Genomic DNA, 72,089 nt, shown 5'->3' with positions numbered 1-72,089 from the left:
ATATTGTCTAACCTGCTTAAAATGTCTTATGCTTTATTTGATTACGCCTGAGTCTGTCGGTACTATAGTAAACTATATATATGTAACCGATATGTCGCCGTGTATTTGGAGATATTATTATTCTGCCATTTTCAATTTGGTTTTATTTATTTAAAAATAATCGCAACTGGTCGGATAAATATTGTCAAATTATATTTCAACAAACAAAAATGTAGTACAAGAGTACACGGTCTCATGAAACTTACAACCTTTGAATTACTTTAACCTCTATACGAAAATCGATCACTTAGAATTTGTCTTATATTGCTGGTTCTTGAAAGATATAATGATATATTTCATTAAATTACCCGCTCATAAAAATGTATGTATAATAAAACAATTCAAAACTTCGCTGCGAATTAGGCAAAAAATAAAGTATGATTGTGTTTGATTCAAACATTTATGAAAAGGGAAATGTTATTCTTCGATTAGCAGTTAGTTTGTTTCAGTTTTGTTTAAAAAGCTTAAAAACATTGCTGATGTATCATTGGTTTACAAGTCAATAATTCCACCTAATTTTTTCCGTATGCATGCAACTTTAAACTGAATCTTTAGTGCAGATAAGCTGTTCATGTGGTGTTGGAAATAACAGAATGTCAACATTGAAAAATGTAAAGGGAGTAACCATGAATAACCATTTCGTGAACTGATCCGGTCGACCAAAATTTTTTTTCGTAAACAGGTAAAACGAGGATTTAGATATATATTTAATCTATAACATGATTGCATGTACTTTTCTGTCTTTTCATATTCATATCTATGTTAATGTCTGGTTCAATAACTATCATCTCTGTGGATAACAATACGGCAACTAGTTTTAAATTACCTTTATAATGTTGATATATTATATGAATCCATGCATTGTTAATTGTTTCTTTTGAACGTTTTTGTAATTTGTGTCCGGTGACCCGGCCAACCAACCAAGATGGCCGCCATGGCTAAAAATAGAACATAACGTTTTAGTACGATACAAACCAAATATTAGAATTATTATCAAAGAGATGTACAGGAATTTTGCAGCTAATGCCCCATTAAACATAGAATATAAAATACTCTAATTAATTCAAATATCATATACCCATTTAATATTTTATATACATTAAAAGTGGAATCGCACGTCGGCAGGTATATATTTCCTTTAATGGCACACGTAACCCATCCAGCGATTCTTATATTAAATATAAACATCACGTGTGGTGGTAAATAATATTAATATGATATGGAACATTAAACATTACTGTTAATAATGTTTACACCCTTTGTTCATAGATAGTTTTACAAAAACAGAACAACTGCATAATACTTTATTGAGGGTCTAACAGACTGAATAAGCAGCTTTCCATAGAACTGAAAAACTGACTCATAATTAACGATTGATCAATTCATTTCTACAAACCTACAACTTGAGATGTAGTTTTCATTGAAGCAATAGTTAGTTAGTTTGTTTATATACAAATAAGATCGCCGTACGGCCTTAAACAATTTGCCAAATTATTACCTATTGTAAGCTTAAAAAGAAACTGACATAATAAAATGTTTAACAACTCAAAGGAGGAAAGCAACATCCTAATGTATGTACAGAACAATAAACAGAAAGAATAATTTGATAGACAACGACTAACTACAACCAATAAATCACGGACCCATGCCAAGGGACATGTACATACATTTTGTGGCGGGGTTAAAGATGTTTGCGAGCTCCTTAAAATATGACAGTGGTGTAGTTTAGATTTAACCAGTAGTATATGAAAACATCAAAGAAGTTTAATAACGTAGTTAAGACGTTATCAGTTAAAAATAGTTTTGAAATGATTTCCTGTTATTGAAGCTTCATTATGAATCTGACTCTTGAATTGCAGTTTTTCTTACGAAGCACAATAAGCCAAGCATGGTATGCAATTGAATCCATTTGAAAATAAAAGACCTATTATCATACCATACTTGGTAACAATGAAATAGAATGTTAAAAAAGCTAAGCAAAGATACAGGGTTAAGGGATAGAAAACTGTTTGTTTGTGTTTTTCCGTTATTTTTTTGTTGTTAACTATATTCACAAATTGGACAACTTCCAACTTGAGTCGTGGTGGTGTATCTGTGGATACAAGATTAAATGTACGAAACTTTTTCAGGACAAGCCTTCGAAAACTGTTAATACGTCATGATGGATGGACGGACTTCAGTCACTATATAAACAGACGAAACTATACTTTATATTGTGTCATAGATCAATCTTATTCGTTCAGTGTATATTTACTTGTTTTTTGTTATTGTCGTTTCGATCGATTTAAGCCATTTCAATTGATATTTTATTGTGTTTATGTTTATGTTGATATGTTATAACACTGTTTCAGGTTAGGGGAAGGTTGGCGCCTGTTAAAACGTTTAAACCCGCTGCATTTTTATGCACCTGTCCTACGTCAGGAAACTTATGTTCAGTGGTTGTCGTTTGTTGGTGTGATTCATAAGAGTTTCTCGTTTCTCGTTTTTTATATAGATTAGACCGTTGTATTTTTCCTGTTTGAATTGTTTTACACTAGTCTTTTAGGAGACCTTCATAGCTTGCTGTTCGGTGTGAGCCAAGGCTCTGTGTTGAAGGCCGTACTTTGACCTATAATTGTTTACTTTTTACACATCGTGACTTGGATGCAAAGTTGTCTCATTGGCTCTCATACCACATCTCCTTATTTGTATTTGATGAAATCGTTTTAAGATATCTGCGATTATGTGTTATCATTACGTTATCATACTCTATACACCATACATATTAAATAATATTCGTAACCAGTTGAATGCGCATCCTTTCTGCAAACGTTGTCAAAAATTGTATTCAATTAAGTCGGTTTGTTGAAATATCTAAGTCGACATTTGATAATTATCACGTAAAATCGTGATTGATTGATTGATTAATTTGTGTTTAATGCTACTTTTAACACTATTGTGCTATTTCGTGGCCGTCAGTTTTTATAAGTGGAGGAAGCCGGAGTACCTGGAGAGAACCACCGACCTTCGGTAGGAAAACTGAAAATCCTAGTCAATTAAGATTGGAGTCCAGTGCACCTTCCCCGTGCGGGATTCGAACTCACAACCTCAGTGTTGACTGGCTAGTGATACAATAGTTGGACTACTTAGATCACTCGGTCACCGACGCCCAAAAAATCGTGATAGACATTTCGACAACAGAACAACAGGATGCCATATGTTTGTCACAATATAATTCATACTTTAAACAGAAATATTTTAATGAAAACAATAGCTGACCATACTTTTTGGTATCCCCTTTTGTTTCCCTCAAAATGTTTTCTAAAAGACAGTTATACTGTCAATGTCCTGGATTGGATTTTAAAACTTTTATACGTGATATGAATTACCATGACTCGAAATATATAGGTTAAACACATTTAGAAATAAAATAGAATTAAATTTGTGTTCATAATTATTCCTCCTACAGGCATTATTGAACAAATGTATTTGTTATCCAGCTGACTGTATTCTGCCAACATCCACTTCAAACTCAGAACCATGCAGACTAAGCTAATTGACCATATTTACACATGTCAAAGTAACATCAGGAAATTAACGACAAATAATTGAAAGTCATCTTTAAAGATGTCATTACTTTACTCGTGCATTTCAATATCTCGGTATCATTTCCATATGATGCTTCAGAATTAGTGTACTAAGGTAAAATGTCATTTCAGAAGTAATCATTTCACACACAAATTTCGGTCTAATTATGTATGAATGCAAAACCAATTGAATATTCATAATAAAATGATTCAATACGATTTACTGTGAAGCGGATGTTCTGACAAGGATTGACTACACGCACAATATAGGCAAAGAAAGGTCATAAGTAGCTAAGTCTTTAAAAAAACAGTTAGGTTTTCCAGAATGACAAAACGACGAACCAAAAAATCCATTATCGTTTGCTATTCAGTGATTCTTAAACCATGTCATCCTAAGAGTTTACTACTATAAAAACGTATTGTAAGACAAATAAATATCATGTTAAAAACGTTCACAGATAAACAAGCATTTGGCTATTGAATACGTTTGTTCGATATTTGGAAATAAAGTTTGGGAAATGATTGACTTTGGGCTTAAAACGTATACGAGAAGAGATCGCCTTGGTGGTTACGTGGTTGTGTTGTCATTTTGGGCGTAGAAGGTCGTAGGGCCAAATCTACAGGGTCATACCAACAACTTTAGACTGGTGTTTTTATAGTACTGTGCAAAGCATGTAACAGTTAAATGTAAGGGCAAAGTGTGTCGGCTTCGAAAAAGGGAAGGGTAATATATCGTTTATACTATCATGTTAACTATTAGGCCTAACGTGTCGATCTAGTACAAATGCATGTAAAGTTTCCCACTGGACGTTAAACACTAATGCATATATAAAGAAATTTCTTGGTATTCCTAAACGGAAGATTTTATACACACAGAAGAAGAAGTATACTTAACAACAAAATTATTTTCGTTTACCTGTGTATAATATGACGCAGGTTTCTTCAAAAGTGATGATTTTCTAAAAATTGTTTGTTATTTCACAATGATATCATACTTTAACTTTGTTTAAACCTGTTTATTAACTTTTGACTTTAATTATTTATCCCTTGTAATTTTTTATTAACTGTGTACTTGCATTCAGGTGTCACAGGTCAAATTTATTCGTTCATTGTGTTAATTTACGTTTATTGATTGAGTTAAGCCTTCCAATTGATATTTTATAGTGTGTGTTTCTATGTTGTGATGTTATACTATTGTTTCAGAAAAGGGAGAAGGTTTGGTACCATTAAAACGTTTAATCCCGCTACAAATGTTTGCACCTGTTCTTAGTCAGGAATCTGATTACAGTAGTTGTCGTCTGTTCATGTAGTTCATACGTGTTTCTCGTTTCTCGTTTTTATATAGATTAGACCGTTGGTTTTTCCGTTTGAATGGTTTTTTTGAATGTTTTTGGGGCCCTTTATAGCTTGCTGTTCGGTGTGAGCCAATGCTCCGTGTTAAAGGCCGTACTTTGACCTATAATGGTTTACTTTTATAAATTGTAACTTGGACGGAGAGTTGTCTCATTGGCACTCATACCACATCTTCATATATCTATATATGAGGGTCTGTATGGGGTTTACAGAATAGAGAATAATGGCAAAATAAGCAAAATAAATGGCAAAATAAATAAAGAATAGAGAATTATGGGCAAAAAATATGAACAATACAGAAACATGACCTAAAAAAAAAATACAGAAATTAAGGACCCATCTTGACCATCATCTATCCATCAACAGATCCATCCATCTTGCTAGAAGGGTAACAACGGAACTAATTTAAAACAACGATAACATCAATGAAACAAATCAAATCAATTTTGCTTTCGCAATTTCTCATTTAAGTACTTATATCAAATGCCAATACTACAGGGTAAGACGTTTTCTAGCTTTGTTGAATGCACACATTTCCGCGACTTTACATTAATCAAATAAGTATTTTTCATGAACACGAACCATCCTTGAGGCTATTACAATATTCTATAAATAATATTCTTATAAAAGTACTGTCTTTTCACTTCACTCCATGTCTAAACAGCATATATTATTCTAATCTTTTGAATTGCAAAACCATAATGTTTTTTATGAGTTTTAGGGAAAATTGTTTTTTTTTTTGGAATTTCGGATTTTAAATTCGTGTTTGATTTACCCTTCCAACAGTTTTATTAGAGCGCCACTCATGCGTCCTTTGTAGGTGAAACGTTACGCGCGGCTGTCGTATCAAGTTATAAGCCTGGCATCGCTGAAGAGTCTAAGCAGGAAAAAGAAAAAAACATAAAAAGAAAACACTACTTTCACCTGAACGTGACATCTTAAACACAATTTGTATTGGACTTCCATTGTCCATACGTCGATTCACCCGTCTTGTTCTGTTCCAGATTCATGCAATCGACTATTTTCTTCTGAGACGGTATATATTCGTAATACAGTTATGGTTTTTGCTCTTCAACTTCATACTTTTTTTACCTTTTTAACTTTTTTTTATTCGAGCGTCACTGATGAGTCTTTTGTAGACGAAACGCGCGTCTGACGCAAATACAAAATTATCCTGGTATCTATGATGAGTTTATTTTGAACATTTGAAAACAACTGAAATCTAATTAGTTTTAGAGTTATTTTTCTTTAAATCTGTCTGTTACTTGATACTTTCATTTGACAAAAAATATAATTATAATCAGGATCTCTGTTTATATGAAGCTTTCATGTATAGCGTATGATGCATCAGACATCTGCATTTTAGTATTGTGAGATATCTTATATTTTTTTAGTGCACAACTAAAGGGAAAAAGACAAATAAACTTTAAGAAAATGCATTTTTTTTTCAAACAGGTAATTAGATTAACCCCATTAAAGGGTCAAGGGAATGTTCTGATTATGCAATCTATTTCAATATGTTATCTTCGTGTCTTTGTATTATGTAAAAGTAGACTGGTCCTCTTCCTTGTAACATACGGGTATCTAAGACACTTATATCTATCAGAGTCAAACAGATAAAGGACAGGGAACCAGTCTATTGTCAAAGGTACTAGTCTAATATTTGTGTACGTCAGACATGCGTGTCGTCCACATAAGTCTTATCAGTGGTGCTCGAATCTAACCAGTTTGAAGGCAAAAACCAATAAGAAATTCAATAGCATTAAAAACAGTGAAATTTAACCATTTTAAATATCAGCATTTAAAACTATTAAATATGTGTTTGATTTGTTTATTCACGATTTATTTATGTAAGCAACTATTCTTATAATTGTGGCAGGAAAAAAATAATTTGAATGGTTATGGATGACTTATTGCCTTGTTGGAATGAAATGTTTATCTGTCACTTTTTTAAAATGTCTTAATTGCAGTATTGCCATGAAAACAAGTAGGTTTAACATGGCTAATATCCTTTTAACACTAGCTCTAATCTTAGGTCACATAAGTCTCTGACATACCAAACAAAATAGCAGACTACATCTGTAAGAAATGAAAAATCATGGCCTCTGATAATGACTCAGAGCTATAATATGATGGAAGATGTTTAGCGAAAAATTTATTCGACTTGGTTGTTTAAAAGCATAAAAGTTGTGTTCAATTTGTTTTTACATTGAACAAGCTCTAGTTAAGTAATGTCAGTCAAAATATTCTGTATATTATCCCTTCACGGACATTCCAATATTTCGAAAACTTTTTTTAGGTCCAGAATTAGATTTTAATACGTATTCAACTTACAATAAATTAATCCATAATGTAGTAATAATATGAACAACATGTGATTGAGGGGGACCAAAGAACAAATTTAGAATTTTTATGTTAATATAAAGAAAATTATGAATGAGGGTATAAAACAACTTTGAGGTCTAAGAACACCCCTTCAGAAATCCCTTACTTTTCATTGTTTTATGCTATCTATATTTTTAATGTGTTAGCCCTAGAATCTGTAATACCGAAATTATAGCACCGTTAAAGACATACATTCTTCTGACTTTGCTATCACATCACTATATTGTTGTCCGTTCATTGATATATAAAAATAAAAAGATTCGGTATGATTGCCAATGATACAACTCTCCACAAGAAACCACAGACACAGCATTTAACAACTATAGGTCACCGCACGGACTTCAACAATCAGTAAAACCCATTACACATAGTCAGCTATAAAAGACCCCGAAATGACAAATGTAAAACAATTCAAACTGGAAAACTAACGGTCTGATTAAAGTACAAAATAAATAAAAACAAATTTGATATACAGCAACATACGACAACCACTGAATTACAGGCTCCTGACTTGGGACAAGCACATACAGAAAGTGGCGGGGTTTAAAATGTTAGGGGTCGCCTAACCCTCCCCCTAACCTGGGACAGTGGTGTAACAGTACAACATATGAACAAACTATAACAATCAGTTGAAAAGGGCTTAACTCATCAGATCGATACAAAGCACAAAGCAAGTAACAAAACATGTGGACGTGGCAGGGTACTTATACATCCCCACAACAACAAGATACTAAGTTTAGATCTGAGAGTACTCGAAGTTTCTGATAGCTAGTTCAACGCCATTAACAACTAATAAAAAAATATCTTGCATCTAAGACAAAAAAATCAATCAGTATACATCCAACAGTCAATGGATATAGCGTAAAGAGGTCATTAATAGTCAATGAAAAACATGACCTTGACCAAGATACAGGTATCGACAGATTGTAGAGCCATGATTGTGCATAAGTAAATATGTATGAAGTCAGCAAAACTACTAGATTTAACTGTGACATGATATAGTACTTCTATGCGGATGTTTTCTCAAATCAAAACTATGAAAGTGTTTTATTTATTTTTCGTATTTTTATATGAATTATATGAATAAAAGGAGAATAGTGGTATGCGTAAACGAGACATCAACCCAACGACCCAAATGACATTTAGAGTTCGTCAAAAGGTCTTATACAGTAGACAGAATTTTATCCAATATGTGAAATTCTAAATCGACCAGATTCTTGAGACAAATGGTTAATATCTGTCAACTACACGGAATTTCTAAAATGTAGAAAATGAAAACGAAAAAAAAGATTATCTAAGTATTACTTTATTTTATATGAAGAAAACATCTTTGATTGTTTTTTTTTTTTGTTTTTTTTAATTTTTTTTATGAATTAAGCAACATCTTTCTTTTTTACATTTCTCTTATTATTTATCTTTGTCGTTTACAATTATCATTGTTTTATGTACTTCATGAAATTGACGAAAGAAAACATGGATCTTGTATATTGATAGTTTCTCTTCAATTGTTTATAAATTACTGTTTGTATTTTCTGATAATTATGGCTTTGAAAGCCAATGATTGAAATGTGTTAAAAGTATTTTTGATTATTGTGGTCTATCAAATGTATGGAGATCCCATTCTTATTTTTCCTCAGATTGGATGATGAGTACAATTATTTTCTAGTCGGTAACATTTTTAGTTCAGAAAGGAAAACAATATTACCGCAATATTGCAAAAAAAAAAAATGCAAATACTTTAAAATACACTCAGCTTTTTCATCAACTGATATTATTGTATTAGAAAAACTCGCAAGATTTATTATACATGTTTTATCGATCGACGTCCCTCCTGGTTAGTAAAATTGTGTTAAACAATTGAATGCACTGTCTTTGTTTCATATTTGTTTACGCATGCACTTTTATTATTGTATTATAATTATATACTAATTTCTCTGAAACATTATGTTCACGAGAATAAAACTATTCTTGTTCGTACTCTTTATAAAAACCCCGAATCCATGTATAGGAACAATAAAGATAACTTTCATGGTTTGCATTCGCCTACAGCCAATTAGGGATTAAATATTGTTTTTTTCCGCGAGTAGTAGGAGGGGGTAGTGAGTTCAAACTCCGGCCCGATGGAAACCGAAAAACTTTACAATTAGGCAGATTTTGTTATTTCCATGTAGTTTATTAGTATTTGTGGTCTTTTTATATCGTTTTATATGAATATCTTAATGTGTATATTATACTTATTTATTTATGCATGTATGTTAACTCAAGCTGACAAAATTAAACTATTACTGGTTTATATTTCTTTTATTTGAAAGCCCCGCTATTTGTAAACAGTGTACTCGTGGTCAAAACCGTAATATGCTATAAAATATGAAGTTCACATTATAATGAACAGTTGTCCTTAATTTCAAGTTGATGAGACCACATCTTCATGATAAACTACTTAAACCAAAAACTTAACAAAATATGGGGCGGACTAACAGAACAGAAAACGTACGGCCCCCTTTTATCGTAGGGGGGGGGGGGGGGGGGCATAGAATATTACAACCATAATAAGCTCTTCAAATAGGAAATTAAAGCGTTAGTTTCTTCATTGTTAAAAGTTTAAGTTTATACATTTGTACTCAATACTTGACTTTTACGCATCATTATGTGTATCTATTTTTGTCATTAATTTAACATTTCCGTCTATAGGTACTATCTCGTGATTTCGATTGTTAATTTTCTTTGTATGAATCAAACAACTATCAAAGTTTAAGTATTTTCTACAATTGTTATAAAATTGGGAAAGTACATTGTACACGTTGTTCAATTCGGTGCGATATAGAGCTTCACATATTGCAATGTTCACTCTAGATGTCTTCTTGTAATTGGTGTCGTTTGGTTGCTATCTCGTCGGTATATCTTTATACCTAATCATTTGTAAGTTTATCATTAGAGTAACAAGTCTGTTTTATTGTGTAGATCTACTTTGTGAATATCGGTTGTCGTTCGGTACAAGACAATTCTAAGATATATGAGCTTATCAAAAAATTAAACAATCTTCATAATAAAGAAATATATTTTAAATCTGTACAAAATTATGTCCCACATTTAGATTGTATGTCCGTTTTCTACATCGTATATTAATATAAGGTTAAGTCATGCATCTTTATATATTAATTCTCTGATCTTTCAAAGCAAACAATTTATCATTTACTGCCATTATCTCCATAACCAGTCATATAAAAGTGTTTACTTTACCGACAAAAATAATTTCAAAGAAATCCAAATACCCAGGTCTCGAGCAAGACTGTAGGTGATATATCAGGGACACCGTTTTATTTGTCTTATAGTTTTTAAAGTTACTTGATTTAAAATGAAAGTTGATGAAAAGTAAATGCCAATATTACTATTTCTCAAATAGTTTTTTTTCACATCATTGGAGGATGATCACAAACGTATGTATATGCGTAACATGTCTTGGTATAAAAAAACACTAAATACAAATGCATTCAAGGCATGTTATATTATGCCAAGGATGGTCATTTAACATCAATTAATACTTACCATCAATGTTAGCATCATGCTTTCCAGAAATACTTAAAATTGATATGATCAATACTAGTTTCTTTTTCGTTTTTTTTTTAAGGTAAAAATAGATGACGTAATCGTGATAATAATAGACGACTTAAAATACTACTTTTTGTTGGTGATACCAATCTCAAATGAGAAGCGCTTTTTGTATAAGAATAATCTCTGTAAACGGCAGTTAACATTAAATGTTTTTATCTGTAGAATTGAATCGGACTGGTATAAACAGCGACATTTTCTAGAAAAGCCTATATCTGAAATGAATGCACTTGTTTGCAGCTCTACACCATTTTTTTTATTTTATACTCATCTCAAACGAAACAGGGTATACAATACTTAATATCTTATGTTTTCTCATATCTGGATTTCTGCATTGAAAATAGCGAAATTGTCTTAAGTGCGATGTGTTTGTTAAAATACGACCGCAAATTCAGAACGTTAACAATACAAACGTATCAATGGATAATCAAAATCGGACTTCTTGTGCTCTTTCGTCGTGAAACTATAGTAGACGATTACACTGTAGAATATTGGCTTTTGCTATATATAATGTTTAATAGGTTTGTCTGGAGGAAAAGATATTTGGTTTTAGTATCAGGAAAAAAGGGTCTGCCAAAATTACTCTGTGGCAGATATAACGTAGATAACGTCAGAATTCTACAGAGTCCCTTCTGACATTTCGTTACGACACCGGTCTATTGTTAAGGCTTAACGTTTTCATAAATGTGTCTTTTTGGTAATTTTTGTCGTTTGGTTGCTGTTTCATTGACACATACTATACAACTCTTCTTCTGTTTTTTTTTTAATATGAATGAAAACAAATGATATCATTGTTTGGCGATATGACGAAACCTCTTTGAAATCATCGAATTGAAGAGGAACTAGATACATTAACGTATAATTGGCCAGGTACGTGGGTATCTAAATATGCAATAAAACATACAAATTAAATCTAAGTTGTTCGTAAAAAAAAGTATGATCAGAATCAAATCTTCTTTTCTCCTTGATTTTTATTTTAAGTAAATTTGAAAACTAAAGAACAACAAACAAGATTACCGAACTTCAAAATAAATTTAAAAAAGGAGAAATATCAATAGAAACTGACATAACCAAACACTCGACCATATCAACAACCTGAACGATTAGGAAACACCTGTTATATTCCCGACCTCATACCGGTCATTTCCAAAGAAAAATATGTATGACAGTTGAATATAATTCCGTTATTTTGACCAAATGTGATGAGCAACCCATCAAAGAAATAATTGGTTTAAATGATAATTATTGTTAACCAACAGGCAAAACAGTGTAAACATGCATCATAGATATACTACATTTCTCAGAATCTCGTGCTATTTTTTTATAATCTACTGTAATGCATGTGATGTATACAGAATAATCTTCAATTCACATACTTAGATTGAAAAGTTTTATTCACTGGCTTCGGCATTTGACTTTTTAGTATGGCTTGTCAAAGTGAGAAAGACTAAGTTTTATCTATTGTAAACACTTTACCTGTGCATTCATTTCACGTGAAATCTATAACGAAGTGTCTTTTTCTGTATATGTCTTTGAGCTCTTTAAAATAACTGTTGTACTAATGGGTTATATGTTACTTTTTGCTTGATGAATTTTCGTATGCTTTTGTCTTTCTAAAAGCTTAGCTCTTTCATAATGCACAGAGAATATGACACAGACATTCTACTTGGTAACAAGCAATACAGGTTACAAAGCACTATGCGATTATTGACAAACTCATAATCTATATATACAGGTTGCGTTAACATTTTGACTCCACATGCTATTGGAGTTATTACAATAAAATTAGTATTCGAATTTAGTATTCTCGATAATTTGCTATCTAAATAGACTCGGACACTTGTTTATTGTCAAAGACTTAATGCTGTCCTCTAGTTGTCATTTTGGTTATTTCTGCCGTTTAGGTGCTCTCTCATTAACACATTTGCCACACCTCTTAGAATTTCAAGTTGAAAACATATTAAATGAAATCATATACGTGTATACAAAGTTAGGGAAATACACAACACGCAAAAGGAAAAAAAAAGAAATGCGCTTGTATTGTTGTTATTCATCTTACAGTTACATTAAGGTGGTACCCAACACCTTGACTAATATTAATTTGGCTCGTTTAATTTTCATAAAATTTTGACAAAATGTTTACTTTGACCCTTTGATAAAAATATAAAAATTTCAAAAAATTTGAACCAACCACTTTATCAGAAAAATTTCATTGGTTATATAGCAGTTTGACAAACACTAATTTTGATCATTGAGAAGCTTAATATTTCCTGATTTTTACAGAGTTATCTCCCTGTAGTGTTAGGAACCACCTTAAGGCCTTTGTAACAAGTAGAAAAAAAAACAAAAAAATAAGAATAAAGAAATGGAATTGAAGTCTCATAAACTAAATAAACAATTACTGAGACAATAAGTATTTGAAATAAAACAATGAAATTGCAATGTTCATTACAATTTGTAACACTAGAAAATATTCTGATGATCTCTGAGGGTTTATTTAGAAAGGCCGCTTTATTGAGTTTTATTTACCTTTGCAGTGCCAGACGAATGAGGTTAGATGTCATACAATATACTCTGTGCCAAACGACCAAGATTTTGGAGTGCATACTCGTTTCCCCTATTTTACGAGATAACTAAAAAGTGCCGAAGCTCCCTGTTTAGGAAATTGTGATGCAAATACAACTAATTATTTTATTTAGTATTTGTTTCGTCATGGTTGTTGTCTCCTGAAGGAATTATTCATAATACTAGTGGCTATGTTGCAGGTGTTTCGAACTTTATTTTTCACAGGATGTTTATCTGATCATAAAATGAATATACGTTATAGCATGTTCTATAAATGTAATTACATAAAAAGAAAAGAATAAAGTTGTTTCCGTACAATTTGAGAAAAATTGATTTTCATGTCAATAAAAAACACGTTTTCTCCGATAATTATACAATTACAGTAGTCTATCATGCATTGCAACTCATTCACTGGATAGGTCAATAATCCAGATAAAACAATGAGTACTATGTAAACAAACCAGTATACAGGCGGGAACATTAGTATGCTGAATTATGCATACCCGTTTAAAGATCATGTAGTGTACCGACCTGTTAAAAACCGCCAAATTAAAAGGTTGTATAGTTGAACGTATATGTATTCTTCAATACTTTATTAAATAAACCCATCATATTAAAATACCAGGATTAATCTTTTGCACGCCAGAAAACATATATAATTACACAATTATACGAACTTTCCAAATAAAGTACAAATCTAACAAATTGAGATATAATTAGTACTCAAGAAACACATAGTCTCTTTGTTACTATTTTCAAATCGTCTTTGATTAGAGTGTATAACATTTGCAAACATTTTCATTATCTATAACAAAAGCGTTCAAAAACCAAAGCCTATATAAAGTTTAATGTTTGTTTTTGTCTTTTTTTTCTATAGCTGGAGATATAACATATTTTTTATATTCTGAAATGTTCTTACGGAACGTATGTTCGAATGGTATTTTTTATTGGTCCTCTGCAAATTGGACATCTGTTGTTTTCATATTTTAGATGTGTATAACAGGATTCACACAATGAAAAATGGCCACATGGTTGGATTGTTATCTGCAGTGGATTTGTTAGACAAACTTTGCACTGCAGTCTCTCATCTGTCGTTGTGTCTAGTGAACTTGAAGACAAAGACGTAATTGCTACGTACTTATTTCTATCAGAAGCATCTAAAGAAAAGAAAAAAACTTATTTTCACCCAATGGCGTTTAAAACATACGGAGGTTGAGTATGTAATAATTTGTTTAATGCTCTAAATTTGTGTTCAATGATTGTGATTTTACATAAGAGACTAACTGTTCAATGATTAGATTCACAAGTAGAGGATGTGACGACACCATTTATATATAAAAAATCAACTATAAACCGCATGTCAGATGTTACCGCACACTTTGTTTTACGATATAATACATGTGTTACTTAAGGAGTGACAATATACCAGGGGTGAACTCATGAGCTCTGGAAGTGTGTGCAGATACTGCTCCAATATACGCACCTATCGTGTTGCTCAAGATCATGAAAGTACTAAACCGGTGATAAATCTTATCATATGTATAAGGTATATCAAATTTGAGGATAAGAGAACAGGATTGTGGTTACGACAATCTAAACATGTCCGTCGTCATCTGTGAAAAAGATTGAAAGACTTTTTGAAAATTAAAGTTATTTTAAATTTCAAATGAAACAAAATATTTTTACTCTATGTTGAGACAACTATACAAAAAAAAAGTATGTTATTATTGCAAATGAGACAGCTCCCTACCAAATGACATAAAAGTTTATATCTATAGGTCACCGTACGGTTTTCGACAATCAGCAAAACCTATGCCGTATAGTAAGATATAAAAATATAAAGGGCCCCGAAATGACAAATGTAAAACAAAAAAACGAAAACGAAAAACTAAAGGTCAGATTTACAAACCAATAAACGAAAAACATGTATGATATTCTGCAACAAACGACAACCACTAAATTATAGAAATACATCGAACTTGTTCATTTTGATGCCAGATAACTATGCGAGCAACAACAATTATGACATCACGTAGCGTCATTAATGTAAAACTGTCTCGCAGACACGTAAGATATCAGACTAACGAAATAAACCTTACAAAATATAAAAAAGTAAAGACAAAGTATGGTATTTAAATCTTGAGGTATCCATTGTACATTGGTCTGACCTATGTTCTTAGAGCAAAACAGACACCAAAAAAAATGCTAACAAATGTTCGTCTTTTTGATAATCTTGCTAATTAGGGTCATAATTGTAAAACTAAAAGTATACTACTTACCATTCATTTCGATATTCTAAAACAGAATACGTAGATTTAAATAAAAATAGCTTGCGAAACCTCTAAATATATTATATAGATAACGTTGTTTTGTTGCGTTCTTTAAGGAAAAATTGTGTCTTTGTTTTTATTAGTGTGAAATCTCAGTAGACAAAAATTGTTATCATCATTAAACCGAATTTGATATCATAGATAGACATTACTAACAATATTGAGTCATATCATGTCGTTAAACCGATTTTATCTGTACTGGTTTATGGGTTCACAACAGCCAGCAAAAACATTTTAATTGTGAACAGATAACGATTACTATTCCACATCAACTGATACCGCCACAAGTATCTAAGTAATACAAATTGCCAGAAAATCTGCATTTCTTTATATATGTGTCCATGTTTGTTGAAACCATTTTTTTTTACCTTTCAGGCTACTTATATAGTATATCCTGGAATATGGCGTTGAAGTGGAATTGTCCCCAAATACGGAAAGTGATTTTATTACTAGATATTTTACTTGAGGGTATTAAATTTTAGGACACTTGAAAAAAAATTGAAAACAACACGTTTAATAATTTCATGCGTCCGAAGCGCTTTTCTGGATTTACCTTCATCAGGAACGCTCAAAGCCAAACATTTGAAATCCGAGGATGAATAAGTACCGAAACCGTTGAAGAGCTATATGACAAAAATACTTAAAATGAATAGCCAAATTCATTCTAAAATCTGCCTGAGGGAGTTGAAACCTTAGTTTCTTAATAATTTCAAAATTTAAAAACGGACAATTTTAGAAAAGTTTGTTAAATCATGTCAGTACCGAAGTACTGACTACTGAGCTGATGATACCCTCGGGGACTAAAAACTTACCTGTTCACAACTGTTGGATTCAAACTTGTGAAGGTCTACACACGACTGAATGCCATCTGCTATCAGATCTATTATATATGGACAGTCTGGTTGTAATAGATTATGTGTTTTGACAGGATCGTCATCTTTCTGCCATCGTCTATGTACCAGACCACACTCAAAACAAGCCACGATGTCGGCAAATCCTGTTAAAGAGACGTGAACTGTAGGTTCGTTGTTGTCTTATTGATGTATCCCAGATCTTTTATTCATTCATATATAAAAACAATTATAGGATTGCAGTTTTCAATTATTTATTTAAAAAATAAAATGATACATATGGTCACTTGATAATTTCCACTGATTAGGCCACACACCTTTGATATCTTGATCTTTGGACATCAGCTCTAAAAATAAAGCTAAGGCGAACGAACAAAATTTGTGTTATTTTCATTTTGTTTCTTGAAAATGAGTTTCTTACAGGCGAGTGATATACAAAAAAAGAGAGCAATACTTCAATTGTGTGATTTCAAAGTGTTTAAATTAATTCATGGACATGCGATTACTGGCCATGGATTATTTAATATCAAAACAAAACAAGGAAACAACAGATGTTTAAATGCGCACAGTTTCATTTATTAGTTTCTGTATTTTATCAGACTTTTTTTAGTCACACTGTGGTTTTTTTAACATTTGTTAGTATGAATTTTCCTATGACTTTAAATGGTTGAAAAAACAACAACAACAAAAACACTGCACATCCGTTTTGTATATCATAGAAAACCATGCATCCGTTCATGGATCAACTTCTTATTGTGAAGATTTAAAAACAAAAGTACCTAAATCCTAGATAATTTAAAGGATGAGGAAGACTTAAAAGCTGACAAAACAAACTCTCGACCATAACAACCAACGGGCTGGAAATCAACATGTATACTATAGTTAAGTGTTTAATAAACGGAAGTACGCTTATTAGGTTAATGGCACATTTTGAATACAGTATCAATATGTGTACGTATCCAAACATCTGTCCCTAAGATATTTATGACATAAGTTTGTTGTCATGCTATGGTCAAGATTGTTTGATTGCTGCTGAATATGGGAACTGTTCATACACATGATAGGTCAAAATAGAGATTGAGATGAGTCTATTGCTTTGTTCTAGAGCAAATTGATCAGCAAGATGTTTATCTTGCTAGCTCCCAGAATATCAAAATTTTCCTTTGAAAGGCCTGTGACCCTATTGACATACAGTAAGTATTCTGACTGACAGAACCACTATTTTGTTTTACTCCTCAAACCAACACATAATTTTAAAATCTTTTGATAGAATAAAAGTGGTAAAATAAATGACCCTAACCCCTATTAAGGCGACCATACCAGTCACAAGACCATCACTTATGTCATGTTAATACTTGTTGAATTCAATTTATCAATACAAGATTTCTGCTAGCATGACACAAGACCAATAGAGGGAAATGAGACTATCAAAATAAATGCTTTAGTGATTTGTTAGATAAGGTCACAGATATTTACAATTTAGTTCATCCAAAACAGATATGTTGAAGCCTATGGAAACAATGGTGCAGGATCGCTGGTTACGGTAGTTGTGGGTAAAATTAATGTGTTTGTGATCATCAAACGCAATAATCTACGATTTAATGTTTGTTTCGTAGACAAGTCCTTCGAACGTTTACACGTGTGATTAGAAAAAGATAAGAGGTAAACGCTAAAAAACGAAAAAAAAACCCAACGAATAATGCAATCGTAAAAACATCAAGATGACAAGCTCTAAATCATCCAGAGTCTATATAAGTTCTAGAAATTTAACAGAAACAAATCAAATCAATGCCATCAATACCAATCCCCAAAATAACAAAACACATATAGATAGATTGACGTCGTACTTGCACGATCTGTGGATGAAATTTAAATCAGTTTCATATGTACACATGAGCACACCTCACCCTTTACATATCAAGAGTATATGTTGTAAAGATTAGACACTATTAATCCTGCACAGTCCAACTAGCAATTTGGAAAGCACGGCCTACAAGTGCCCGATACTACATGTACAGGATGCTTCCGTTTAAGAAAGAACAACACTCTTAACATGGTTTATAATGTTTTAGCTAAAAACGTATTTGAAATCGGTATTTTAGAATTACATGCACGTAATAAGTGTGAAACCCTTAAGCAAATTTGTAATGCAAAATAAAAAAAAAAATACTGTGGCAAAACACAGGAAAGCTGTATCAATAGAAATGAAAAAAAATTTTTTTTTAGCAGTATTAGATCAGAAAGTGTTCTGTAATTTGCTCTAACTGTTACTCGTGGTTCAACAAAATAAATGAGTAATAGATATAGACCCTTCGTTCATTTCACTGCAATTTGTTAGAAAATCTTTAAAAATAAAAGAAAATGATTTCCGTTTTGAGAATTGTATTGTTTTATTTAATCTGATGTAATTGAAAAGAGTACCGGTCAAGAATTGTGTTATGCTTCATTTGATGCCGAAGCAGGCTAAAAATATTACGAAATGCGATCAAGTTTAGAGAAATGTCATGCACTTTAACAAATACTGTGCATGAAATTTGGAAAAAAAGTGAGGTTTAATGAATATGTTTGAGCTAAAACTTCTGCCAAATTGTTATATATAATATAAATTGTTAAGTTAAACGTATTAGATCTATTTTCCACGATATAACTTGACTTGCAACAAAAATAACTTCGTAAAAGATAAAATATGAAAATTGACATCTAACAAACAAATGTTTTGTGATTATATGTATAACCTATACATTTATCGGTTTAAGAATATCTTCTTATTTTTGAATCACTGGACTAAATCTAGCCTATGCATACATCCTCTTTTCATGTACATGTATACATTATTTTCCTTGTTAATAACTACAATCAACTCTACTTATTCAAGGAAAACACTAATGCATGACATGTCAATAGAATAAGAAAGAGACAACTTTCAAAGTATGCAATTCAATTGTAATTCGCAGTGAAGTATTTTTTTTTTAAATAAATAATACTTTGTTGTTATTTTGCGTATCATTTCCTATTTTGGCATTTTCGGTTGTTCTGTTGATGTTTTTACCATGAATATTTACATAATTTAACAAAAACAATAACCGAAAAAAACCCAAAAAAAAAGAACACAAAATGCAGTCGAAAACAGTTGAAACAGGGTTGTGCTGTTTTACAAATTACCACAAAGCTTTAGAAAGTCCTGGACACACCTTGACGCTTTATAAATATATATAAAAGCATTATTTTTAGGGAAACCAACCTGCAAATGCGACTGGTATTATTATTGTGGATTTGCAACCCGTTAAACTTGTATTTACCTTTGTAAAAGAAACCTGCCATAGCAAACATCCATATTGGTAACGTGCACGTTGATTGCCAACCAATAAAGGATTGTTTCCGAATTGTCAATTTTGAGTAAGATCTAAACTTTGCACGATTACTCCGCTTTTCGTTTCCGTCACCAATTTGTTTTCGTGTGAACAGCAATTGTTGTTTCTTTTCAATTAGTTCATTTGCATGTTCATCTGTATGTGCGACAAATCCTTGATAACTGATTATCCCATTTTGATGTTGTCTTATTGTGGTCTGTACAACCGAACCAATATATTCATTTTGCATGTTTTGAGAAATGTTGTTTTTACTTTCATTATGGAAAACGCCTCGATTTTCTGCAAAACCTCCGAACTGGCCACTACAATAGACTTTGGATCCTGAGTCTACATCAGCGACGATATTGTCCGTTGGAAATGTATAAACCTTACTCTTTGATCCATCAGCACTACACTGAACGCTCATATTTTCGATTCTTATGGATACATGTTATGACCTGCTAAACAATGTAATCAGTTTTATTATCTTCCTGGTTTATATTTATCATCATTTCCTAAAAATAGTGTGCATATTTACATGCTATTGATAATAGTAGAATACTTTACAGTGAAAAGGTTATAAAGTCAATCATAATTATCAACAACTATATTATAATTGACATGTCCGTAATGTTCAATTAGATAATTATTAATAATTCACTTTCTGTTTTTACCTTAACTTTTATGTTGTGATTTTCAATTGTAGTTAAGTACAGTTGAATTACATATTATAATAGCTTTTTTAACGAATAAAAATTTCCGATAACACATATATATATATAATAGTACTTGGGACTTAATCTTAATTGCGGAATCGGGATTTTGACGGAATATGGAATGTTTTTCGGAAATTTTAAGAAATATTTCCGAAGTTGAAAATAAGTGTTACATTCATATATTTAATGTTATCAGCATGTTGCTCTGTTCCTCAATGTTCTAATCAGCGGGGTCATGTTTTTCCACAAGATAAAACATTGACAAAGAAATAAATTAAAAACAAGATACCAGAGAATAACCATAGAGAGAAATCCAGCATTAAGTGCAGGTCTTTAAAACTTTCTAAAAAGTACACTTTGACTGAACAACAAACAGACACACAACACAACATAGAAAACTAACGACTGATCAACATGTAAGAGTTCATAATAACGTAGTTTTAATATTACGATTTGTTTGACCTGTTTTCATATGTTTCAGTATCTACAAATCTGTTTACAGTGATATGAAAGTGTGAGCCTGGAGTAAAATTTTTGTTCAGTATTACGGTTGAAAATACAAAGAGGGTTTTATTTTCATGGTGTGTATGTTTTGTCTAATCGTTCACTGATCTTGAAAAAAGTATGTCCAGCTCAAAATGGCATCTAATCTAAAATAACTTTCTATCATCAACACCATTTTCCGCAAATGACAAAAACTGTAGGGAATAAAAATTTGCAAAAACTAACGCTGTTCCGGACATTGGAAAGCACGATGACCAGTAAGCTACACCCACACGTCTGGTTTTTAAAACTAACTTTTTTGAAAAACATTAATTTACTAAATAACTTGATATATTGAAACAGCTAGACATACCATTTTTGTCACCATATACCATCTGTAACAAGACGTATGACTTACTAACAAGGTTAAATTACTCTGTTTATCCATCGATATCAACAACATAAACAAAAAGTATAATGATATCAAATTGTGTACACAATAAATCTGATACAAATATACATTTAATAAAATCAATGAGATAACTACTTACATGTACGCTTTGTTAAAATCAACCGGTTTCTATTTTTAGTTTACTAAGTAAGCTTCCGTATATAAAATTTCCAATTTCGTATGTGGTATTTGTTCATATGAACTGCATAACTTTAAACTTGTTGACCTAAAATATAAAAGAAATATTGAAGCGTGATAATAGTTTTAAATGTAACATAGAAGTTTCAAATGATATACATTTCAATCAATATTTATACATGCTAAACATAAATAAAATAAACCTTATGCTTATGTCAGTTGTGCTTTCTTGTATTTCATTTGTTATCATACTTGTTTTTCAATTGCTGTTATATGTAGATAAATTGTAATAGATTCTACTTTTTTGATGTTCACATAGTTTTTATAATCTCATGTCAACAATGTGTCGAATGAGGTATCTCAATTTCTCTGACTGAACAGAATTGTACAAATTTATCCTCTGTTAAATTTTTAAATTACTAAACCGATACTACCAAAGGCACAAAATAATGTTACGACGCATGAACATAAAGCCCCCAATGGTAAGCCGGATATATTTGATCAAATTACAGGAACCTTAGTCCTCTATAAGTTCAGATTTAAGTGTGGTTCTTGTTTTTTTAGTTAAACCTCATGTTTACATTTGTGTTTTGTTTTTACTTTGCCTCTTACTTTGCCTATTACATGTATTACTTTGTGGGTTTCTTTTGAAATTTGAAGTCATGGTCAGGACGTTGGCAATCTTCTGTTGATTTTTAATGTAAGAAACATATTCTGTTTGTTTTGAATTCTTAAGAGTTCTAAAGGATACCTTACTGAAAATCATATTTATTATAATTCAACTTGGAAAATATCAGCAATTATTACATTTCTATTTCATTCATAACTTGTAGACCTGTACTGACTTCCACTACGTGTTGATTAGACTTTTGTCTGGAAGGATGATTAATATTTCTTTTGCATCATATCAACTTTAACTGCAACAAAAGGTAACATATTGCAAAACAGTTCTTTGAGTTCGAGTTCTCGAACATTGTTTACGATGAAAACGATTCCTAGACGACCGGATGATGTAAGTTAATTGCTGCTTATCAAAACAGACATTCAAAAGAGAGGCGAAGGATACCAAACGGAAATTCAAACTCATAAGTCGAAAATAAACTGACATCGCTATGGAACAAAAAAGAAACAGACAAACAGACAAACAACAGTACACAAAACAACATGTAAAACCAAAGACTGAGCAACACGAACCCCACCAAGAACTGGGGGTGATCGCAGGTGCTCTGGAAGGGTAAGCAGATCCTGCTCAACATGTGGCAACCGTCGTGTTACTCATATTAGTACAAAACCGGTGATGTTTCTAATTCGGTAGGTCACATTCAGAGGAAGGGGACGAGATTGTAGTTACGACATTGGAACATATCCATCGTCATCTGTGAAACAGATATTCCATAGCGGTCAACCAACTCGTGATGCTGTCCGTAAAATTTACGACGGGATGATTTCAACTTCACCAATTGAAACTCTTGGTTTAATAGCTTCCTTGTGAGCAGCAACCCTCTATCAAGGAAATCATGATAGGAAACACAAGCCCTGGAATATCGTATCAACTGGGAGATACATACTCCGTATGCAGGCTCTGCTGGAATGTTGCTACATAGAAATGGAAAGTTTACAATTGGGAAGCTTAAATACATAAGATACATAACAAGATGTACACTCTCTCATTAACGCAAATCTTAGAAGGTACGATTGCGATTTCAGAAATTTGAAATCAAGAAGAATTCTCATTGTAGTAAAAATTCAAAGATAACAAAAATGATGATTTTGTAAAGACTTGAATATTAAATAAAACTATAGTTATATAGCTTACAATTTTTAGATATAAACTCAACATCGATACCAGGATTCAAATGTTGTACGCCAGACGCGCGTTGCAGACGCGAATGTCGTCTACAAAAGACTCATGAGTGACGCTTGAAGCAAAAAAGTAAAAATTTCCAAATATAAACGATGTTGAAGAACATTGATGATCCAAAATTCTAAAACGTTTTACCAAATGCAGCTAATTTTAAGGAAATCTAATTCTGGGATATAAATTTCTAAATATTATGAAAATTTCAAAGATTTGCTAACAGTTAATCTATAATTGTGACCAGGCCGATGATAATTCATGTCAACACACACGTGCTGACTACTGTGGTAGTGATACCCTTGGGGAGGAAACCTCCACTAGCAGTGGCATCAACCCAGTGCGCTACGTGGTTGTAGATAAACTCATCAGAGATACCAAATTTTGCACGCCAGACCAGCGTTTCGTCTACAAAAGACAAATAATTGCGATCGAATAAAACATTTTAAAAGGCGAGTATTGAGGACCAATGGAAATATTAGCATCATATTTCATATGCATGTTCATTTTGATAGAGACAATAACAATAAGCATACAGTTGTATCAATATCAACATGTGGAATTATATGTCATTAAATAAAGTACAAAGTACAAGCAAGACGAGGACAATTTGAGAAACCGTTAATTTGAAATAAAGGCCTAAAGTTTGTCAAAACGAGATAAATGTTGATACTGTTTACATTCCTTTTGCAATTACGCAAGGTCCGGCGTTTCTCACACATTTTATAAAGTCTTTACAGCAAATCCGTTGCATGTGTAATAATTTATAGTGTCTTGGAGAACCTGGTTTGTTTATTAGTTGTAACTGTTTTGAACTAGATTTCAGTAAATGAAAGTACCCTAATGTTGGTGCTATGTGTCAATTAGTTTTATGTTATTTGTTTTTGTGCCTAGTACCGATCGTTTGAGTTTAGCCAATTGTAACTGATTGTAACAGTTTTTTTCTTATGTTGTGCTGTACCACCCTTATCCTTGGTTTATGTGCCCGTCTCGTGTCAGGAGTCTGTTCAGTAAGTATCGTTGGTTTATGGCTGTTATATTTGTTTTTCGTGAATTGTTTTGTTAAAGATTATGCATTAGTTTTCTCAAATTTATTGTTTTGAATTTTTCGTGTCGGGGCCTTTTATAGCCGACTATATGGTATGGGTTTTCTCACTGTTGAAGGCCATACGGCTGGCTATAATTGCTTGCATCCACTTTATATGAACTTTAGTGGATAGGTGTCTAATGGGTAGTCATACACACTACATTGTATATATGTTTTATTATTATATTGTCAACTCTTTTTCACAAAACATTTTTGAATTGAAAATTGCAATTGAGCAACACGATGGGTGTAACATATGAAGCATGATCTGCTTACCCTTCCTGAGCACCTGAGATCATCCTCATGTTTTAGTGGGGTTCGTGTTGCTCAGTCTTTAGTTTTCTATGTTGAATTTCGTGTACTGTTGTTTGTCTGTTTGTCTGTTTGTCTTTTTCCTTTTTGGCCATGTCAGTTTATTTTCGACTTATGAGATTGAATGCCCCTTTGGTATATTGCGTCTCTCTCTCTCTTGCACGCTCCGTGAGGTTTTAAAAGTTAGAAAATTTACATAACCGACGATGTAGGAATCTGATGATGTCTTTGGGTTAGGGTTAATTACCAATCCGCTATGGTGTGATATCTTATCACCTGATATAACATATTTTATAGGCGTATCACGACGGATGTCAAATGTGAAGCGGCGTATGCTTAGCTTTCCTAGGCACCTGAGATCACATCAAATTTTTAATTTGGTTCGTGTTGCTTAGTTTTTGGTTGTTGATGCAGTGGTTTATAGACCGTTGTTTTTCATTTGTTCATTTTCTTCATGGTTTGACATAGTATTTTCAGTTCTTTTTTTTTTTTTTTGATTTATGAGTTTTAATATCAAATTGGTTATCGTCCGTTTCTCTTGAAGGAATAACTAACGAATAATATGAGCATCATATTGTTTATTCCAGTTGATTCTGTTACAGACATTGACAAGGAGGTGGCGCTATAACTGAATAGACTTATTTTCAAAGGTAAACATACTTTGTTTATTTCAGTTCTGTTAACATTAACAATTTTTTTATTGCACAATTAAGTTGTTAATAACTGGCCTATATGATATAGTAAGAATACTTATAATGATGTTGTTCTATCGCTGTGTCTGTTGTTTAATTCGTAGATTTCATTTTGCTTAATGTATAGTGTTAAGGTAGATGGGGTGTCTAAATTATAATCCATAGAATTTTTTAATAATTTGCCAAAATGTAGTTTATATCATGCTTTTTAAAAAAAAATAATAAAAAGAATGGGTCACGGGCCTTATTTTCACGCTACAGGTTGTGCAAAATTGACAGATTTTGTATAGATTATGCATGGAAAACCCAATTTTCTGCCATAAAATGAAAACTACACCATAGAATTTTGAGATAAAATATGAGAAGATAGGTCTAATAGTATGCTTTCAGATAAGAAAAAGAAAAAATGGGGTCACCGGACCCGTTTTCATGCTACATAATAAAATAGGTAAATTCCTAACACATTCTATTGTAAAAGTAACATTATGTGAATTATCTGCCCTTACATTTGAGTTGCTTCCCCTTATGTGGCAAAGTTGGAAAAAATAGAATCAAACAAAAGTATTCTGTTTTTTTTGTAAAATACAACCATAAATATGATAAAATATGTCATTTTCTATATTGAAATGAATATTCTTACACATGAATTACCACCTATTCTCAAAATTTGCACCTTTTATTATAAATCTAGACCGACTGTTTTCTGGTATTTCAAAATCCAAGATGGAGGAAGACACCCTATCTACCTTAAGAAATACATTAACTGTACCAATTGTATTGTGCAAATCGACAGTTAGTCTCTACAGTGATGCATGAGGCCAAAACATTTTGAAAACCAAACACATAGTTTTAAACACCCAAGTGCTGACAAAACCAGAAAAGGAAAAGTATTGAACGGCATGTATTTTCATTAGTAGGTAAAATGTTTTGACCTAACTTTTTTTCACCTCTTCAAGCACTCTCCAATAAGCCAAGATATGTTACTGTAATTTGTGTTTATTAAACTTCTTATACCGTTTCGTTTCATGTTAGTGCTTATTTTTTTCAAATTGTATGATCTTCTTGTACGTGCAAAAGTTTTCGTTTGTCTTATTGGAGTATTTGGTTTTTGTTGCAGTTCTAAGATTGTATCTGCCTTGGCTCACACCCAACAGCAAGCTATAAAGTGCCCCAAAATGACTAGTGAATAACAATTAAAACAGGAAGCATTTTTATCAGTATGTTTACAAGTCATTAAACTTTACTTATATGCAATAACTTTATGCAATTCATTATCAAATAGAATATGTAGTGTTTTCTTTGTAGCTCTTGTTTTAGACGTGTGTGTCAAATTAGTGACAAAAGAATTACAATTGCATCAGCAAAAGTATTTGAAAGGCTTTCATGTTATCATATTTGAATAATGAAAAACACATACATATTCCTAAAACAGAAAAATTCTAACTGTAGGAATTCAATACGCTTACAAAGATAACCAGCTGAGCCAAATGTTCAATATGAAACAATGAATCTGAACTTGTAAAAGGAAAGCAATCCTTTATTTCTGAATGAATTTTTTGTTTCTTTGGCACTACCGATTTGTTTTTTTTACCAAATGCCTCAACTTTCTAACAGATTACAATTTAGAAAGTAACAAAAAACAAAACATCCGGACTTATCAGGTATTTATGAAAGTCAAAATGCTTATTTCAGATTTGTATCTGTTCAGTGATAATAATTGGTTAATATTATGAAAGGTATTTTCCATGACCTTGAAATTAGCAATTCAAATTTTATTTGAGAAAAGCAAGGTCTGATAAGTTAAATTCAATATTTGTATATGCTACAATCATTCATCTTTTCTAACAGGATATTGAAAAGTTCAGGTATGAACAATTCCTTAACTGTTGTCTGACAATTTCCCATGGCTTGATATTCCTTACCACCGATAAACTCTTGGAATATTTAATGAATCGACTAGTAGATAAAATACATTGCAGTTAGGAGAAAATAATTCCCCGAAATGTTTTATATAAATTAAATCTTATATATACTTTTTGATTACAAGATATATTTAAAAAATAAAACGATTTCTATAATCAAAGTAATGGAAAGTGTTGAAATTTGTAAAATTTGTATTAATGATTAACAACTATAAAACAACATATCACAAAAGTATTATCTCTTCAATATGTCTCATTTGATTTGCTTCTACGCTTGTAAAGTATATACAAATTACTGAGGTCATATAAACAGCTTCCAATTAAGAACCCTTAAAAGGGCAATTACCACAGACACGTTTAAAATTATGTCATTAGTTTTATATTTATAGAAAATCAAAACCATGATAGTACGCACTGTGTATGTATGTCCAAACACCTTCATTAGAATAAATGTTCAAATTCGAAAACTGAGGAGGGGGAAGAGGAAAGAGAAAGCTGGACAATCAATGTAATCCACATGCACAATGAACTGATCAGAACAGCCAAATCCTTCACTGGTCAATACGTCCGAGTGATTTTTTTAAACTTGAAGTTCAAAAGAATTAAAAAGCCAACATTTGAAATTGATTATCAATCGGAGAATATTTTAAATTAGATTATTGAGGCTTTTTTTCATTGTTGATCTTTAGTAGTGTTCGTTTTATTATAATAAACATATCGAGACTGCGCTTTATGTATTCCAAATTGATTTTGTCTATTGTTTTAGATCGTTGGTTGACTTCTTAATAGCAGTTCTTTATATATGTTTATTGTTTTCGTGCTATTTCTAAGGCCAAACTCTTTTTTATTCATTTTAATCCGCTTCAACAGTTTACTCTACCTAAACATACATAATATTCAAACTTAGTTTTGCGTTTGTTGTTTTGTACATTAACCAGGCCGTTTGATTTCCTGTCTGAATTTATTTACATTAAGAGGTATGGGATGTTCTCATAGCTAAAGGCTTTAAAATACTAGGTCCCAAAGTTTCGAAATTTCATCCGTGCTTGCATAAACAGCATATTAATCTAAGATAAGGTTGTCTTGAGCAGTGATACTTACGGATCCATTACATGAAACCATTTTTACATAAGCATATAGATTTGCATGCATGGTCTTAGTTTTCAATTTTGGTATTGGGAATTTGTGACCGAAGCTGTATAACATACCTCGCCTACCCTATCGACAAATTTGATATACCTCTGTTTTGTGTTGACGAGGTTGCCTTTTCATTTTTTGTTTCTGCCATATGTTGCCTCCATATCGAAATGTCAAACGAGGTAGGTCCAAGCAAACATATTGCATGCCGTATTCAGCCTTTTGCAAAGCAATTTTTCATACTTTTAACTGATTGTGATCATGTTTTCTACACGACAAGCATTTCATTGCACATGCTAAAATGTACAGTGAACAACTTTTCGACTATTTTAGATTAAGGAATATATCTCCCTCATGCGAAGCTCTGATTCCTTGTCCAGTTTCGGCTAGACTTTGGGTCCTTGTGGTTGATCAGCTCTATAACGTTTGTATTAGGTTTTGGTTCTCAACATATTTTGGCCTCGACTATCACTGAACAGACATTCATTATCAACATGTGTATCTGGTGCTGTAAACTTGGTACCGTAAATATAATTCTTCAGGTAACAATCTGATTGGGAAGTCGAATGCAACGGACACAAATTAGCTTAGGGATAATAATGAATCCGCAGTATTTGTGTACAAGAAATGATTTTCCTAAATAATTTTCTGCCGGTTTGTTGCAAACAAACATTATAAGAAGGTTAATAAAGGAATTATCGGAGAACAATGAAAACATAAAGGGCTTAAACAAAAAAGTAAAAAAAGTATAAAGTCGACTTCGGCTTTGTTTAAGTAAAGTGAATAGTGTAATACAGGTACGGGCATATTTTTTTTTAATACAGAACCAATGCCGTTTCTAATCCCGGATTGCTGCATACAATTGATTGCGATGACATATATGCTAAAGCATAACTGACTATTCCCTAAAATCATAGAAAATAAGAAATGGTTGATGAAAATGTTCCTTGTAGTATGAGTGTCGTACAATTTCAAACTATTGACACTTAAGAAGTGGCTGAACGGCAGATGTAAACAAATTGGTGACACACTTCAACTCAACAATATCAGGCTGCAGACAAAATATACAATCATATCCTATTAAAGAAGACATAAAAGTTTGACAACTATTTTTCTTGTGCAATGGGTGTTGTAAAATTTCAAACTATCGGCTAACAGAAAGTGGATGCATGGCAGATGTAAGAATACTTACACGTTAAAATTCAGCTTAATCAAGCTGCAGACCAAAAATAAAATCGTTCCCTTCTATAGAAGACAAGACAATTTTGGTGAAAGTTTCCTATCCAAAGTATTTTGGACGGACAGATGGACGGAGTCGAGCGGTAACTACTATAGCTTTTACTGTTGGCCACTTGTAAAGATATATAATATTATTTCATTAAAGTTAATGTGTTTATTTAACAGGCTTCTTTAAATAGAAAGTATTAGTCCTATAGATCTACAAGTTATAATTCAAAATGTTCATACGGCGTTAAACTACAGAAAACAACTGTTGGCATGATTATGCATATCTCAGTCAATATGTACGGTAGTGAAACCAGTTGAACTCTTCACACTGGTCACCATTATATGTGAACTCATATCTTTGCTTCTATTTCCCTTTGTCAAAAGGTTCAATACGCAAGATATTGTATTTAAATTTCTGTAGTAAAACTACAATGAAAATAAGCAAAGTGTGTGATGAAGTTTCCGGAGACCCATTTGAACTAAACTAAACTCTGATTATCATCTTTCGGATGATAAAATGTATTCTTTGTTAAACTCGCAGTTTTACAAAAATCTATCGCTGAGTATCAAAATAAACAGCTTAATATAGAGCATGTAGAAACCAATAACTATCTTGCACTAAATAATATTAAATCCTGTTGCGCTGATGCATTAATGTTTTGGTATACCACTGGTATATTCAAGAGGAATTTTGCATCAATATATTCATATTAGGTTGAAAGTGTCACAAAAAAAAAGACAACGCCTGTTAAAACAGTCATGCTGATAAATATAAGAAAAATATTTCACAACTTATAAAAACAACACTTTCACACGGACAGAAATACAATCGATTCATAATTAAGGATGTTCACTACTCTGTTTCAAACTAACAAGCTTTTTAAAAGACTGTTATAAAATGATAGTATATAAATAAAGGAACTAAAAAAGCAGAAAAAAATGAAGGGTCCGTGTGCTTGTTTTCGAGATATAAGCCACTGAAAATTTGGCGGGAAATGATTCTCTCTAGATTTTTCATACTTTTAACATTGTCCGCTTTTCTCTTTTAAAAACTATGAAAAAATAACAAGGATTTTGTAAGATTTTCAAATATGGCTTTTAAAACTATATGTAATAAAATTATGAAAAGAAAATTAGGGGTTAGTGGACAAAATTTTTTGATGGCAAAAAATGGATAAAACCAGAGGATTCCGAAAATCTTGTAAAATTCATAAAACAAGAGGAGCGAACATCCTTAAAAGCAATATTTTAATTCGTCTTTATGATGTGATTTCCGTTGTAATTCATCAAAAACGATAGATAATTATTGGTACCAACCGAACCAATTGAGTATTGAATAACATAATCCATGATTACCGTTTTCTTTTATTTCAAGAAAATGGATTACATTGTTGAGGAAGAAGTCCGTTAAACCATATATTTCATGGACATGATGGATATAGGTCTAAATTATGTTTAAAGCATAAAAAAGATTGTCGTTTGTTGATGTGGTTCTTAAGTGTGTCTCGTTTCTCGTTTTTTTTTATATATAGATTAGACCGTTGGTTTTCCTGTTTGAATTGTTTTACACTAGTAATTTTGGGGCCCTTTATAGCTTGTTGTTCGGTGTAAGCCATCCGTGTTGAAGGCTATACTCTTTGACCTATAATTGTTTACTTTGTATACATTGTGACTTGGATGGAGAGTTGTCTCATTGTCACTCATACCACATCTTCTTATTTCTATCTATACCCAACGGTTAAGATACAACTTTTACCAATGACTCTATTTCAATGTCCAATTTCGACGATAAGCAACATACATATGTGTAGTAGATATTTATTATATTTTCTACAAATAAATGATCGATTTGTTAGTGCAAATTTAAAATTTCAAGTGAGACTTCACTTAAAAGTAAAACAAATCTTATTTAACCATACGCTTTAAGTGGGCTCTTTGGTGATCTGTGTATGCTTTTGTTATTATCTTTGAGCTGTCTTCTATCTATAATATCAATTATATTGGCCATATTTCTTTGAATTTTTTGTTTGCCCTCCTGTTATGGTCTTACCTTGTTCAATATGAAATTGAATTTACAATGATGTTGAATAAATATCTTAATCATGTTAATAATCGAATGCAATCCTGTTCGATATGAACTATATTGCAAATAGCTTAAACAAAATTTATAGTGAATTACGCAAAAAATATTTTCGTGTCCAGATAACCTCTTCTTTTTCTGATGATTTTGGTAGATTGTTATTAACGTTAAAAAAGGATTAGTATAGACCTTCTTAATTCCTTTATTTGACACTAAAATAATGTGATTTAACAAACAAACCAAGGAGATGTAGTATGATTGACAATGAGACAACTATCCGTCAAAGTACAAATGACGTGGATATAAGCAATTATATGTCACCATACGGCCTTTAACAAAGAGACAAACTCGTAAATAATAGTCAGCAACAAAAGTCCCCGACATGAAAAATGAAACAATTCAATGAGAAGAAAACACGATACAATTTAAGAAAAAAAATATATGTCAGACATGCACCAATGACAACCACTGAATACGGGCTTCTGACTTGAGACATGCACATAAAGAATGTAGCCGGATTAAACATGTATGCGAGCACCTAAATCCTCCGTCTTATCATTCTTTTTTTTAGATAAAATGACGAGAAATTCCATTTACGAAAAACATATATGACAAGAACCACACTGAATACAGGTGTCTGACTTAGGACATGCACATACAGAATGTAGCCGGTTTAAAAATGTTCGTGAGCACCTAAATCCTCCGTCTAATCATACTTGTTTTAGATAAAATGACGAGTAATTCCATTTTTCTCCTCTTATATTTGATGCGTTTTAGTTCTAGTTTTAGTTTGTAACCCGGATTTGTTTTTATCTCTATCGATTTATGAGTTTCGAACAGCGGTATACTACTGTTGCCTTTATTTATGTATTCAATTCAATCATCCATATCTGGTTTGTTTTTAATTCACAAAATGAAAAATGAGTAATATTTATCAAAACTTATTTAATATTAAGTATTTCTGTTGATATCATCGACTATGCTTGCTATAGATTTGTTGGCGTTAAAACGTTACGCTTACGTGTATATCTTTAAACATTTATCATACATGTGCACTCGTGAATCGTTCAATTGTTGGGGTGTTTGGTGTTTTATCTGTGTTAAAGTTTTTTATAATATTAGGATAACGCTTATACAAGAAATTTACATAAATGTTAAAGACGACGAATTTATTTTAGACACATAAAAGAGGGACAACCATCAGATCCGTTGGGAACAAGTTTATTTTAAACATGTACAGGAGGGACAACCATCAGATCCTTTGGGACCAAGTTTATATCCATGTTTACATGACACTACACAAGTCAATATATCAGCACATTGGCTATGCTGAGTATGTGTCGTCGTTCCTAAAAATATAATTAAAAAGTTTAGCAGGTTTCCCATTTTTGTAATGTCATGACTTAATATACAGATGTTAAAATGTAACAAGCAAATTATACATTTTTACTAATTCGGGAAAATTCGACAAACAAAATAATTATGATATATTCTAGAAATTCTTTATCCCATCAATGTGAAATAAGTATTTGAAAAACATGTTTCTCAATGTCATGTGCACTGAAATATTCATATTTGCATTGTATTGTGTAAATGTATTATATGCTCAAAATTTTTAAAGTTTTATTGTTTTTCATTTGAACACTGCTGTCTTTATAAGACGTAGAAGTTGCAACATCATGAATAGATATAAAAAGGTATTCAATAGTGGAAGTTTTTATCTAAATATTGTACCTTTATGCATTCCGTTTTTGGCAGAACATGTAGGCCCTATACAGTTCCTATCAGTTAAATCTCCTGGTAATGGTAAATTATGCGAAACTGATTGATGTAAATTTTCCCCATTGATGCGCCCAGCTAATGGTACATGACCTGTTAATGACTCGTGATAAGACATGCTTCCTGACGGTCCATTCATTATTGTACTTCCGCCTGAATTATGTGTTCCCAGTTTACCACTGACTATAGTACTATGTGATAATTCGCTACCAGATATAACGTTCTTTCCTTTACTGGATGCGAATTGACTTTTCGTCACGGATCCCCTGTCTGTTAATAAAATGAACTAATGTTTTTATGAAAGACACATGTCTAGCATGGACATTTTAAATGATTATAATTACATTTACTCATTTTTTTCACGAATAAATAGATCTGCCTTAAAATTAAATACTAACATACAATAATTTAATTTAGACGAAGAAGTGTATCGGCCAATGATTTCATTTGCTAACCAAAATATTTTAAGCATTCACATTACAGAATCGCAGACATAAAAATAGATAAATGTATCAAAATGCATTGATGCAATCTATAGATATCACGTCGTAGAATTAAGCTTAATACAAACATTGAAGATTTGTTTTATAATTATCCTTATATACCCGTACCGGTTGTTTTGTGTGTTGACTGGTGGATGTTAAACGATCAGCGGTAAAGATTGGATGCATTTTCAAAACGAAAACATGTCACTGTGATATGAATATGCAATTTTGATTGAAAGACACACAGCTGAGCTGTATGTTTACATCAATACCTGACATTGAAAGTTATGAGAGCATTTGACTCTCTAACCCGGAAACGTAATTCTAACTCTTAGCCAACTTTGCCACGTTGTTGCATTTCCCTCAATGCCTCATTCGTAGCAGGTACCAATTTAAAAAAAACTCTGACTTGATTCAGCTTGGGACCGAACTTATGATCTTCAGCATTGAGAATAAACAGGCTTTTCAGACCACAAATACATTTCGGTATCGTTTGACTAAGAACGTTAGGTTTATTCAGGAAAGCTCTGTAAACGCAGCAACGAAAATAGGGAAAACATAATACAGTCTACTTTAATTAGGTTAAAAGTTAATTAATTGAGAAAGAAGTATCACACAGCAAACTGTGGAACTCGCAGAGAAACCTACCAACCTAGTTACGAAATGTATAGGATGAGCCACAATTGTTATATACTAGTAGTATGCAACATACGATGTACCTGTAACAACAGCACACTGACAGACGGGACATTCTTGGCTGGACACTGTCCGTAAGGAAAACCCATGGTCGCATATTTCATCACATCTAAAAGTATCAGGACACCTTTCTTTCATCGATGAATGATGAACTGGTCCTTTTGATAATGAAAAAAAAATACAATTGAAACATGTTAAATTGAGATGTTTGAATTGTTTGTCTATATGGAATCAGTTACCTCAAATTTTACTCAAATTGATCCTAAATTAGTAAAAAGTGAAATAACAAAAATACAGAACTCTATGGAAAATTCAAAACGGAAAGTCCTTTGTCGAATAGCACTAAGGTTGAAATTATGTTGGCAAAATTCGCCAACGAAGGTTTCATTTGGTCCTTGATGCCTTGCCTTATTTAAATTTCAAAATCACGCTTGTAACATTATTTAACTTTCAAATTTTTGGTCCCTAGCTACATTGTATGTACCTGTTAAGATTGTCCAAGAAAAACATCTTATTTTTTTTCTGATATCTAAAAACTTCAGCTTCAGGCCAAAGCTGCACTTTTGGATTTTTTCCCTTCTACAAACAACAGTCAAGTAAAAATTGGTTAAGAGACTCTAACAGATTAATTTTTAGGTATTATCTAAACTATGCTAAAATATAACTCTTTTAAAATATATTATGCTTGATAAGATTACGCCGGAATCTGTCAGTATTGTAGTAGACTATATATATATATATATGTAACCGATAGGTCGCCGTGTGTTGGGAGATACTTTTTTGAGTAATTTTTAATGTCAATGATATTTATTAAAAAATAATCGTAATTAGGCGGGTAAATATTGCCAATTTATATTTCAACAAAAATATCTAGTACACGAGTACATGGCCTCGTGGAATTTACAACCTTCAAAAATACTTTAATCTCTAAACAAAAAACAATATCTCAAAATGTTAATTAAGATAAGACGTACCTGGGTTATAATTTGAACAATGAAGACCATAACAATTGATAATAGGTTTTAGCACCAACTTTGGAGCTTCTTTTGTTGGTTTTCGAATGATAAAAATGATATATTTCATTACTCGCTCATAACAGTTTATGTATAATAAAACACTTATATAGATTCATAACTTGCAGGGACATTCGCTACAAATTAGACAAAAAGTAAAAAGTTATTGTGTTTGTTTCAAACATTTAAAAAAGGGAAATATTATCCTTTGATTAGCGGTCAGTTTATTTCAATTTCGTTTAAAACAGCTTAAAAAAACATTGCTGATGTATCATTGGTTTACAAGCCTAATTTGATTCCGTATGCATGCCACTTTAAACTGGATTTTTAGTTTAGATAAGCTGTGGTAATGGAAAAAAAAGAATTAAAAACTGTAAAGGGTGTTACCATGAATAGCCATTTTGTTTACTGATCCTGTCCATGCATAAACAAAATCTTTCTTAAACAGGTAAAACGAATATTTAGATATATATTTAATCCATAACATAAAATTAAAAAGTCTTTTAAATAATTGTCATTATACGATTGCAAGTACTTGTCTGTGTTTTTATATTTATACCTATTTTTATATCTGTTTAAATGACATAACTCTTCGGAGATCATCTCTGTGGATAATTAGATAGCGCATAGTCTTATATAAGCATGTAATGTTGATATATTATATAATCCCATTCATTGTTAAATGTTTCTATTGAACATTTTTTTGTTGTTGTAATTTTGATATAATTTTAGTACTATACAAATTAAATGTAATATTTTTTTATCAAAGAGATGTACAGGAATTTTGCAGCTAAAATCCCTTTAAACATAGAATACACAATAATCAAATCATTTTAAATATCATATATTAATCATATTCTAATATACATTTAAAGTGGAATCGCACGTATTCAGAGTAATAATCTCTGATATTCGTCACCAATCTAGCGATTCCGATGTTAAATCTAAACAGCAAGTGGGGTGGTAGATAATAGTTATATTGATAATAGTAATATGATAATGAACATTGAACTGTAAATGTAAGGGATGTTTACACCCTTGTCCTTGTGTTCGTTGGTAGATAGTTATCTCGTTTGCAATCATAGAACATCTCCTTTATCCTATATTGAGGGTCTACAAAACATGTAACAGATTGAATGAACAGCTTTCCAAACAACTTACAAACTGACTAATTATAACGATCGATCAATTCGTTTATACAATCATACTTGAGGGGTAGTTTTCATTGAAACAATTCTAAAAAAGTTAATTAGTTTGTTTTTATACAAATACGAAGATGTGGAATTGTTGCCAATGAGACAACTACGCATGTATCAAACAGAAACTAAATGACGAAGATGTAAGTAATCATAGTTCACCGTACGGCCTTCTACAGTTTAAAAAAGGCTATAACCTATCATAAGTTTTAAAAGACACTGGTATAACAAAATGTTAAACGACTCAAACGTGAAAAGCAACAGCCTAATTCGTGTACAAAACAATAAACGGAGAGATTAATATTATAGACAACGAACAACGCAGCCATTAAATTACAGAATCATGCAAAGGATATGCGTATATATATTGTGGCGGGGTTAAACCTGTTTGCGAGCGCCTTAATAAGTGACAGTGGTGTAGTTTAGATTCAACCAGTAGTATATAAAAACATCAGAGAAGTTAAATAACTTTGTAAGACGTTATCAGTTAAAAAATATTTTTGAAATATTTTCATGTAATTGAAGTTTTCTAGTGAAACTGCCTTTTTTGTAAATTTTAATTGCAGTTTTGTTACGAAGCAAAAAAGCTAAGCATGGTATGCTATGGAATCCAGTTGAAAATCAAGGACCTATTATCATACCATACTTAGTAACAATGAAATATCAGGTTAAAACAGCTCAGCAAAGATACCAGATTAAGGCATAGAAAACTGTTTGTTTGTAGTTTTCCGTTTTATTTGTCGTCCCGTACCTGTACATTTACAAAATGGACGAGTTCCAACTTGAGTCGTGGTGGTGTATACGTAGATACACGAATTAATGAACGAAACTGTTTTAGGACAAACTGTCCATACGTCATCATGGATGGACGGACTACAGTCCCTTTATTAACAGACGAAATTATGCTTTGATGAAATCGTTTAAAATACCATATCTGCAATTATGTGTTATTCCTACGTTACAATACTTTATTCACCGTAAATATTAAATAACATTCGTAACCAGTTGAATGTGCATCCTTTCTGCAAAGGTTGTCGAAATGTCAAAAAAAAATATGTCGACATATAATTAAGTCGGCTTGTTGAAATATCTCAGTCGACATTTTGCGATAATTATCACGTCTGTTCGCGATAGACATCTTGTCAACAGTACAGTGTGATGGCATATGATTGTCACCATACAATTCTAACTTTGAACATACAAGTAATAATTGAAAACAATTGCTGACCATACTATTTTATACCTTTTTATACAGTTATACTTACAATGTACCATATCGCTTTTAAAAACCTTTGTACGTGATATGAATTACCACGACTAGCAATATATCGGTTAAACATATTCAGAAATAAAATAAGATCGAATTTGTGTGCATAATTATTCCTCATACAAGCAATATTGAACAATTGTACTTATTATTCAGTTGACAACATTCTGCCAACATCCGTTTCAAACATCAAACTCAGAACAAATTCAGACTGAACTAATTAACCATGTTTACACATGTCAAAATAACATCAGGAAATTAAGGACAAATGATTGAAAATCATCCCAACTTTATAGATTTCGTTATTTTACGCGTGAATTTTAACATGTTGGTAACATTTCCACATGATGCTCCAGAATTGGTGCACTAAGGTGAAATGTCATTCCGGCCGTAAACATTACTTACAAAAATTCCGGTTAAATGAAGTATGGATGAAAAAACAATTGCATACACATGATACAATAATTCAATACGATGAACTCTCTGACGCGGATGTTCTTTCACGGATTTAGTACAAGCACAGTATAGGCAAAGAAAGTTCATAATTAGGTAAATTTATAAAAAAAAAACAATCAGGTTGTCCAGAATGACAAATTTGTCGAACGAACCAAAAACAATCCATAAGCGTTTGCTAGTTAGTGATTCTTAAAGCATGTTATCCTAAGACTATACTGTTAATTTAGAAATTGGTGCGTGCATTTATTAGTGCGAGTTTTGAAAAATGAACGAAAATGCAAGATTAACTTCGATTTCAGGAAAATCTGAAAACAAATATATATGTAAGATATCAGAATGCGAGTTCTTATTATTACGATACCCATCCAGTCGCATTATTTGCAGAAATAAAAACCTCGCAATAATTTCTACAGAAGGTCGTAGGGTCAAAATCTACAGGGTCATTCCAACCACTTTTGATTGGCTTTCATGGTTCTGTGAAAGCATACAAAAGAGAAGCAAAAGATACCGGAGGGACATTCAAACTCATAAGTCGAAAATAAACTGAAAACGCCATGGCTAAAAAAGAAAAAGACCAACAGACAAACAATAGTACATAAAACACAACATAGAAAACTAAAGGCTGAGCAGCACAAACCCCACCAAAAACTCGGGGTGATCTCAGGTGCTCCGGAAGGGTAAGCAGATCCTGCTCAACATGTGGCACTCGTCGTGTTGCTCATGTTAGTAAAAAGCCAGTAATAAGTCTTATTCGGTAGGTCACATTTGGGAAAAGGGGACGGGGTTGTAGTTACGACATTAGGAACATATCCGCTTTCATCTGTGAAACAGATATTCCATAACGGTCTACCATCTCGTGATGTCGTCCGTAAATTGAAGGGATGATTTCAACTTCATCACGTGGAACTCTTGGTTAACTAGCTTCCTTTTGAGCAGCAACCCTCTATCAAGGAAATCATGATAAGAAATACAAGCCCTGGAATATCGTATCAACTGGGAGATATATACTCCATATGTAGGCGCTACTGGAATGTTGCTACATAGGATGAAAAGTTTACAATTGGGATGCTGAAATCATCTCTTTATCAAAATAACCAAAAATGTTGCACTATTCGGGTCTTTGCAAAAGTTTGTTAACAAACCAATTTGAAATGTATAAATTCGTTTAATATCAAAATTCGTGGTTTCCTTGTAACAAGGGACCCAACGAAAATGGGAACCTCACGAATGATAGTGAAATACCACTACATAATAAATCTTTTGACGAAAGTTGCAATTATCTATAACTCAACGCATGTATTATTCCAATCTTTTGAATTGCATAACCAAACAGAAGGTAATGAAAGACAAATGCAGCATTGTTGTTTAAATCTAAAACCTTGCAAAACACTTTGATCACAACTGATTGAAGCATTATAAAAAGCAAAATAAAAAAAATACCGAACTTGAAGGAAAATTCAGGAAGGAAAGTCCCTTATCAAATGGCGAAATCAAAAGTTCTAACACATCAAACGAATGGAAAACAACTGTCATATTTCTGACTTGGTACAGGTATTTCCTTATATTATATCCGCTTAAAATATTAGATGTTTGTTCTTTGTTTGTTCCTGATAACATAACGGCAAATTTTGTCTTTTAAGACAAGAAGGGAAAACTTCAAGGCGATCCATTAGAATGTACTAATCAAAAGAAAATACAATAAGCCAATAAATTAACAGGTTCAAAACAAGTGCATGTAAAACAGAGGCGGCCAAAATTAAGACGTATTTTGACACATTACCCATTTCCATTCTCAATTTTATTTTTAATTCATAACGACTCCAAAACGAACTGACAATGCCATGACCAAAACGAAAAACGACCAAACGACAAACAACAGCACTAAAACACAACATAGAAATTGAATAATTGTACACAAAAGAATTTCATTCTCTTACTTGTGACGTCTACGTAAATAGAAAGTATCAAAACAAACTGAAACCAAATCATCATTTGGAAGGAAGGAAAGTTAAATCAACTTCGAATACTGTAAATTCAGAAATTATTGCGAGGTTTTTATAAATGCGAATAATGCGACTTGGTGATGATCGCAATAATAAGAACTCGCATTCTGATATTTAATACATATATCTGTATACAGATTTTCCCGAAATCGCAATAATTAATATAGCACTTTTGTTCATTTTTCAAAAATCGCAATAATAAATGCACGCAATAATTTCTGAATTTACAGTAGTAAATTGAACTAGTACCTTTTTTTAGAAATCAAGTATAAAAATGAGACTATGTCATTTGAATCTTCTTCAAACATAGCATTAATACCTATAACACCTAAAAGCTTTTCAAACACAAAAACAAAATGCAGATTCCTTTACAAAAAATGAAGGAATTTATACTGTTAAATGAATTTGAGTTTGAAATGGTCCTTTTGATCTTAACATCATCTGAAAAGTCTGGACAATACATTATTCAGTCGGGTTAAGTCTTTTAATGCTTAGCCTTAACCACTGCGGTAAATTGAGTTCTGTTCAGACAATTCGCTTGCAGTTGGTTTTCTAGAGTAAGTTGGATTTCCGATAAAAAAAAACAAAGAATTTTGAATATTCTTCATTATCTCTTAATATTAAACCTTGAAAAGTATGTTCAGCTTTTGATTGATTAAGCTTTATATTAAAGAGGAAAACATTCATGATTGTTGAGGATACCAATTGTCGTGGCTTTAGGTGAACAAAGAATATAACAGGTTTGTTTGCAGATCTTGCCGAAGTAACGAAGTTAGATATTCAAAAAAGTTATATTTTTCCTCAATCATGGACTGAGATTAAATTGCCTTAAGAGGACATTGGATTTCGTGGCTATGCCAAATTAGCATGCAAACCTATGGCAAATATGTATTTCGTTGAACATTTAATAAGGGGTTAACCTATATTCTCGAAATCAACATAAGTTGGTATCGCACCAACAATAATGAATCCACAGTATTATATTTTCAGTTTTACAACGAAACATGAAAATAAAGAAATAATTGGATCAAAAGATAATAAACGTTTATAACGTTAATGGTTATAGCAACGGATTACACTACTATACCTGAAGGGCATTCTGGACCAGTACAACTATCCACTTTCTTATTGAAACTCTCTGTGGAATAAACAGAGTCGTATGACACAAACGAATGACATTGTTGCCGTTAATTGAAATGATGCAAATGAAGGTTTTCAGTCCTAGTAAAGTTGTTGGGAACCGACTTTCGTATGTTCGAAGATTTGGAATTAAAGGTTTACAGCAGTTCGTATAAACAAAGATTTAAATCGTCCTTAAAACCTAAGGGTAAATGCATGTGAGGAAATATTATGCATTCGTTTAAATGTAATCATGATTAAGATGTGGTTTGTTGCATTATAAAATAAGATTTATTTTTCAAAAACACAGTATGACTGAAAGGCAACACTATAGTATTGCAAATCAATTCTTAAATGCACAAATCGATTGACAATTGAGGAGATTGTATGAACTTAAAAATTAAGCGTGACCAGGGACTTTGACAAGAAAGCATATATACTATCTACTGCTATGAAGACATAACACGTCACGATTCAAGACCCAGTCAAAATATCACTATAAGGAATAGGACATAATCTGTTTATCTAACATAAACAAAAGATCAATCAAACTAATTTTACCTCAACAACTACTGATTAATAATGTGTATTTGAAACCTTCAATGTATTGTTTGTATATATTTTAGGGATCTAAAGTATACGTTAGAAACGTCTTGTATCCAAACGTGCATGTACTCACAAAACTAGATGGTGCTCTACATATTAATGTAACAAAATTGCTATGTCAACGTATATTCCGCTTTACAGAAGTTCCACTGGAAACTTTGTTATAAACAACGCTATACTATGTGTTCTTGTCGGAACAAATATTTTATACCCATTATTCCAGAAGAAACAAATTCTGTAATATGTGTGCACAATATTACTACCACTTGGAACTTATACAATGAAGGAGCTTGTATTTCATGAAAGCTTGACCTGGGTGTGAGATACAATTATCGTAATTACCCGTTATAATTCTGACACACTGACATACAGGGCATTCTCTACCGACTACAGTCTTTAATGTATATCCATCAGGGCACATCTCACTGCATCTTGTAGCTTCTGGACATTTATCAGCTACTGTTATATGTTGTTTTTCTATAAAAAAAAGATTGAGATAAGTACAAATGTAAAATGTAAAAACTTTCGACCTCTTTTACCTAGCCTTTATTTATATTAATTAAGAAGCCAGGGAGGTAATGCAGATGTATAACATGGTATAAAGATCATTTATTGACATTCAATAAAATTATGATATAGATCATCAGTAACTCACTATGTGCCTGCAGAACCTCTGAATAAGTTTGACCGTTTATGGCACTCACTGTCACATACCGTAATATTCACATATCTTAACCGGATACAATCTTGTTATGTTATATGAGACTCTCTTGTGTAGAAGGTTAATAAATAAAGTTTGTTATTGTCAACATGTCTTCGTCATTATTGAACATGGTGTCAGCATGAACTATCGCCCATCATAAAGATATTAAGCCATCCGTAGATGGAAGCAATCTCAAAAGTTGCATGAACAATCCAGCTGCTGAAATAAATCAAAATCATGGATACACTACCAGGATCACATACGAAAATTGACTGGGAAGCAACAGACCTGGTGACCACTGGAGAATCTTTCCAACAACACACAGAATTTTGGTTCGCGGGATCTTTATCTAAATCTGCCGAAGCACAAAAATGTAACTATATAATGATATGGATCGGAAACAAAGGTAGGGACATTTATTCAACCTGGGATCTCTCGGAAGATGACAAAAAGGAACTTAAAGTGTACTATGAGACCTTCGAAAACAGTTCGACCTAACTCAAACAAAATCTATTCACGATATAAATGTTTAAGTCGTGTGCACTTTCGAAAAATACCTCACCGAAATGATTCGCGATGCCATTGTTTTTGGAACGAAATACCACAAAGTTCGTGAAAACTGCATCACCGAAGGGTCTGAACTAACGCTAGAAAAAGCAATCAATTTCGCAAGAATGTATGAACTTTCTAAAGCACAGTTAAAGTCAATGGAAGGCGAAGATAAATCCATCAACATGTTGAACAAACAAGGATCAAGATCAAATAATTTTACATCTGGTAAAACGTATGGCAAGCAGTACACACACAAAGGGGACAACCTCAAAAAAACAAGGGGCAACCACCCAATTTCACAAACAACTGTAAAAACTGTGGCGGTAAACATGAGCGTAGAAAATGCCCTGCATTTGGGAAACAATGCAAAAAGTGTCACAAATATAACCACTTTGCGTCCATATGTCTGTCATCAAACAAATCAACTATCAACCGCTCCAAGCAATCTTCTTTAAACTGCCCCACCAAAGTCCGCCTAGATAAGAAAGACTTTTAATAGCATTTGAAAATTAAGTATTAAAGTTGACTACAAACTTGGCAAAGAGATGTATCTCGCAGATCATCTCAGTAGGTTGTTCCTAAATGAAACAAATGAAGCCAATCGCACAAGAAATGTATGCTAAATTTCAAAAGGAAACCGCAAATGATGAGCACCTTCAGGAATTACAAGATGTCTTATTTGATGGATGGCCAAATAAAAAATCTTAACTTTTATACTCATTGAGGCCATATTGGCCTATCCGTGATGAATTGTTAGTCATTGATGGAATTATGCACAAGTCAAACAAAGCAGTTGTACCAAAAGCGTTAAAAAATGAAATGTTGGACAAAGTACACGAATCACATCTTGGGATCGTAAAGTGCAAAAGCTGTTACGTGATGTGCTTTTCTGGATCGGCATGGGAAAGGACATTGAGGATAAAGTCAAATCATGTTGACGTTGCGCTCCACATAAGAATGTTAATGCGAAAGAACCAATGTTAATGCCTGAAATACCAGAGCTAACCTGGTCAAAATTTGACGTAGCCTTTTTTAAATATCAGACACAACACTACTTACTTGTAGTTGGCTACTACTCGAAATGGCCGGAAGTAACGAAACTGGACAATGAAACAAGCAAGAACATCATCGGCTAATGTCAAGATTTGACGAATCAGTTTCTGATAATGGTCCTCAGTTTTCTTCGTTAGAATTCAAAAGATTTGCTCCCGAATATAGATTTAAACATACAACGAGCAACCCACACTTTGCTTGATCAAATAGAAAAGCAGAGAGAAGTGTCCAAACCGTCAAGAAGCTCATTATGAAATTGAAGGATCCACACAGAGGTCTTTTAGACTATCCAAACACACCGTTGGACATTGATCTTTCTAAATCAGTAATTGAAAATATTGTTACCTACATCATTGCCGCTATTGATGCCACAAAACATCATCAACCGTGAAATACTCAACAAACTCGAACCCCGCCAAAGAAAACATAAAATGAACTATGACAAACATTTGCTATGTGTTTGTTTATTCTACATTAGCTAGAGGTATAGGGGAAGGGTTGAGCTCTCACAAAACATGTTTAACCCTTCCGCATTTTTTTCAGGAACCTCATGCCTTTGTTAGTTTTGTATGTTTTTTTTTTAATTTTGGTTCATCTATATGTTTAGGAGTTTAGTGTGACGTCCATTTTCTCTGAACTAGTACACATTTTTGTTTAAGGGCCACCTGAAGCCTGCCTCCGAGTGCGGGATTTTCTCGCTGTGTTGAAGACCCATTGGTGGACTTGGGCTGTTTTCTGCTCTTTGGTCGTGTTGTTGTCTCTTTGATACATTCCCCGTTTCTATTCTCAATTTTATTGTGGACCTAAATTGAAACCGCTAAGACAAGGACACTCTGTTTTGTTATGTACACAGATAGAAAATGAAAACCAGGACAGATAATGCACACTCCTCGCTCGTATGTAGTGCAAACGTCAGACGTCAGACAGTATAGACGAAACCGTAGGCATATAAGACGACCAACAGCTTACCGTGAAAACACAGTTGAACACGAACATTACAAGAGCAATCAAAATACAACCGTCTGTAATACTTCAACTGTCTGTAACACTTCACCAACATTAGACCGCAGTGAAACCGTTGCGTCCGAGAAAAATAAAAGTATTGAACCGTCTAAGTCACCCGTGACAAGATCTGGAAGAACAGTAAACGTGCCAATCAAATTAAATGACTATGTAAAATAATTTCTTTTGAACTGTCAAGTAGTTGCTAGGAAGCACTTAGTTAGTTTTAGTTAGTTACCAGAAAAGACAATATATAGACTTTTTTGTTAAATCGGCAAAAAGACTTTAACCTTGTCGGTATTTATTTTATTCAAAACAATTTCAGTATTAATTTCAACTGGGTAATACTCAAATTCATTTACTCATTTAATCATTTCATTTCATCTTTTAGAAAAAGCGGGACTTCACATACCGTAATATTCATATATCTCAACCGGATACGATCCGGACTTTATTGTTTTGTTATATGAGACTCTTCTGTATAGAAGATCAATAAATATAGTTTGTTATTGTCAACATGTCTTTGTCATTATTGAACACCCAAGATACGATCACCAGACAATTCCAAGTTACTATTTATATTGATGTATTTTTAGATTGAGAGGAACATTCGTGTGCACATAAACATTTACGTTATATATTATTTCCCAGTAGTTGTCTAACAAAAATATATTATGCATCGTTGTATTATCAAATCATTAAGTTTCAGTTTTATAATGTTCTACCTGAAATATGTTGTAAACATCTGCACGTCGGACAGCCATTCTCTCCCGTCTTATATCCAAACTGACATTTACTCACACAACTAAAATGTGCGCTACATTTTAATGAAGACTGAATGTAGGTGACTCTGTGTGCAAGTCCTAGTTCTGAAATATTAAGGCAAATTTCATTGATATGAAAATAAATCACAACTGTTGTTTTTATTCAATGTAGTTGATAGAATTTTAAACGCTGTACGCTGTACGTGAAGTGAATATCTAAGGTTGAATAATCAATTTTCATAAATTTGTTACATTTCTCGAACTTATACTAGATTGATTCGTTATCTATTTAGGCTGAATTATAGTACCTGGGATTATTTTGACGAATGCAACTCATCAGAAATTTACTTTTTCTGGAATTTCAAATAAAAATTTTAGATATTTTGTATGGTTGTCTGATTTCATTTTCTTGTACCCTTTTACTAGACAACTTCCGTCATCAATACCGACGATGAAAGTAGAAGAGACTTTGTATGCCATACCAAGACAACGTACGTGCCTTTAAAATATATAATAAATAAAACAAAGTTAATTGATTCTACGTTTTGTTTCTATTCCTAAAGAATGTGTTGTGTTTACGTGCTTTTCGTGAAACATGGATATCATTAAGTAATTATGTAGGACGGATGTTAAGCAAAAGGTGAATCCCCTTCAGTTTTAAATAAAACAATACCCGTAGCTTCTACACATGAACACGTTGGGCAGCCATTATCTCCACATTTGTATCCAAGCTGACAACCTCTAGGACAAGATAGAGCCGAATTACACATGAACGCCACAACTTGAGCTAAATAATTATATAACATCACTAACTATGAAGTGTTTCACCATTAGATATTATAGTTATCTAGATTTAAATATATTAAAACAGTTTTATTTGATACAGGCATGTCTTTTAAGAACATAATCAAAATAAAAGTACATATCAATATTATAATAATGAGGACATAATCAACAAGCTTACCATTATGTATAATAACATTAAACAGTTCCAGTTTTTCTACACCATATGCAAATTTCGACAATTAAAATCTCGTCAGTGAAACTCGAGGCCAAAATATAGGACAACCCAACACTCGATGATTCAAGCGTTCGTAAATATAAAATACATGTTCCGACTAAAATTTTTCCATGTCATGCGACACTCTTCAATGATAAAAGCATAAAGTATGTATGCATAGTATAATCATGACCCTAATGAACCCTAGTTTGCAAGGGCAAAAGTATGAGGAAAATATGAAATATCTTGTAATTGATATGGTAAATTTGTGTTCCAATACTTCACTCAGACGGAATATATAAACATACACGACTAAAATATTTGCTATTACATTCGTACTCTTGGGTATGTTTTATAAACACCTTTTGTTTTGTTTTTCGTCACATTAACGAACAGTATCTTCATACATATATCCTATGTTTACCTTGGTTACATGTGCACTTTGGACAGCCAGATGATCCACCTTCTAAGGAGTATCCGGTACTACAGGTTGTCATACAGTGTACGGTCTCTGGACATTGTCTAAGTACAGAGTATATACCAGGTTTAGGAGTTGGTGCTGATGTCGGAGCTATGCAAGTTATAAATGGAAATTATTTGAGTCGTATTTATAAAAATATCTTTGTACACAGGTTCTGATGATTTTCGGTTATCTTGTTCCTTCTTTAAACACTGACTAGTAATTTACCAGCGTGGCTTTGTAATCAGGAAATACTGCACGGTTAAATAATCATTAATACAGTATTTACAAAAAATGATGAAAGACATTCTACAATATTACAACACAATGATGATGTAAAAAGCGGATGCATGTATCAGTGCATTCAAAATTCTGACTTAAATATACAATTAAACAAGAATGTGTCCATTGTACACGGATCACTCGCACTATCATTTTCTATGTTCAGTGGACCGTGAAAAACACTAATTTTGCATTAGAATTAGAAAGATGATTGGACTTCAACTTTATCAAAAACTACCTTGACCAAAAACTTTAAGCTGAAGCGGGATAGACGGACCGACGGGGACGAACGGACGGATTAACGGACGAACGGACGCACAGACCGAAAAACATAATGCCCCTAGACTTCAATCGATATGAGAAATAGAAGTATATTAACAATCAAGGAAAGAAGAAGCAGTGTTACAAAGTTTAACTAATTTAGCAACTTAAGAAATATCTTTAAATATAACTTTTAAAGGAATGCAGTTTACGATCTTTTCTTGTATAAAAAAGAAGGACCGAATAAGTCTTCTTAAATGTACTTTTATTCATATTTACATCAAAAACTACATACTTACTTTCATATGTAGATATATTTATTTTTTTATGGGGGGGGGGGGGGGTTTATAAATAATTGTATGTGTGAACTTACGTGGCAAACAACTACATCGGGGACATTCCCCGTTTACAGAACTCAACATGTGGTATCCATGTTTACAGGACTTCATGCAGTGGACGGTTCTCTCTGTACACGACAGAATGTTCTTCATTGCTGTCATTGTAGGGGCTGGTGTTGGAGCTGATAATTATAATTAGAAACAATACAGTCATAGGACGCTAGTGGCGCAGAAAATAATTGCATTTTTTGAAACATCGATAACACCTCAAGTTTTAAGGGAGAAGACTGAAGTATGTGAAAAGGCATAACTGATAAAAATCATTTCAAGGTTTGTGTTAAACCATTGTCATGAGTATGTTAAAGCATGTAGATCATAAGTCGAATACAAGCTGACAATGCCATAACAAAAAAATGAAAAACAACCAAAGAACTAACCAGTTTACCAATCACGACCGGAAAAACTGGACCTCCTGACAAAAAAACTTGACATCATAAGGAAAAACATGAAACACTAAATGAGTCAATACATTTGGTGAACAAAATTCAAAGAGAAAATTACCTGTTTAAAATAAGAATATATTTTAAGATGGCCGCATCCAATTTTCTTGACGTTGGACAAGCCATGAATATATATGAGGGTGTTCAAGGTGTATATGAATTCCCTTATTCAAAAGGAATACAGTGTATACATGTACTTACGTTGTTGGCAGCTACAGATAGGACAAGCTCCTTCCCTGCCAGACTGTAGTTTATAACCTTCCGTACAGGACATCATACTATATGTACTTACGTTGTTGACAGCTACAGATAGGACAAGCTCCTTCCCTGCCAGACTGTAGTTTATAACCTTCCGTACAGGACATCATACTATATGTACTTACGTTGTTGACAGCTACAGATAGGACAGGCTCCTTCCCTGCCAGACTGTAGTTTATAACCTTCCGTACAGGACATCATACTATATGTACTTACGTTGTTGACAGCTACAGATAGGACAGGCTCCTTCCCTGCCAGACTGTAGTTTATAACCTTCCGTACAGGACATCATACTATATGTACTTACGTTGTTGACAGCTACAGATAGGACAGGCTCCTTCCCTGCCAGACTGTAGTTTATAACCTTCCGTACAGGACATCATACTATATGTACTTACGTTGTTGACAGCTACAGATAGGACAGGCTCCTTCCCTGCCAGACTGTAGTTTATAACCTTCCGTACAGGACATCATACTATATGTACTTACGTTGTTGACAGCTACAGATAGGACAGGCTCCTTCCCTGCCAGACTGTAGTTTATAACCTTCCGTACAGGACATCATACTATATGTACTTACGTTGTTGACAGCTACAGATAGGACAGGCTCCTTCCCTGCCAGACTGTAGTTTATAACCTTCCGTACAGGACATCATACTATATGTACTTACGTTGTTGACAGCTACAGATAGGACAGGCTCCTTCCCTGCCAGACTGTAGTTTATAACCTTCCGTTCAGGACATCATACTATATGTACTTACGTTGTTGACAGCTACAGATAGGACAGGCTCCTTCCCTGCCAGACTGTAGTTTATAACCTTCCGTACAGGACATCATACTATATGTACTTACGTTGTTGACAGCTACAGATAGGACAGGCTCCTTCCCTGCCAGACTGTAGTTTATAACCTTCCGTACAGGACATCATAATATGTGTACTTACGTTGTTGACAGCTACAGATAGGACAGGCTCCTTCCCTGCCAGACTGTAGTTTATAACCTTCCGTACAGGACATCATACTATATGTACTTACGTTGTTGACAGCTACAGATAGGACAGGCTCCTTCCCTGCCAGACTGTAGTTTATAACCTTCCGTACAGGACATCATACTATATGTACTTACGTTGTTGACAGCTACAGATAGGACAGGCTCCTTCCCTGCCAGACTGTAGTTTATAACCTTCCGTACAGGACATCATACTATATGTACTTACGTTGTTGACAGCTACAGATAGGACAGGCTCCTTCCCTGCCAGACTGTAGTTTATAACCTTCCGTACAGGACATCATACTATGTGTACTTACGTTGTTGACAGCTACAGATAGGACAGGCTCCTTCCCTGCCAGACTGTAGTTTATAACCTTCCGTACAGGACATCATACTATATGTACTTACGTTGTTGACAGCTACAGATAGGACAGGCTCCTTCCCTGCCAGACTGTAGTTTATAACCTTCCGTACAGGACATCATACTATATGTACTTACGTTGTTGACAGCTACAGATAGGACAGGCTCCTTCCCTGCCAGACTGTAGTTTATAACCTTCCGTACAGGACATCATACTATATGTACTTACGTTGTTGACAGCTACAGATAGGACAGGCTCCTTCCCTGCCAGACTGTAGTTTATAACCTTCCGTACAGGACATCATACTATATGTACTTACGTTGTTGACAGCTACAGATAGGACAGGCTCCTTCCCTGCCAGACTGTAGTTTATAACCTTCCGTACAGGACATCATACTATATGTACTTACGTTGTTGACAACTACAGATAGGACAGGCTCCTTCCCTGCCAGACTGTAGTTTATAACCTTCCGTACAGGACATCATACTATATGTACTTACGTTGTTGACAGCTACAGATAGGACAGGCTCCTTCCCTGCCAGACTGTAGTTTATAACCTTCCGTACAGGACATCATACTATATGTACTTACGTTGTTGACAGCTACAGATAGGACAGGCTCCTTCCCTGCCAGACTGTAGTTTATAACCTTCCGTACAGGACATCATACTATATGTACTTACGTTGTTGACAGCTACAGATAGGACAGGCTCCTTCCCTGCCAGACTGTAGTTTATAACCTTCCGTACAGGACATCATACTATATGTACTTACGTTGTTGACAGCTACAGATAGGACAGGCTCCTTCCCTGCCAGACTGTAGTTTATAACCTTCCGTACAGGACATCATACATTTTACTACCTCATCACATAAAATCTGCTTTGGAGCCTCTTCTGTTGTCACTTTTGTAAAGGCAGAAGAAGGAAGATAATTTGTACAGAATGCAGGTATAATTTGATACAGGGAGTACATTCATTAAGGGAAATAGTGATCCATGTTTTCTGGAACTTTATGTTTCGAATTTTATTATCTTCAGAAATCTTTAATAGATATTTTTATCTTTCTTTAAATATATTTTTTTTTGTATTAGCGATTGTGCAACAATTTTATGCAATTTCCATGTGAAGTAAAAATAAAATTCTTAAAATTGACCTGCAATTCATATATTAACCATGTAATATTCGTTTAGGTTTGTTATTTGTGTCTTTCTATGTTGTGATGTTACACTATTGTTTCAGGTAAGGTGAAGGTTGGCGCCTATTAAAACGTTTAAACCCACTGCATTTGTTTGCACCTGTCCTAAGTCAGGAACCTGATGTTCAATGGTTGTCGTTTGTTGATGTGGTTCATAAGTGTTTCTCGTTTCTCATTTTCTTATATAGATTAGACCGTTGGTTTTTTTCCTGTTTGAATGGTTTTACACTAGTCCTTTTTGGGGCCCTTTATAGCTTGCTGTTCGGTGTGAGCCAAGGCTCCGTGTTGAAGGCCATACTTTGACCTATATTGGTTTACTTTTACAAATTGTGACTTGGATGGAGAGTTGTCTCATTGGCACTCATACCAATATCTATTATATCAAATTATGTGATAACGTTTTACTACCCATCATAAAGTTACTGTGTAGATTAAATTAACGATAGGAAATTATCATTTATAAATGGTCATACATACATTGAGATTTTTCACATGCACATGATGAGCATCCGTCAGCCATCTTTGATCCTAACTTTACAGTATATTTACAGGTTTTCGCACATAAATCTGTTGACGGACATGATGAATGACCGCTACTTTTACCAACAGCTCCGGGGTTGTGATCTAAGAAGTGTGTATACAATTCGAAGTGTAAAATAATAATTGATAATTTACCATGAGTTGCATTAGTTCACCAGAAACCTCTTACTCTTACTCTGACATACTGGTTCAGTGGTATGCTTGCTGATTACTGTCTAGACCATCGTAGTATTTTATAGAATACTAATTACATTTATGGAACTTGTTATTTTGATCATGGCGTTGTCTCAATGCATTCTACGCTTCGTTTCTATTCCATGTCTGCATTCGGCTGATGGTTTTGATTGGCAGCATTTAAGTGGTGATTTATCAAAGAGCAGAGTATATAATAAGACAACAATAGTTTACCGATGTTCATATCTCGTATGTCGATAAGGAAGAGACAAATAAAGGTAACATACAAAAACTGGGGGAATCGTATGAACTGCAAAAAGAGCGAGAGCAAGTGTGTATGAACAATGCAAGACGTACGAAACTATTCAGATTGATAAAATAATATTGGTTTAATTTTTACACACATATTTTTATTTCCAAATATGGAATATAAAACAGAATTTCATGCAAAAAGGTAAACTTTGATAATGGAAATACTTCATTGAATTCTGAGCGTGTCTAACACGTATTATTACAATGTAAATACAACATTTTATCGACTAATATTACTGACTTGGCATGCTTTAACATAAACCACGAAAAGGTTCACTGCTTAATGAATCTGTTACATTGTTATTGTTTGTATATGACAAATTGTGTTCAGTTATTGTAACAAAACAATTTGTATAATCACTAAGTTTTCTTTTCTGTTTATTAACATTTTTAAAAATTAAATTCTTAATATTTTTGTACGCGCATATAAAAACGTTTTTTAATAATTAAAGATGATGTAAAAACATATTATGAATAATCAATATGAAAAATCTTTAAACTTAATATTAAATTCCGTCAAAATAAAGATCCAGTTACAAAATTTCTTTACGAAATGGTCAGATTGACGTGTCACATGAATAACTTTGTGTCCAGTCAACGAAAATGATACATAACCTTCTTGGGCACTAAAAGAGGGTGTGGATGGGAATTTACAGAATAGAGAATAATGGGTACCAAACAAATATAAAGAATAGAGAACAATTTACCAAAAAATAAAGAATAGAGAATAAATAATGAGGTTCTAAAATATAAAGAATAGAGAATAATGGGCAAAAGTATAAAAAATAGAGAAAAATAGTCGAAATAATTAAATAATAGAGAAATGAAGGACCCCATCCAGACCCTCCTAAATCATAAAACAGTACTTACTTCCAGGTGCTGAGCACGATGGACCAGTGCACTTATCTGTAAAGAACCAAGATAACAAGTATAATTATAATCTTTAACATCAGAATTGCGGTAAAATGTGAAAAATTGGTGTCTTCTTTTTGTCATGCATGTTTGTAGGAAATAATTATAAAAGATAATTGTGGTAGTCCAAATAGAAACATTCTTAAAACAAACCCTTAGTGAAGGTCCTATTAAATAACTAAGCAAACATGAAAACATTGTTTGAGTAAAATAACCGTATTAATTGTCAATTCATCAATACATGTAACATTGGGTCATGGAACAATTGCATATACGCGCAAAAGCTTCATCTATTATGCCGAGGTTGACATTTAGTAAACAGTCAACACGAATCATTTTTTTTTAAATGACATCATTTACTCTTATTTTACATTTTCATCTTCTCTCTATCGCCGCGATACAGACCTTTTGTGCTCATGCGGCGTAAAGCAATTACCAATCACTAAATCAATCTATCATTTTTTAGTGTGTAAAGGCTGTTATTTAATGTGTATTTACCTCCAGACCCATCGCCACCGTCAGTGCCACCGTCTTGTCCAGGATTTGTGAAAGATCCAGTCATTGATTTTCCACCAGCTATAACAGAACATAAACAATATTTTTAGATTCATTGTTTGGTGGTTACTTAACGTCCAGTGATAAATATGTCATAAAATTGAGAATGGAAATGGGGAATATGTCAAAAAGACAACAACCCGGACAAAGAACAGATAACAGCCGAAGTCCACCAATGGGTCTTCAATGCAGCGAGAAACTCCCGCACCCGGAGGTGGTCCTCAGCTGGCCCCTAAATAAAAATGTGTACTAGTTCAGTGAAAATGGACGTCATACATATTCAGGGATAGAACACGATTCATTGTTTGGTGGTTACGTAACGTCCAGTGATAAAGATGTCATGCATATTCAGGCATAGAACATGATTCATTATTTGGTGGTTACTTGACGTCCAGTGATAAAGATGTCATGCATATTCAGGGATAGAACATGACAAATGAGTACGTAAGGGAAACAACTGGAACCCAAAATGAAGAATATTGTTTTGACTGCAACTGGAAATAACAAAGTCGTATTTTGTAGGATCGGATATTGTGTTTTTCATTATATCACACGAGAAGTAACCTGAATAAATTGTGCCATACGATTTCCGCGTGCAAAGAACGTGCAGTGTTTGGAATTCTGAGTCTTCTATCACCTCAAATTTGACTGTGTGCATCACTGCACAAATTGAACATCTGTTTAATACGGAAAGAATACGTGGTTGGAATTATGGTAGTTATACTAAAGTTTATCAACCTTTGCTAGCATCAATATGTTATATCGATAAATATTTGAAATGTCATTTGGTTGAATTAGATGTGAGTTAAATAGAGTATGCAGTCATATCCCGCTAACTCATCTGTCTTTATATCATATTTCCGGCTGAGGTTTACCACAGGAATCACATCAAAGGAAAGGCAAAATTATTATAAAAACATTTAAGTTCCTTCCATGTCAAACGAAAAAAAAAACGATTAGATTATCTATCTGTCATACAGAAACCATCAATTGTCATCATTTAAAAAGTATACCCACTACCATGACTGCTATTGTTCGATTTTGTTAAGTTAAAATATAAACTGAAAAGCTTTTCAATGAAAATGGGTCGATTAGGCTAAGATATCAATTTTGATTCAAACTGATTGAAATTAACAGAAACTCAATCAAATATATTATTAACAATCATTTATTTTAATTCTACAATAATTGCATAGAATAGGTATATAAGAAAATGAAAATTGAACTTTATAAAGTTGGTGCTACCAAGGCACTTTCTGGATTTACTTTCATCAATAAAGTTAAAACCCACAGATATACAACATAGTCCCAAGTTCGAATGTGTAGCAAGTGTAAAATATCAAATACATTGAAACATATAAAAGATATCCATTTAAAACCCTAAAGCTTGTACAAAACATTAGTTGTAAAAGTGATAAATTTCGCTAGAATTGATACATGTTTGTGTCTAATCCTGGATTTTTTTTAAATGTTTATTTCTTTAATGTACTATATACATGATTTTGTCTATTGGTTGTTATTGGCTTTGAACTAGCTGTCAGTAACTGTGAGTACTATAAGATCTGAATTTTGTGTCTTTTTTGTTTTGTTTTGTTATAAGTAAGGCCGTTAGTTTTCTCAATTGAGGGGACACAGTGTCATCATACTACAAATTATGTACAGAAGTAGCTTTCCATAATACGTTATATAATTCAAAAGCGAAACATTTGTAGTGATGCATGGTTGTGACAATAATGAATCATACCCAATGATTTGAATAGGGCTAGGTAGGGCTGTAAAATATTTGAATTAAATGTTGATAAGAATAATGGCTGCAAAATAATTGAATTAAATGTTGATAATAACAATGATAATTCAAATCGTCACAATCTTAGTCTGCTTTTTAACACTGCAGCTATATTTTATCATTGAGAACTTATTAAGTAGAAAGATACAATTTCCATAAATATTTTGTTTAGCAACGCAAGGCCCCGACTGTGGTGATAAAGAGACTCTATCTAACTTTGGGACTGTACAAACTCCCAGTCTATAACAGAGCTTTCACACCTTCCATCGTAAAAGAATTATGTTAATACATACTTGTGGACATCATAGCACAAAATGGACCGGAACAACCACTGTTAGATTTCCCGCCTCCTCCCATGCCCGATCCACCACTACCAGCAAACATTGGGTTGAAGCCTAAAACAAGGAACATTATGATATTGCGTAAACGGTCTACTTATGTCTGTCGGCTTGTGAGAACAAATAATATTCTATGAAGGATCGATTGTACTCACTAAATTTTCTTTGGGAACCTTCTTAAAGAATATGTGTGTTATCAAGTAAAAAAATGGAAATCTTTGCTATTTTAATGGGTATAGCTAGTCAGCTACTTTGTTATGACAGGCGTTAATCGCTCCTCACTTTTACATTTCAATTGTTGTAACACCGCACACTGACTAATATGGGGCCGGTTCTCCTTTGGCATCAATAAAGAACTAGAAGCGGTACCTATCCAGTCTTTTGACCTTAAAAAAACAACAATTTACTGAAAGACTAAGGCGTCTGAGATCAAGTAAGCAAGGTAGGAGTGCACCATCACTATGTGTTAAGTAATGAAATGAAAGTTTACCGACGAAGTGTATTATTTAAATCCTGCATATACCAATAAGACTTGATGTTTGTTTATTTGCATGCTGTTTGTGGTTGGTGTAGTATCTTGTACTGTTCAATATTTGTTTGGTAATTCTTGTTATTCTTTTTCACATATATTCATAGATTTTGTTAAAATTGGCCGCTTCAGAATCTAAAGAACTATGGGTAATTTCATTGTTCATACGTCAAAATAAAAATAACGTTGTGCTATTTTTAATTAATTAAAAATATATAATTGGCGACTGGAGATTAAAGAAATAGACTTTATACTGTTCGAATTATTTCGGTTCTTTACATTTAGCTAATGATACAACTTGTTATGAATTTTATAACATAACAATGAATTTTGATAGGTTCCTTTATAGACTTGTGATTTAAAGGAATTAAAGTTTTTCATTCTACCGTTGATAGCCGAAAACTAATGTGGTGTTTTCTGTTAGAAGCTCATCCTGTGAGGCATGGCAACTACATTTGATTTATTTGAACTTTGAAACTTTTTTAACTTTATTTTTCGTAAGTACTTATTTTGTTGATTAATTTTCCTTTTTAATTTTTCATCAAGTCATTTGTTGCATGAATTTATTATTTTTTCAAGTTGCCGTGTCTTACACAGGAGGCTTATCATGCCTGTAACCCGAAATAAAACAAGAAAAAATTATAAATTTATAAGTGAATTTGGTTTTGGTTATGAGGACGTACTCGATGTGTCGGACCCGACATCTGATATTTTTGATCATGAGACTACACCTGACGATGAAGAAGATAGGTTGGAACATCGGATCCATAATTTAGAAGTAAGCATTTCCGAAAAAGAAAGAAAACTTGAAAAAGCCGATTTTGAAAAACAGGGGGCAATTCCAAAAACGCGCTTGAAAAGTAAATGTGTGGAGTCGAGTAAACTTAATGATTTAGTCAAGGAGAAAGGTGTAGGCGAGAAGTCTAGCAGACCGCGCCAGCTCCAGTCGAGTGCACCTAAAGTAAAGTCCACTGAAACAGCCGGTAAGAAGACAAAATCAGCTAAAAGGAAAGATACCAGGGACTCAAAAAGTTTTAAAAGGAAGGGTGAGATTAATTTAGAAAAATTAAGAAATAAGAAAGTGTTGACTAAATTAGTATAAAAACAATTATCAGATATTTTAAAAAAGAATAATTTAATAGATTTAATCGATTCTAGTGAAATTGCTCAAGATAGTTCTGATAGTGAGCTTGATTTTTCTTCGCATTTACGCAAACGTTAAAAAAAATCTTTAAAAAAGCAGTGTTCAAAAGTTCAATTACAATATTCAGATTCCGATTCGGACGACAGTGTTCATGTCCCGAAGGTTAAATCGGTTAATACCAAAAAGTTGAAAAAGTCGGGTAGCTCTAGGATGACAAAACACAAGTCACGAGTAATTTCAGAATCATCTGATAATTCTGATTATGATTCATCCGAGTCTAGTACTGATGATGCTACTTCTAGTACGTCAGGCACAGATTCGTCATGTAAAAAGAAATCACTTAAAAAGCGAAAGGTTAAATCAGGTATGGAAACTAAAGCTAGCGATGACGTGCAGAATCCACAAACTTGGCCCCATACTACACTTCAGTACGAATATATAAATAAATCTGTTTCATTTCAAGATTTAGATTTAAAGCTGTTTGTTGCGGGAGAATTAGAAATAATTGGGTCAAGCAAAATTAAAACTGACGAGAGAAATACTAGATTGTCTCTTTTGAAGAAAATTGTATATTACAGTTCTATCTATTAGTGGAGATCTTTACTTTACTTCTACGCTGCATTTTTGAGACAAATTGAAACGGGGGTTAAAACCTGGAAAGATACTCCTGATAATTTGGAAGTTCCTCTTCTGTCTAAATATGTTAAACAGGAGTTCGATAAGAAGCCTTCTTTTGGTGGTAAAAAAGAGTCCAAGACACCTACGTTATGGTATTGTTCTTTATTTCAGAAGAATAAATGTTCAAAAACATCACCGCATAAAATTATGATTAGAGGTGTTGAACGTGAGGTTAATCATTTTTGTGCCATTTGTTATAGATTAGACAAACTTAAAAGTCATCATCCTGAATATTCTTCTGCATGTCCTCATCATAATGAATGACTAAATCAACATGTTCAATTACCTGATTTTCATAAAGCATTATGGGGTTTTAGACATTCACTTAAATGTACTCTTTGTTGTAATAGTTATTTGGGTACAAATGATATGCAAAATTTTGTAACTATTCATAATGTTGTTAAAAATTCTGGATTGTTCAATTTTCAGGGTTGTAGAATTCCAATTTACTCTAAAATTAATAATCTTTTTTTAAGAAGCTTGTTACAGAATTATAGTGACGCTCAGGTTTGTGACTTCTTGGAGTATGGATGGCCGGTGGGTCACGATGGGAGCCCGTTCAGGTCTACTTTTTTCCGTAATCATTCGGGGGCTACTGATTTTCCAGATGATATTGCCAAATATTTGAAAAAAGAAAGTTCTTATAAAGCAATTGTTGGACCATTTAAGGCAAAATTCTGTTCCAAAAAGGATTCGATAGAACGCAGTGTAATTGTTGATTTGAGCTTTCCAGAGGGCGAGGCGGTTAATTCTGGTATTTTCAAAGATCGATATTTAGGCGATGAAATTTCAGTTTCGTATCCCACGGTTGATGATTTTATTATGTTAATTAAGAGTAAAGGTCACGGTTGTAAAATGTTTAAAAGGGACCTGAAACGGGCTTATAGACAATTAGTCGTTGACCCCGGTGACATCCATCTCTTAGGTTACAAATTGAGAGGACACTTGTATTACGATCGTGTATTAACAATGTGTTTGAGATCTGCTGCATATATATGTATGCGAACAACAAATGCTATTGCATTTATATGTCAAAACATGGGTGTAGATATTTTGAACTATTTAGATGATTTGGCTGGATGTGATATTCCTTCCAGCAATGATGATGCTTATGCTAAATTGGGTCTTATTTTACAGAAGTGTGGCATTGAAGAATCAATTGAGAAAGCTTGTCCGCCTAGTACAAAAATGATTTTTATTGGCATTTTATTTGATTCTGAGAATATGACAATTTCTATTGATACACAAAGATTGGCAGAGATTCTGCAGTTAGTTTCTAATTGGCTCTGTAGCACAGATTGTACAAAGAGAGAATTACAATCATTGCTGGGAAAATTAAATTTTGTATCTCAATGTGTGCGTTCTGGCCGAATTTTTGTCTCAAGACTTTTGAATTGGTTAAGAGATTTTCCTGATAAAGGGAAATTAGTCATTCAAGCTGATTTTAAACTTGACTTATTGTGGTGGCAGGAATTTTTGCCTGGTTATAATGGGGTTTCTATGATTTTGTCTGATGAATTCTCAAATCCTGATCAGTTATTTTCTGTTGATGCATGTTTGACAGGATGTGGCGAATGGATGGACGGAAGATACTTTCACTGTTCATTTCCGGAGTTCATTTTAGATCAAAATTTGCATATAAATTTATTCGAGATGTTGACGATTGTAGTAGCCTTAAAATTATGGGGTAAACATTTTACAAATTTAAAGGTGGTTATTTATTGCGATAATTTGATATCAGTTCGTGTTTTGAATACAGGCGCTACCAGAAATGTGTTCCTGCAGTCGTGTTTGCGGGAAGTTTGTTGGATTGCAGCTTTAAATAATTTTGAGTTAAAAGCTATACATATTTCAGGTTGCGATAACCGTTTACCGGATCTTTTGTCTAGATGGGATTTAGGTTATAAATTTCAGTTAGAATTTTACGAGAGGACAAAAGGCATGTCTCTATCTAGAGATTTTATTCCTAAAGAATTGTTTCAGTTTGAACATATTTGGTAATTGCTTATTTATGTATTTGTAGATTTGCAAGTGCTAAGACGAGATATGTTTTTGACTAGGATTTCGGCTTTCACGACAGGTACTTTGGTTAATTTTAAAACGCAGTGGAGAGCCTATTTATTGTTTTGTAATTACTTTCATTTAGAACCGTTTGATATTAATGCTGAGTTATTATGCACTTATTCAGAGTTTCTCAGTAGAAGTTTCAGATCAGCTCAATCTATTCGCAATTATCTAAATGGAATTAAAGTTCTTTTCCTCTTGTTAGGATTACATGTGGATATGTTTTCGTCTTACGAATTGAAATTGACGATGAAAGGGTTAGATAGGAAATTAAAACATTTACCTAAACAGGCATTTCCTATTACTTTAGAAATTCTAGGAAAATTTCGTGAACATTTGAATTTGAATACTCCTCTTGATGCGACATATTGGTGTTTATTTCTTTTTGCTTTATTACTTTTAAGCAGGAAGTCTAATTTAGTTCCAGTATCAACCAAGAAATTTGACAAAAACAAACAGCTATGCAGAGGTGATGTTACAGTCTTTCCGTCTCTTATAATAGTTGCATTCAAATGGACAAAAACAATTCAGTTGGGTAATCGTATTTTAAGGATACCTTTGCTTGCATATCCTTTATCTAAATTTTGCCCTGTAAATGCGTATAAAAGGATGTGTTCTTTAAATCCTTGCACTTCGGATGGTGCCGCTTTTTCTTGTACAAAAAAGGGGAAATGCATGCCAATTACTTATAACCAGTTTCAGAATAAACTGAGAGAATTACTTTGTAAAATTTGGTTAAATCCAAAATTATTTTCTTCCCATAGTTTCCGAAGAGGTGGAGCAACGTTGGCTTCGAAAGCTGTGGTTTCTCCTAGTTCTATCCAATTGATGGGTGATTGGAAGAGCAATTGCTATACTAAATATATTGTCAGTTTTTTGTCTGATAAAATCAATGTAGCGGAACAAATTAAAAACTTTGTTTTAAAATAAATTTGCTCTTTATAGATTCTAGGTCTACTCTGGTGTGCGATTCCATAGCCAAGCATGTTAAAACTATTAGAAGGTGTCACTTGCAAGCCTTTCCTGGAGCAAATATTTGGGACATAATAAATTTGCTTAATTGTGGAACAATTCAGGTAAATTATGATATAATTCTGATACATGTAGGAACCAATAATGTTGGTACCTATGAGGTTGCTGATTTTGATATAGCCTATAACGTGCTTATCTCTACAATTGAGAAATTAGTTAATCCACATACTGTAATAGTTATGTCAGCAATTATTCCACGTTTACTTGATTTTCAGAATACATGTTATTTTGTCACCACTATCAATTCTAGATTAAGAAGTTTATGCTTTAAACGTGGTGTTCAGTTTGTAGCTACTTATAAACCTTTTTTGAAGTTTGGGATGCCAGTTTGTGAACTTTATTCACCCATCTGTAAGTTACATTTGAATTATTTTGGTAATTTAAAGTTGACTAATTTTTTTTGTTCAAGTATTAGCTCATTGTTAAACAAGAGGATGTTTAGTCTCATCTTGTTACTGTTAAACAGAAGGAGCAATCTTATTCTGTACCAATTTTGTTTAATTGTGCTTACAGTAGTGGGTGATTTGTATATATCCTTAATGGGTTATTTTGTTTTCTGACCATTCTTTGTTAAAATTCGCCGCTTCAGAATCTAAAGAACTATGGGTAATTTCATTGTTCATACCTCAAAATAAAAATAACGTTTGGTGAAATTCCATTGTTTCGGACGTTGTCAGCTAGTCGCAACATTTTTGTGTACGGTTCTGAAAATATTACCCAGAATGCATCATATTCTGAAACGGCGAATTGCATAGATAAAGTTAAAATGATACCTGATCCATTACCATTAGACTTCGAACCAGAAGCATTTTGATTTTTGTCATTGCCGCTTTCCTTTTCCTTTTTATCACCATCACTTTTATTATTCTCTACAATGAGTACTATAAGTTCAAATATTGGTAAACCAAGTATAAACCTAATATGCGGTATAAGATTTTACCATAATTGAAGGCCGTACGTTGACATGTATTAATTTTGTTGATAGTTATCTCATTGACAAATGTTTCATTAATCCTTTTTTTATATTAAAGAAATATAATATAAAAATCATACTATAATAGAATTGGCTACATATTATTTGAAAAGAATAATATGTCATGTTAAATTCTACATAGACTATATGGAATGATTCTGGACGTTAGCGGTGCTAAATAAAAATGTCTGATTTTAACAGTGCTTAACCAAAAATGTGACAGGGTACACATTAACACTTAGGGTAGTTATCGTAGGTAGGTAGTCAGGAAACAAATTTATTTATTTCATACTGGCCTAATACAGTTTATAAAAAGTCCTCAGTTACTGGAAGCAAGGTTAAATTGCATACATTTTACTGAATATGATAATCATTTCTTCAGTTGGTTTACTTCCAAGTAGATTTTATACCACAACTTTATAAAGTTAACTGTTGACTATTTTTATTGTTAGATTGCTGTCACAATGGTATATACAGTCGAACCTCGTTATGACGAAGTCGAAGGGACCGGACAAAAGTATTCGACTTATCCGAGGTCGAGTTTGTCGTCATAGATTTTGAATGCACGAAATACGATATGAGATTTGTGTAAACTAGATATGTTGAACAGTGTGCTTTTTTTCGATATGACACTTTATGATTGTGTATATAAACTCCATATTTTTTGGTCCCTCATAATAATCAAACAACAAGTACAGATACAAAATATTCGCAATTTTAAAATTACCGGTCACCATAAACATGTTATTTTAACTGTATACAACCCTTTATAGCTTACTGTTCCATGTGAGACAAGGCTCCGTGTTGAAGTCCGTACTTTGACCTATAATTGTTTCCTTTTTACACATTGTGACATGGATAGCGAGTTGTTTCATTGGCACTCATACCACATCTTCTTATTTCTAAGTTTGTTTAGACAGCTTTAATCTCTTTTTGAAATGATTAGGTAACATGAGAAATATATCCGATTTGAATTTTTTATCATTTAGTCGCATCTTTCGAACTTCGAGACATCAGGGTCAATTTACCTTAAATTTACTTCGACGGGACCATAAAATTTACTCGGCTTAACCGAGCATTCGAATTAACCGAGTTCGACTCATCAGAGGTAGATATACATTGTGTAAACGGGAATTTTACCCGGATCGAGAAATTACTTCGATTCATCCGAGTTTTCGATAGAACCGAGTTCGACACAACGAGGTTCGACTGTATCCAACACTATACAATTATTGACTTTTGATGAGGTTGATACAATGATTTATCAACCCCAGAGATATGATATCCACCGAGGCCAACGGCCGAAACATTTGCAGAATGCTCCCAGATATGGTTTTAAAATGTATGGAATCCGTTTGTTTTAAATAAAGAATGTATGAACAATGAAAGTCGAACATTGATTTTGGATTTGAAAATTGATAGGGAACGTCGTAGAAAGAAAGATTGTGTTAGGAGTTTTTTGTGATTTTTTATACGTTAAGATTTCAATTTGTACTTGACATCTTAAATCTCTTGACAACATGTTATAACGCCTAGTTGCATATTTCTGGTATTACAAGTCACGGATTAAAGTAATTGTCTCTATTTGTATTAAGCCTAACAAAAGCTGCTATGTTCTTAAAGCTTTAAATATGATCATTAACTACATAAAAAGCAATTGTCATAGATAATATATACATGGATCTTTGATACCTTTTCATGGGTTCTTTAGTTAAGCTACAACATGCCACGTATATGTTAATATACTATAATTCCATCATAAAAGAATTGAGCTACTTATTATATGTATGATAAACCTTTCCTAAGCTTCAAGGGTCTTATAGCAATGTTTAGCTTTTAAAGGTATTCTGTACTATTAGATACGCAATTTGAATTGCCAAATTCACTCAGTGATTGTGTGCGCTTTTCCGTGCTTTCTTAAGTTCCAATAAAAAATCGTCCTGAACATGTATGAAATATTTGCCACTGGACGTTAAGCAACCAACAATCAATCAATCCAATAAAAAATTACTGGTACCTCAGGTTGTGTCAATCTATTTGTGTTATTATCTTTTCTTTTAAAACTATTATCAGGCCATAAAAAAACATTAATAAGATAGTATAATAATATCATGTCGCATGCGCTCAGCAGATACATGGCAAGAACAATCGTACAATTCGCTCAAGAGGCAAAGTGAGTAGTTAAATACTCGCTACCGTTTTGACCAGATTGTTTTGTAGAATGTTCAGTCCTATTCTTATCTGATTGTTTTTCTTGATTTCCCATCTCCCCTTTGACCTGTTTGCTGAGTTTTATTTTCGTCATTCTTTCTTATTACGAATAAGTAGGTATATATAACATTACCTATACTCCTTTTATTTGTATTCTGGATTTTTTTTAACACATTCGGATTTAATGTATTTGTAAATAAAGAATATAGCAACTATTTGATTTCATATATTTGTAAAAAAAAGTATATCGCAAGCTTTTGTACATCGTGGAGGACAACTTACTTAGATGATTTACGTTTATAAAGAAAATTTGTCTAATTTGTTATTTAGTACGGTGACCCCTTTTTTAAATTTTCTAAAAGCACTTGATAATAGCTATATTTTGATGTTCCATTTAAAATTTTTATGGTTTAGTATTATTCCTGTTAATAAAGAGGGGCCTCGGTGGCCCTATGGTCTAAGTAGTCGAACTAATTTATGACTAGTCTGTCAACAACTAGGTTGTGAGTTCGAATCCCGCTCATGACAGGAACGCTCGACTACAATCTTAATTGACTAGGATTGTCACATTGGTAAATTATGTATTGCAGCGCCTAATGAATTCACCCTGCAAACGATTTTGTAAATAGTATGGGTTATTACTAATGGGCTACCTTAGACAGTATGCAAATCGAAGAACAACGAGTTACTGAAATTTGTTACGAAATGATTAAAAGACTATTTGAAGGCTACCTTCCTGTTTTGATTTATGTTTGGTACATTCGCATGTCTGACATCCATCGTTTCCTTTCGGTCCTAATTTATACCCGTCATCACATGACAGCATGCATACTAATGTAGCCAGACACTGGTTATTGGACTTCTCTGCAGGTTTCTTTTTCCCTGATTGGCTATGCGATATCATTGCCACGCCCATACCACTTGCTAACAAAGTACAAATATTCCATCGTATTATATAAAGTACTTTAACACGTCTATATGATATTGACACAATAGATCACAACAAAAATGATTGTACTATCCTTAGGTAGGCTATTGTCATGTTGATTGATATATTGTAAAATTTATTTATATTTTGTACTGATATTTCATTGACGGACATGACGGCTGAAGAGGCAAATACTATTCAGTGGCTATATGTGTTAGAGGATTGCTTTGTAACGGTTGAACATAAGCAGCACTGTCACCATATGCCACTCAAGAAGACGGCTCATCTAAAAGCTTTCAACAAAGCTTGCGCTAATTAAGCAATTATTTTTGTTTTCTTTAGAATGAAAAAAAAATACAACATTTCTTGATCAAGTACATGTAACACGTTGATTTATATAGCTGTCTTGCAAACAAATTTATTTTTGCACGAAAAATATTTTCTTGAGTCTGACAAGTTTTTGTTTTATATAATCATGTATAATATTAAAAGTACAGTCGACTAGATTTCTCTGCTATTTACCCGTATAGGAATAATAAAAATACTTAATTAAATGACGTTTGCAATAATCACCAGGACTCCATTGGCTAACACGACTAATCAAACATAAACTGTAATACATGTATGTGCAACCCTTAAAGGTTAAACAATAAACAGTTATCAGTCATATTTAGATTTGTTCATAAACGTCCGGTTTTATTTTCAAACTATATCGTTCTTTTTAAAACTATATTGAATAATGAAGGTAAGAGACTCAAGTGTTCTTTGTGGATACGTTGTTGTTTCTAGACTATTTTGAAAAAACCAATACATTAAATGTAGCTCAAAAAGTAAGAACCAGTATTGTCATTGTTCGTTGTAAATTCTTAGCTTGGATTTATTTTAGTCAACATCGACATATATCTAGTAATTTCCAGTGAATATATGAGAGATAGAACCGTTTTATAATGCTTTAAGGTGCGTCGCTGAAAATAATCTAACAGATGTCAAGATTGAGAACAGCAATAAAAGACTTGTTTATGTATAGGTAATTTATAGTATTTAAGAAGATGTTCATCTCATTTACATTCACCCAGTATTTCTTTCTTATTCCTTGAGATTTCATTTTTCATTTATCCTTGTTTTGATGTAATTGCTTATATATCCAATGTTGTCTTATTTGATGATTAATTCATGTGTGTCATCCTGGTCTATTCATATGAAATATTTAATGCACACAAGTAAAGTACTCGGCTGATAGAATATCTACTGGTATAGATAATAAATACATAATTGATTCCGCCCTTGTCGACTTAAGTTTTTCTTGATGTTTTGTAAATGTAAACGGTATTCCATTTGATCACAATTAAGAGAACGAATGCAACCAACCTGGTCCACATGGACATGATTTACATCCGGACTCATCAATAACTAGACAGTACGAGGGACATATAATGTCATCTCTTAAACATGCAACACGTCCACTAGAAGATGAGGGTCCATGTAAAAACATTCCAGGAACAGACATGAGTCCATTACGCATTCCGCCCATTCCGATTCCCGATACCTCTCCCATACCTCCTCCTCCAACTCTAGAGTCTAGTGCATTAATTGAGGATGTAAACGGTGTTCGTGATAAGTCATTTCCTTGATTAAATGGGCTCCCCTGTGCACCACCAGATCCGCCGCCACCGCCGCCACCACCGCCGCCACCACCGCCGCCGCCAAACGTCATTCCAAAACTAGCTGAAATCATACAATGTTTACTGCTTTATAATATAGGGCGATGACTTCGAAGTCGAACATATTTAGTCTAGTTTTCCTATTTATAAGTTACCAGCCTATTATGTATGCCGATAAATACAGATTCTTACATTGATACCAGTGGATTATCGGATTTATCCAATCGAGATAGTTAAATTATCAATTTTAAAGTCCGAGCCTCGGCGAGGACTTTAAAATTTATAATTTAAGTATCGAGATTGGATAAATCCGATAATCCACGAATACCTATATAAGAATCTGTTTCTCTAATGACTAAAAAATAAATTTTCATTTTTTGATAAACAAAAATCCCCTTCGAGTGCCTTCCAAATTTCACAAAGTTGTCAATTTCATTAACACCTGTTAGCATATTTTGATTCATTCAGTTAGCTGATTAAGGTTATGACCCTTAAACTCATCCAATCATCTTCTGAGATCACCGGCAACCACACGTTGATTAATTTTTTTTCTCTAATTCTTTGACAATTTATACCTTTCTGCACTCATTGTATAAAAAAATTTAACCAACGTGTGGTTGCCGGTGATCTCAGAAGATGATTGGATGAATTTAAGGGTCATAACCTTTATCAGCTCAAAATATGCTAACAGGTGTTAATGAAATTGACAACTTTGTGAAATGTGGAAGGCACTCGAAGGGGATTTTGGTTTAACAAAAAATGAAAATGTATTTTTTAATCATTAGAGAAACAGATTCTTACATAGTTACTCGTGAATTATCGGATTTATCCAATCTCGATAGTTGAATTATAAATTTTAAAGTCCTCGCCAAGGCTCAGACTTTAAAATTGATAATTTAACTATCTCGATTGGATAAATCCGATAATCCACTGGTATCAATGTAAGAATCTATATTTATACAATGAGTGCAGAAAGGTATAAATTGTCAAAGAATTAGAGAAATATGTATATATATAATATATAAATAAGAAGATAAATAAGAAGATATGGTATGAGTGCCAATGAGATAACTCTCCATCCACGTCACAATGAATAAAATTAGGTAATTAGGATGAACCCGAGGACAAAGACACAGTGACTATGTTATCCTCCAAGAAAGATGAAATTGACTACAAGGATTTGCACATTTTAGCATAATGTAGAGTTCCAAGATACTCCAATAATATCTGTCGATCGGCAATGGCCTTTCCAATCTGATCGGAATAGTGTACAGTCATATACAATGCTTAATTAACTCTAAGAAATAAAGATATAGACAAAAGGGTCAATATTACATCAAGAAAATCAATAAAAATCAATAAAAATATACATACAAGCAGCGTTACAATCACATTTTCTACAATGTGGTAGACTGACTATACATTCTGGCTTACAATCGTTTGGCATCGATGGACAGTTGTCATCAGAACCATACACTGAAATACATAGAAAAATAAAATAAAGAAACAATATAAATGTCATCAAAGATACCAGGCGTATCATTTAGTACACAATATGCTTATTTCGTCTACATAGGAATCATCAGTGGTGCTCGAAATTAAACACTTAGAAGGCCAAATCAATTATGATGTCGGTTATATGGTTATATACGTGTCTACGTATTTTTACATCCATTTGCTTTCAAATATGATAATACGGAGATGTGGTATGGTTGCCAATAAGACAACTATCCGTCAAAGTTCAAATGAAGTGGAGGTAATATTTGGTTTGATCGTTCCTGGTGAAGGTTGGTACAGAAGACCTCTCGAATTCTATATAGAGATTATTTTCATGTGAGCATCATTGAAAACAAATAATAGAATATATGTACCAAATTTCACATATGATTTTATTTGTTTTAAATGCTGCTTACATGAACAAAATCCTAGGTCGCATTTGTTAATAATTTGTATCGCACATAAATAATCTAGTGAAAATTCTTCCGGTTCTGTCTATGACGACCTACAAACGTACAACACATGACGAATCAGAACAACTACATATATGGTTACTATAGGGATCGCCCCATACTTTTTATTTATAGTATATGTATATGTTCAACAAAATCGTCAAACTATTCAGCCAATAAGGCTCACTTCGAGTTGAATTCCAGTACAGGATCTAAAGGGTTCCTGATAATTTTTTTCTATAGCGATATTGTTTTCGTGACTTCCGGATATTGATGCCTTAAAATCATTAAAACAAATATCATCATTTCTCCAATACTTATCAAACTGAAGTATATCAATACGGGTTAAAACATATATTTGTCGACAATTGTGTGTGTTGCTCTATCAAAGGACTATTAACAATTTGAGACGATCAATAAAGGTAATATAATGAACTTGCCTGCCGTTAGAAGTAAACACAAACAATAGATGTCTGACATAATACCATATCTCCACATACTTCAGTTGTTCTTGGCTCAAAAAGTTACAATCGTGATGCTGGAAACTTTCAATTACACACCGACCTTTCTATACCCTTTTTCAAATGTTATTTTACACAACTTGAATTCAGTGCCGTAATAAAGGTTTTTTTTGTACAACAACAAAATATTCGGCTTAACAATTTGTCAATGTGTCTCCCTATCAATGATGGTAACACCGTATCTTTAAATTATCGAATACCTATTTCATACAATAATAACGCTATCTAACGTAAAACCGAAGCACCTGTCAGTCAGGAAACTAACGTGTCTAATTCATTTTATCTGTTTACATGCAACACATATAAGTTGATGTAGGTTATTAAAATGTTCAAAAAGTATTGTTTTATCTTTATTACAATAAAGAATTGAATATCGCGTATTCGTGTGGTAATCACAGGTCTGTTAATTTGGTCAAATGCGTAGAATGTGCGATACTATTTTATTCAATAAGAACCATGATATAGAATACACGAGGTTATTATTTTCTTTATGAGAAACTGCATATTAATGATTTTTTGTCTATATTTTTCTATGATAATGGCATCAGGGAAGAACATTATATACCTAACTGTGTTACCCTATTCAAATAAAGTATTGTTGTTGTTGTTGTTAGTATATAAGATGCGGGATATACACCAAGGATGCAGCAACCAAAGGACACAGAAAACAATAAGACATCTAGAGGACAACACAGTCTTACACTATTGTTTCAAATAAGGGTGAAGGTTTGGTACCATTAAAACGTTTAAACCCGCTGCAATTGTTTGCACCTGTCCTAAGTCAGGAATCTGATGTTCAGTGGTTGTCGTTTGTTGATGTGGTTCATAAGTGTTTCTCGTTTCTCGTTTTTTATATAGATTAGACCGTTGTTTTTCCCGTTTGAATGGTTTTACACTAGTAATTTTTCGGTCCCTTTATAGCTTGCTGTTCGGTGTGAGCCAAGGCTCTGTGTTGAAGACCGTACTTTGATCTATAATGGTTTATACATTTTGACTTGGATGGAGAGTTGTCTCATTGGCACTCATACCACATTTTCTTATATCTATTAAACAATTATACCTCAGTTATCATTTTCTATATAAAATTAGTTCACAATATTTTGACTATTTTTCAAATTGCAAGCGTTGAACTATTTGACCGGTCAATAGTTTCCAACTATTGGACCTCGATGAAACTATTTGACCGCAAGCGTCATTATATTTCGCGGAATTTCAAATGCAGCTACGTGATTGGAGGATTTCGAAAATACCGCGGAAGTTACGACGTCGCGTTTTACCTATTGTATCTAGGGT

The 72,089-nt window shown here is 32.9% G+C and overlaps 2 protein-coding genes and 1 long non-coding RNA gene across 6 annotated transcripts; all 3 read right to left on the bottom strand.

The window, feature by feature from the left end:
• Positions 1-14,095: 14,095 nt before the first annotated feature.
• Positions 14,096-21,913, bottom strand: LOC127731752 (baculoviral IAP repeat-containing protein 2-like). 3 transcript variants are annotated; one of them, XM_052240594.1, is made up of 5 exons: positions 21,799-21,913; positions 19,998-20,506; positions 16,660-16,844; positions 15,797-15,812; positions 14,096-14,674 (listed from the first exon to the last, which is right to left on the bottom strand). In XM_052240594.1, exons 2-5 carry the CDS (start codon positions 20,473-20,475, stop codon positions 14,433-14,435), a joined length of 921 nt encoding a protein of 306 aa, XP_052096554.1. In that variant the 5' UTR covers positions 20,476-20,506; positions 21,799-21,913; the 3' UTR covers positions 14,096-14,432. The 3 variants fall into 3 exon arrangements, with proteins under 3 accessions (XP_052096554.1, XP_052096556.1, XP_052096555.1); XM_052240596.1 differs by having other exon boundaries at positions 19,998-20,563; positions 21,799-21,903; XM_052240595.1 differs by having other exon boundaries at positions 19,998-20,509; positions 21,799-21,900.
• Positions 21,914-33,353: 11,440 nt separating this feature from the next.
• Positions 33,354-53,098, bottom strand: LOC127731742 (cysteine-rich motor neuron 1 protein-like). 2 transcript variants are annotated; one of them, XM_052240576.1, is made up of 11 exons: positions 52,967-53,098; positions 52,069-52,197; positions 49,219-49,365; positions 48,267-48,413; positions 47,516-47,629; positions 46,804-46,947; positions 43,111-43,245; positions 42,131-42,181; positions 35,132-35,266; positions 33,883-34,197; positions 33,354-33,497 (listed from the first exon to the last, which is right to left on the bottom strand). In XM_052240576.1, exons 1-11 carry the CDS (start codon positions 53,007-53,009, stop codon positions 33,370-33,372), a joined length of 1,488 nt encoding a protein of 495 aa, XP_052096536.1. In that variant the 5' UTR covers positions 53,010-53,098; the 3' UTR covers positions 33,354-33,369. The 2 variants fall into 2 exon arrangements, with proteins under 2 accessions (XP_052096536.1, XP_052096537.1); XM_052240577.1 differs by lacking the exon at positions 42,131-42,181.
• Positions 53,099-54,385: 1,287 nt separating this feature from the next.
• On the bottom strand, positions 54,386-57,162 carry LOC127731743 (uncharacterized). The gene is made up of 3 exons (XR_007995731.1): positions 57,062-57,162; positions 54,926-55,003; positions 54,386-54,421 (listed from the first exon to the last, which is right to left on the bottom strand). It is a non-coding gene; the product is annotated as an uncharacterized LOC127731743 (long non-coding RNA).
• Positions 57,163-72,089: the final 14,927 nt, after the last annotated feature.

Source organism: Mytilus californianus, unplaced genomic scaffold, assembly GCF_021869535.1.
Source record: "Mytilus californianus isolate M0D057914Y unplaced genomic scaffold, xbMytCali1.0.p SCAF_20, whole genome shotgun sequence".
NCBI lineage: Eukaryota > Metazoa > Mollusca > Bivalvia > Mytilida > Mytilidae > Mytilus > Mytilus californianus.
The sequence above is the reverse complement of the archived record's forward strand: the minus strand, read 5'-3'. Positions and strand labels throughout refer to the sequence as shown.

Bases quoted from the DNA above. Each gene is read 5' to 3' on its own strand.
- LOC127731752 (XM_052240594.1), bottom strand. From the start codon at position 20,475: ATGAGCGTTCAGTGTAGTGCTGATGGATCAAAGAGTAAGGTTTATACA. The intron at 16,845-19,997 runs GTAAATACAAGT...TCTCTTTAACAG, and splicing joins GGCAGGTTTCTTTTACAAAG to GATTTGCCGACATCGTGGCT.
- LOC127731742 (XM_052240576.1), bottom strand. From the start codon at position 53,009: ATGGCTGACGGATGCTCATCATGTGCATGTGAAAAATCTCAAT. The intron at 52,198-52,966 runs GTATGTATGACC...CCTTTACAAAAG, and splicing joins TGCATGTGAAAAATCTCAAT to TGACAACAGAAGAGGCTCCA. The intron at 49,366-52,068 runs GTAAGTACATAT...TATAATTATCAG, and splicing joins TATCTGTAGCTGTCAACAAC to CTCCAACACCAGCCCCTACA.